Consider the following 57,427-nt stretch of genomic DNA (forward strand, 5'->3'; position numbering starts at 1 on the left):
ACCAGCTCCATTTAAAATTAAACAGCTTTTGTTAGGTTTCGGATATGACTGGAGTCTTCATCTCATGTGAGTGTACATTATTTCAACATATTTCTAAAAGATGCTATTCATGTCTTTATGTATAAAAAATGTTTAATTAGCAAAAAACTTACTTATTGCACCTTTAAGCCACACTTAAAAATTTAGCATTACATGATTTTGTTTTAGAATTTGAAACCTTACAAACTTGTTTTTGTGAAATAATTTGCATGAAAAGGATGTTTGTGCTATCTTTTTGTCTACTGCTCTTAGTCTAAGTCGCTTCCTTGTAATTTTTGTTATAGAATGCAAAGACATTAAATCATCATTTAGAGTGGTTTTAGTGTCTGTGTTAATAAGCAAGGACATAGGACTGTGTATGAAAGGGGTTAAAGGGACATTTTGTTATCCAGTTTAGAGGAACTAGAGATTAAATCTTGTACAGGTATTACAGGTATGTAGATGTAAAGGTGAGCAGGTGTGTTCTAAAAATACTGACAGCGGGTTAGAAGTAAAAAAACAAAAGAAAAAACAAACAAGGCATGTCAGAGTTACACTTAGTCCTGGGGTGGGGGCAAATGAAGTTGTAATGAAGGCGGTAGAACCTATTTTATGTGTCAATAAAGACTTCTATGAAAAGGAAACAGCAGTCAGAAGAACACAGAGTGAAACATAACAATGGCATTTCGCATTGCTCTGCGTGTTGCTGGGGCCTTATTTCTCAACATAGCAGGTAAGCTAACCATTAAAAGTCAGATCTAAAATTTGCTTGCTGTTTATGGAGACTCTATAACAATGAAAGCATTGATGTTTAGTAACCTTATGTTTTTTATTTTATTTATTTGTTAAAATTGTTTAATAACTGACAAGACAATCAAAGTAATTTTATTAAGGTCTGTTCTTTGTAATAGTCAAGTCAAGTCATTTTTATTTGTATAGCACCTTTCACAACACACATCGTTTCAAAGCAGCTTTACAGAAGATCAGGCATTAACAGAAGATAAAACTGTAATATCTATAATGTCTTAGTCATCATTGTGTAGTTTGATAAAATACGATTGTGAATTGTGTTTAAAAATAAGTAATTAAATAATAATTGTATTTATAACCCCAGCGAGCAAGCCGAAGGCGACTATATACACGCATAGTAATATCTAAAATGAATGTTGCTGTATTAGTATAAATGCAGAATAGTCATAAATAAATATCAACAGTTTTTTAAAGAAATTGGAATTGGTTATGAAAATAATTTTATTTTTCTTAGCTTGATTGTTGAATAGCTATCAAGGTCTAAATCGAATAAAATATATTTAAAATTGTTATTAAAAGTGAAATATTAGTTAAATATTAATAATAAATATTAATAATTTCAAATGAAAAAAGTGCTGAATTATTTTTAGGGGAGTTAAAAATAAAGTTAAAATGTATGAAATGGAATTCAGTTTAGCTAAACTCTAAAACGCAAATGACTGACAATCTCCTGCTATTTTTAATTTCATATTTTAACATTCGCATTTTAACAAGTAGGATATTTAGGTTCTTATCCCAAAACCACACTCATTTGATGTGAAGACATTTTTTTCTATGTCATAAGAGCTCTGCTGAGTCAATGGTATGTTCTTAACAATGTTGATGTAAAAGGTGAAACAATGATTGCAGGCTGCTGAAACCAGTTTATCAGCTCTGTGAGTGTCTGGATCTGCTTTGTTCTCATTGTGCTGATCAATTGTGTCTGAGCCACAAAAGCTCTCAAAAAATAAAAGAAAATTGGTCTATGGACACAGATCTTTTAAACTTAAATGAAGAATCGAGTCTAATTATTTGTTAATCCTTTTTTTTCTTCTCCCAATACAGGCTCTCTCTGTCAATTAGATGGTAAGTTGCAACACTATTAATGTTCCATTCATAATGTTTTACATATAGTTTAAAAGTGGTAAAATGTTAACATTACTTAATGTTACAGTTAACCTGAACTAAGAATGAACAATATTTTTACAACATTTAAGGTAACACTTTTCAATAAAGTTCCATTTGTTAACATTAGTCAATGCAGTAAGTATCATGAACAAACCATAAAAAATCATACTTACAGCATTTACTAATCTTGGTTAATGTTAGTTTCTAAATATACAATTGTTCATTGTTAGTTCATGTTAGTTCAATCATAATATATTAACCCATATTAACATATGCAACTTTTAATGTTAAAAAATGAATTAGTATACTTTGAAATGTATTTTAACCAAGATTAACAAATGTTATAAAAGTAAGTATTGTTCATTCTTAGCTCATGTTAACTACAGTAGTTAACCAATGTTAACAAATACAACCTTATTGTAAAGTGTTACCGCATTTATTAATTTTGGTTAAAATTAATTTTGAAATACTGTATACCATTGTTCATTGTTAGTACATTAATGAATGTTTACATATTCAACATTTACGATTAAAAATTTATTAGTAGTTATATGTTCAAATTAACATCAACCAAGACTAATGAATGCTGTAACTGCATAGTTCAGTCTTATTTTATGTTTACTCATGTAGTTAACTAATGTTAACAAATAGAATATTGTAAAGTGTTACTACATTTATTAATCTTTGTTGATATTAATTTCTACATCCACCATATGACCAAAAGTATGTGGACTCCCCCTTCCAAACAGGATTGGCCATTCCAGTAATTTCACTGAAAACAAATCTTAATGTTACACAATACAGTGCCATTCTAGACAACTGTGTTGCTCTGACCTCACTGATGCTCTTGTGTTTAGTTGAACAGTTAGTTGAAAAAGCATGGCAAAATCAAAATCCATTACAAAGGTGATCATTGGGGTTTAGGCCTGGGCTTTGTGCAGACCAGACTCAGAAAACAGTTTCTATATGAATCTTGTTTTGTGTACAGGGGCATTGTCATGCTAGGAAAGGCAATCCCCAAACTGTTTCAAGTTGAAAGCACACAATTCTCTAGAATGTCATTGCAGTATAGCAATAAGATGTGTCCTCACAGAAATGACTGGGATAGCCAAACTAGTTTATTAGAAAGGGGTGTCCACATACTTTTGGCCAAATAGTACATACCAGTTTAAATAATAATAATAATAATGTTAGTGCTTTAATAAAATTATAATCTTCACATTTCTGCCTTTAAACCCTCCAAAAATTGGCCCCATTCACTTCCATTTCAAGTGTCACACTGTAACCTTGATTTTTGCTTTTTTTGAAGGAGGGACATGTCAAATTTTATTTTATTTTTTAAAATAATCAACTTTATGCCACAAATGCTGTCGATTGAGCTTAACTTGTATTGAACCTGGAATATTCCCTTAATCAATGCTCTAAATGTGCAATGCTCATCATTAATTCATGATACCCACTGCATTAACTAATGTTAAAAGTGCTGTTTACTTATCAGTGGCAGAAATCATAACATTGAGTATAGTGACTGTTGGAATGGAAGTTGCGCCCTACAGTTAAAAGAACCAAACACCTTTTTAAAAGAGACATCGCTTATCACTTTTTATTGAGAATTCACACACGTATTAGCTGGACCAGCCTGAAAAATAATGTTTTTTTGTGTGACCTGAGCTAAAGAAGCCCAATTTTGATACTATTGTTGTCAGATTAAACTGCCGTTCTGAAATATATTTTAAGATGTCAGTCTTTCCCCATTCAAGCATTGGCCTATAGTAATTGTATCCCTACAATTCCTACTTCCAGTAGACTTAGTCACTGAATTAGCCATGCCCCCTCTTTCCAAAACCCCGCACTCCAAAGATGACAATGTACCACTGAGACCGTTGTAATCAAAGATGGAGCAGGAGAGTAGCAACATGTTATCTCAGTGTTGTCAAAGTTGCAATGGCAATGGTAGAGAAATAGCATTCTTGTACTACAAACTAACAACAGAGTGCTTATAAAGCCAAAAATGCAGTTTGACATGAATGATCCGCTTCAACTACTACACTCTCAGCTTCCTGATTCCCATTTCCACAGTTTTCCTGAACAACCACTGGGTGGCGCCATGATGATTCGAATTGACTGTTTTTTGTTTCTGGTCTCGAAACTCAGTGTAAAAAATACCAAAACGAGTGACCCAGACCGAGAACGATAACCATTTATGTGTTACTTGGAATAAAAATGATTTTCCGGCTCAACTTGTGCAGTTGTTGGCTGTCATAACAACTCAAAGTAGTTCATGATATCAACATAACTTACCTTAGACCATCACTTCATGTCATCTACACAGTCAGGTGAGACTCTGTCCATACAAACGGTCATCTCAACTCTGGGAAGTATCAGCATATGTTTTTTTGACAATTTTTATAAATGTAATACTTTAAACATCACATTACCCGCTAAGAATATACACCGATGTGAGTGAAAACACTGGAGACCAAAAATTTAAAAGGCCAATCGGAACAGTTCTGCGTTCAGGAAAAAGGTGGATATTGGCTGCTCTATGAATGAACGCATGCAATGATTGACAGGCAGAAAGCACCTTACATTGTTCTAATTGGCTAAATGAAGAATATGATATTTGGCTAAAAAATAATCATTTTTGTTTGAGACGAGTGCTTTTGTTTGTTTTCAGAGAGCTGTCACAAAGACAGGTGGAGATTTCTGTGTGTCATTCTATAAAAAAATCACTTACAGCACCTTTAACGTTAACCTTATTGTAAAGTGTTACTGCATTCCCAACCCATTTTACTTTAGTATTTAAAACATGTGCACCATATTTCCTGGTGAATCAGGATATTCAATGAGAAAAAAATATGTAGTGCAGGATTTCCTTTTATCTAACAGAAAATGATTGGCTTGTGAAATGGGTTCTCTGTATGTCAGGTGGTTGCAGGGGAGAATTTGAAAAACAAGGATTTTTGGATTTTTTACATTTTAATGAGAGATTATGAAGACAAATATTGTTGTTCTTTGGAATAATGTGGATTGATCAATCGTCACAATAAAACCAGGAATGTGAATTAGAAGAATAATAAAAACAATCCCATAATTTACGGCAGTTACCTCTATGTTGTTCCAACTCTTATTTTCTTTCATCTGTGAAAAACAAAACGTTTGAGTGTCTGAGTTTCCATACAAGGAAATGGATATTGATATATACAGCTAAGCTCCAAATAGGACATAAAAAGCACCCTAAAAGTATCATAAAAGTAGTCCATATAACTCAAAAGTAAATAGGTTCAATTTTGAGTCATTTCAGCTAGGAATTCCCACGTCTTCTTTTCTCTCATTAGTGTGTGGCAAAGCCCCCCTCAACACCAGGATTGTTGGAGGGCAAAGTGCACTTGCGGGGTCTTGGCCTTGGCAAGTAAGCATTCACAGAATCACCACTGGAAGCCATTTCTGTGGTGGGAGTCTAATCAATAAGGACTGGGTTTTATCTGCAGCTCACTGCTTCCAGACGTAAGAAGTGACCAAAGCTTAAATGAAAGTTAAAGGAATTCTTCATCCAAAAATGAAGACATACTTACCCTCATGTCATTTTTAAATGCTGTTATTTTTCTGTGCAACACAAAAGAATAATTTTTTAAGAATCTTCATGCCGCTCTTTTCCATACAGTGACATAGTTACCATAGTGACACAGTGTCTGTTACCCTCCAAAGATGATAATATATATACAGTATATATAGATATATAGCTATAGATACAGTATACTGTATATATATATACAACCCACATCTCAGAATAGCAATAGAGATTATATCCTTCTCACCACAGTTGTACAGAATGGTTATTTGAGTTACTGTAGACTTTGTTAGTTTGAACCAGTCTGGCCATTATTTGTTGACCTCTCTCATCAACATGGCATTTCCATCCGCAGAACTGCCGCTCACTGGATGTTTTTTTTTTTTTTTTTTGGCACCATTCTGAGAAAATTCTAGAGACTGTTGTGTGTGAAAATCCCAGGAAATCAGCAGTTACAGAAATACTCAAACCAGCCCGTCTGGCACCAACAATCATGCCACGGTCTAAATCACTGAGATCACATTTTTTCCCCATTCTGATGGTTGATGTGAACATTAACTGAAGCTCCTGAACTATATCTGCATGATTTTATACACTGCATTACTGCCACATGATTGGCTGATTAGATAATTGCATGGATGATTGTTAGTGCCAGTCGGGCTGGTTTGAGTATTTTTGTAACTGCTGATCTCCTGGAATTTTCACGCACAACAGTCCTAGAAGTTACTCTGAACGGTGCCAAAAACAAAAAACTTCCAGTGAGCAGCAGTTCTGCGGACGGAAATGTCTTGTTAATGAAAGAGGTCAACAGAGAATGTCAGACTGGTTCGAACTGACACCGTCTACGGTAACTCGGATAACCGCTCTGTACAATTGTGGTGAGAAGAATAGCATCTCAGAATGCTATTCTGAGATGAGGATTGGGCTGTTTTGGCAGCACGAGGGGGACCTACACAATATCAGAGTGTATATATATATATATATATATATATATATATATATATATATATATATATATATATATATATATATACATACATACAAACACACACACACATTGGCAGCCAAAAGTTTGGAATAATGTACAGATTTTTGCTCTTATGGAAATAAATTGGTACTTTTATTCAACAAAGTGGCATTCAACTGATCACAATGTATAGTCAGGACATTAATAACGTGAAAAATTGAGGTCACGTGATGCCTTGCGAGAGGAAAATGTGTGAGCGACAAGCTCTGCGCACTTTGCTAGTTTTTTTTATTATTTTCATGTTATAATCCGGTGAGATTCGATACACCCAGTTACATATTTGCTCTTTGAGGTAAACATGGCAAAGAAGTCAAAATCCTCAGATTCTGGAGACATTAAAAGACACTTACGTGCTATAGCTGAAACCTCTGACGGGCCTGCGAGCTGGGGACTCGATTTGGACGGCACGTCGGGAGAAGATATTCAGTGTCAACTGTCCAACATCTCGGTGATGCTGATGAAGGTTGTTGCTGACTTGGAGGATCTCGCTGTAATACGTCGATTGATTACAGCGATGGAAACAAAAATCTCTGAGTTGGTTACAAGAGTGGCAGAAGTTGTAAAACGGATCGATTATTTGGAATCATCGGAAAGGGAATTATCCGCTAATTACCCGCGTCCAAAATAGACCTGCAACACTTTTTGGAAAAACTGGAATATCTCGAAAATATGAGCTGAAGGAATAACATAAGGATTGTTGGAATTCCTGAGCATGAAGAAGGCAGAGATATGGAGAAATTCCTGGACAAGCTCTTCCAGAGTCTGCTCGACATAACAAGCCATAAACTGGAAATCGAGTGAGCTCACAGAATCCCTGCTCGCAGATCTGCTGAGGGAGACAGGCCCCGATCAATTCTGGCCAAATTTCTGAGATCATCCGATAAAGATCTCATGTTGTGCCAGGCAAGGAGCAAAGGAAAGCTTTCTTGGAAGATTCACAGTATTTTCTTGTTCCCAGATTTTGCGAATTCTACAAGAGAGAAATGCAATCGGTTCAAGGAATGTAAGAAACTCTTACATCAACAGAAGATCGCTTTTGCACTGATGTTTCCGGCCAAACTGAGAATAGCCACCAAGGACGGCAGCAAAGTATTTTTATGGCCCAAAAAGGCACTGGCCTACATAGAAACTATGGGCGAGTAAAACCATTGGGCGTTTCTTATATGAGTGGACTGACTCACTGTTAAGAGACTCGACTATCTAAGGAAGCTGGGCGCCATTTTTGTTTCTTTTTGCGTTGCCTCCGCCTAGCGGCTGGAGTTTGTTTTGTGGCATGACTCCTTCAAGAAACTTTTGTATTGACGGAAGATCGCTTTTACTCTTAAGTTCATGACCAGATTGAGAATGGTCACTATGGATGACCTCAAAATATCTACATGCTCACATAAAGGATGTCCTTTATAAATTTGACAGACTGAGTAAGTCATGGTGTTTTTTTTTTCTACGCGGCCTCCGAGTGAATTTGACTCTTGATCATCCGAGGAACTGGGATGCCTATTTTGTTTCTTTTTGTGCTGGTTCCACCTAGCGGCTGGAGTTTGTTTTTTTGGAATAACACTGCTTCGGGACAGTTGTGGATGAATCTGTTCGTTCTTTGTGCTTGTGCCTCCTGTTGGCTGGAGTTTGTTTTTGTGGAGTATTTTTAAGGGACATTAGAATGATTACGTCATCTGCTGCACTCATAAACAGCTGAACTTACTGAACACTTGTTTGTTTGTCCGAGGAAACTGAACGGCTTTATATCAGCTGGAAGTTGTTTTGTGGAGGAGCACACCTTCGAGACAGTTCTGTGAATGAATCTACAAGTTCTTTGTGTTTATTCTGCATGTTGGCTGGGGTCTGTTTTACAAAGTATTTTCTGTTATGTAATTGTGCCTCACAAAATATGTGCAGAAGCACCGGACTTGAGAAATCCGATGGCAAATTTGTCGTGGGGGTTATCGTTGGCATACATAGACCTTTTGTCTTCGTCTACTGATGAAGATATTAGAAAATTTGTGGAACCATTAGAACTCCCTAAATTGACGAATGAGCAAAACAGTTCTCTGGATTCTGAGATAACGTTGGAGGAGCTTGACGAGGTAATTAAGGTTACCTACAGGCAAGGCTCCGGGGCCAGATGGTTTTGCTGCTGAATTTTTTAGATCTTATGCTACAGAATTGGCTCCACTTTTGTTAGAAGTTTATACAGAATCATTAAAGAATGGAAAGCTTTCTCCAACCACGACACAAGCCCGGATCAGTCTGATTCTTAAAAAGGACAAAGATCCAAGCGAGTGTAAAAGTTACCGTCCAATTTCCCTGATCCAGCTAGATGTAAACATTTTGGCAAATATTTTGGCTAACCGATTAAGTAAAGTTATGACATCTCTTATACATATAGATCAAGTGGGGTTTATTCGGAGTCGTAGCTCTTCTGATAATATTAGGCATTTCATTGATATCATGTGGTCAGTAGCGAATGATCAGTCTCTGGTTGCTGCCATCTCACTTGATGCCGAAAAGGCTTTTGATATTGTAGAATGGGATTATCTTTTTAAGATTTTGTAAATATATGGGTTCAGGAGTACATTTATTGTCTGGATTAAGTTACTTTATAGACACCTTGTAGCAGCGGTATAAACAAATGGATTAACTTCAGATTATTTTACTCTGAATAGGGGCACTCGGCAGAGTTGCCCTCTTTCCCCATTATTGTTCTGTCTTGCCCTGGAACCATTAGCAGCCGCGATAAGAAAGGAGGATGATTTTCCAGGGGTCATTGCTGGAGGTATGGCGCATAAGCTTCTGCTTTACGCAGATGATATTTTATTATTTGTCTCTGACCCTACTAGATCTATGCCTTGCCTCCACAGAATTATTAATTCCTTTTCCAAATTCTCAGGATACAAAGTCAATTGGGCTAAATACGAAGCTTAGGATCTGACAGCGTACTGTCCAGTAGAGGCCTTCCAGCCGGGTACCTTCCAGTGGCCCAAACAGGGCATCAAGTATTTGGGTATTTTATTCCCAGCAAATTTGTCTGATTTAGTTAGAGTTAATTTTGACCCTATAATAAAAAGATTTTCGAACGTTGTGGACAGGTGGGCTTCATTACATTTATTGATGATTGGGAAGGTTAATGTTATTAAAATGAATTGTATTCCAAAATTCAACATTTAGGGATTCCCAGATCTCAGTTTTTTAGGTATTTACATTTGCGCCACCTGCTCTGTTCTATTTTTGGGAGTAGCATACACCCCCCTAAAGCAGCAGATACTTTGGGAGAGGTGAATACTGCTTTTGGAAAAGGTCATGAGGCATCAGTGTATTACTCCCTGCTAGTTCAGAGTCTGGGGGATGGAGCTTTAACCTCTATCAAGAGATAATGGGAGAAAGATTATAATTTGGTATTGGAGGATGGAGTGTGGGCTAGGATTCTAAAAAACATCAAGACTGCATCTACAGATACAAGGGTGCAACTTACACAATTCAAGATTCTACATAGATTCTATTCCCTCTAGTCTGTATAGGCTTGGTCTTAAAGACACACCCACCTGCTGGCATTGCTAATCGGAGGATGGAGACATGGCCCATGTTTTTTGGTGGTGTGCTGAGATTCAGGAATTTTGGTTGAAGGTACAGAGTTTTGTATGTGACGTGTTGGGCATTCGGATTTCGTTTTGCCCCAGACTCTGTGTCTTGGGTGATGGGGCGGTCATCAACGTAGGCAATAAATACATAAAAGTTTGGGTCCTCACCAGTGTGATGATAGGCAGGCAGATTGTTTTAAGGGATTGGAAGTCGGTGGGAGCACCCTCAATTCGGGAGTGGTGCGAGGAGATGGGAATGGTGGCAGCCTTCAAAGAGGTATTATGTAGAAGGCTGGGGATATGGAATACTTTTAATGGGAAATGGGGTAAATATTTGATGTTTTTGGGGGGCTCTCGGAGTAGGTCTGTGGAGAGAGGAATATAGTTTAGAGTTGTATGTTTATTATATGTGTATGTCTATATGTGTATGAGAATGTGTATGTATATGTGTGTATGCGTATATACATATATATGTATATGGGTGTGTGTGTGTGTGTGTGTGTGTGTGTATATATATATATATATATTTTTTTTTATTATATATTTCTTTTATTTATTCATTATTATTATTATTATTATTTTATTCTCTGTATAAGTGTGTACTTAGGCGAGACCACTGGGATGTTCGTTTGGGGTCGGGTGGGGTTCTTGATTGGTGAGGGGTAGTAGCGGGAGTTAATGTTGATTTATTGTATATATGATTTGTTTGCTTTGAAAAAATCAATACAAATGTTAATCACAAAAAAATAATGTGAAAAATTATTACAATTAAAAAAAAATGTTCAGAACTTAAACTACTTCAAATAGTTCTCATCAAAAAAACCTCCTCATGCAGCAGTGACAGCTTTGCAGATCCTTGGCATTCTAGCTGTCAGTTTGTCCAGATACTCAAGTGACATTTCACCCCATGCTTCCTGTAGCACTTGCCATAGATGTGGCTGTCTTGTCACTTCTCACGCACCTTATAGTGTAGCTGATCCCACAAAAGCTCAATTGGGTTAAGATCCATAACACTCTTTTCCAATGATCTGTTGTCCAATGTCTGTGTTTCTTTGCCCACTCTAACCTTTTCTTTTTGTTTTTCTGTTTCAAAAGTGGCTTTTTCTTTGCAATTCTTCCTATAAGGCCTGCACCCCTGAGTCTTCTCTTTACTGTTGTTCATGAAACTGGTGTTGAGCGGGTAGAATTCAATGAAGCTGTCAGCTGAGGACATGTAAAGCGTCTATTTCTCAAACTAGAGACTCTGATGTACTTATCCTCTTGTTAGTCTGACCTTTCACATCTTTTCTGTCCTTGTTAGAGCCAGTTGTCCTTTGTCTTTGAAGACTGTAGTGTACACCTTTGTATGAACTCTTCAGTTTTTTGGCAATTTCAAGAATTGTATAGCCTTCATTCCTCAAAACAATGATTGACTGATGAGTTTCTAGAGAAAGCTGTTCCTTTTTTTTGCCATTTTTGACCTAATATTGACCTTAAGACATGCCAGCCTATTGCATACTGTGGCAATTCAAAAACAAACACAAAGACAATGTTAAGCTTCATTTAACAAACCAAATAGCTTTCAGCAGTGTTTGATATAATGGCAAGTGATTTTCTAGTACCAAATTATCAATTTAGCATGATTACTCAAGGAAAAGGTGTTGGAGTGATGGCTGCAGGAAATGGGGCCTGTCTAGATTTGACCAAAAATGACTTTTTTCAAATAGTGGTGGTGCTGTTTTTTTACATCAGTAATGTCCTGACTATCCTTTGTGATCAGTTGAATGACACTTTGGTGAATTAAAGTACCAATTTCTTTCCGAAACAGCAAAATCTGTACATTATTCCTAATTTTTGGCTGCCAGTGTACATATATATATCTACTGTATATATTTCACCTAAAAGTATTACACAGAAAAGTAACTCCATAACAGAAGTCCATTTAACTGGTGTGCTATATTCCAAGTCTTCTGAAGCCATACAATAGCTTTGTGTGAGAAACAGACCTAAACTAAAGTAATAGTTCACTGATAATCTTTCCCTCCAGTGAGTTCGTAAAGCACTGCAACTAGACTTCTTCCCCTTTAGTTTTAATATGAATCTATAACATTTCTGTCAAATCACACCTGTTACAAGTGTTGGGGAAGCTACTTTGAAACTGTAGTTTGACAAGCTACAAGCTACTCATAATTTAAATAGTTAAGCTGCAGTCAAGATACCCTTTTGAAAAAGTAGTTAGCTACACTACAACCTACTATCAAAAAGTAGCTAGCTACATTGAAGCTACTTAATGAGGTAATATTTTTTTACAATGTTACTATCAAACCAATAATAACAATTACACTAATAACATTTATTAATTAATAAATGTATTCATTAAATATATTTAATGTATTTAATACATTTAATGAATAGTAACATAAATACATTTAATAATAGCCATAAAATAAAATACAACATAAAATAAAAACAGAAAAGATCAGATGCCATTAAAAATCATTTTTATACTATACTTCACAATTTTCAGTCCTCCTACTGTGCCCAGGTGTCGCCTACTTCCCTAATGATCTAATTTTTATGACAAACTTTCCTTGGGCTGAAGTTTTGTTCTTGTCACATAATATTTAGTATGGATAATTTATAAATAGAGACATGGCTTGTTTCTTCCCTCACCAGTGTTCTTGTTCATTGTATTTTCTGACCTTTTGCCATTGACACGCAAGTGCCAGCTTTACAGGAAACAAACAGAGGTTTCGCTGCAAATACCTGATGGACTGAGTTGTAAAATTTCCATCATGGTCATATTAGTTTAAATATCCCTGATATGTTGTATATTTGATGTTATCTCGATAGAGTTAACATTTTCAGTTAAAAATGACTTTGCATAGTAAGTGGGAGTTCTAAAAAACAGGTGTTCTATTATTTAATAATTTGCAGAGTTGGGGAATATACAGCCTGGTCTCATGGAATTTACGTGAGCATTTCTGCACAACTGGAATTACGTGCTTCATTACATGTTTGGCTGCAGATTTCAAATGAAATGTCCAGCATGGGGTGCCAAAACTGAGCGAAATTAGGCTGTAATCAGACAAGATTTTTAAGGTGAATTTTAGATGGAGGTTTTAATAAGTAAAACATACATCCCTTACCTAAAACTTTACACTAAACCTAACCAGTTGTGCCCGAAAAGACAAATGAGAGTTTAAAAAAAGAAATATCCTTACCCTTAACCAACACCTAACCCTAACCGATAAAGTTTTAAAATGCAAAAAAAAAAAAAAACAAAAAAAAAAAAAAAAGAAAACACACATTAACTGAAGCAACCATGTCAATTTGTGTCGCTTTTATGCCACTTTCACTTTCGTGCGTTTTTGGCTGGATTCAAGCCACAGCTGTCAAGCCCAGAGTTTAGCACTCTAACAGGTGAGCTACCATGCAAGCTGAAGACATAGGAATAAGTGTGTATATCTAGGTGGATCTGTTATGGAACTCACGCCACACTGTACAAATGGGTAGCACATTTAATGCTTAAAAAGCGCTTTTGGGATAAACAGCTGAACGTCTTAAAGGGTATCCCACACACTAGATCATCTTTTATTAACAAGTAAGACTAAGAGCAGTCTTCATTTTAGCTAATCAGTGTGAAGTGGCCATTTATAACAAATTCATGCAGGAAAAGACTCTGGGGTTCTGCTGGGCCCCCTGTCTGTCCAGGGCCCTGTTTCTTACACAAAGCTATCCTATGGCTTCAGAAGACTGTGAATATAGCACACGAGTTGTATATCTAATATTTGTTCCACAGAAGAAAGAAAGTCATACAGGTTTGGAGCAACATAAGGATGATAAAATAATGAGAGAACTTAACATTTTGGGTGAATAATAATTTTAATTGTCAAAGGCAACATATTGTATACATAGCTGTAGATCGATAATATGGGAATTAAGTCTGACTTTTTCTATTTACAGCAACCTTGCAAGCAACATTAAAATTTACTTGGGACGTCAGCTCCAAAAAGGCTCAAACCCAAATGAGGTATCCAGGACAGTGAGACAAGTCATCAACCACCCTAACTATGGCTCATCTACCCAAAACAATGACATAGCACTACTCCGGCTCTCCTCTTCAGTGACTTTTACTGATTACATTCAACCAGTCTGCCTGGCTGCTTCGGATAGTACTTTTGCTGCTGGTACTAAGAGCTGGATTACTGGATGGGGCAAACTCAATTTTGCAGGTAAGTCAGCATTATTTGAAAATCAGTCAAATACTTTGAAACATTGGCTAGTGTCATAGTGCAATATTTTTTAATATTATTGTTTAAAAAATAGATTTGGTGGTGCTTTCCTATTAAAACTGCTTACTGCCCACGTTTGGCTGCTTACTTCCCATGCTTAATCTATTTAACAGCCACAATATGCGACTCAATTTTAAAATGAATACTTTTTACATTTCTTGCAAAAATATTTGATTTAAGCAGTGGTGGATCCTGGAATAGACGATATAGCACACCCCCTACCCTAGTACACTAGGTGAAAATTGTCCAGTCACTTAGAAAAGTAATAGCACACCAAGATGCAAAATTTGAGGTATCATTCATGTTGTAACACGTTTCTAATCATACAAATTGTACAATGTTGATGTTTACTGAATTAAAATAAAAGTTACATGTCAAATTTTAATACTTAAGGTTAGGGGTTTGTTCAGGGCAATAGTAATATTGATGATTTGAAAGCACCACTAACTATGACTTTTTCCACTAATTTATATCATAGACACCACACTTCCCAACACACTGCAGGAGGTGCAAATACCAATTGTTAGCAGCAGTGATTGTAACACTGCCTATAAAGGTATCATTACCAGCAACATGGTGTGCGCTGGACTAACTCAGGGAGGGAAAGACTCGTGTCAGGTAATATACATCATCATCATCAGTCATGTACAGTTGCTTATTGTAAATTGGGTGAGATTTAAATACTACATGGTTTCTGTGCAGGGAGACTCTGGAGGACCAATGGTCAACAAGCAGGGCTTGCAGTGGATTCAGTCAGGCATTGTGAGTTTTGGTCGAGACTGTGCACTGCCCAATATTCCTGGTGTGTACACCCGAGTATCTCAATACCAGTCTTGGATCAACGCTCAGATAAACAGCGACCAGCCTGGATTTGTCTCATTCACCTCCACTGGAACCAGCGGCTCTGACCTTTCTCTTACGATCTCCATCATCCCTCTAATCTTCTCCCTCTTTCTCTTTTCTTAAAGTCTGAGTTATAATAATTCTGAGGATTCATTGATGAAGAGTACAGTTTGCTGTTCACAGTCTAATAAATAAAACAAGTTTGTGCCCACTGATTTTCAGTGTTTGCCTAATGAGGACACAGTGTATTGATCTGTTATTTTACAGAGACACATAAAATGCTAGTATGTGTACATTATGAATATAGTGTCAATCATCCTCATTTCGAGTGAATGTTCATTAACATGATGCAATACAAATGCACTGCAGTCACTTTTGTATTTTAAATATGATTTAGTTTTGCCAGTATCACTTTGTCTCAGGGGCTGTTGGAGCTCAATAAGAACATCATATGGGGGGGGGGGGGGGGTTGTGCTTCTCCTTGATTATTTAGCTTGGGTTGGATCCCCTTGATTGTGTTTCAGTGTTGGTCCGGGGGTTGTCAGAAGAAACTCTCCATTGTCGCCAAAGGTGCTGCAGGCTTACCACTTTGCGCCGAATCGCGAGCTAATTTGCATGTGAAAATAATGAGTGGGAAATTTGCGGTAAGTTTGTCAGAACTTTAGATTTTTTGTAAGAGCATGATTGCACATATTGGTAACTGAGTACAAATAAAAATCAATTTTAGCAGTCCATGATAAGTTAATAAATAACTGCATTTTCCTGCACAGAATTCATTGGTTTTTAGATCTGAGAAAACTAACAAATGCCACAAGAAATCACTATTGTAACAAGGAAAACTCATACAAATTAGTAGGATCCATTTGCAGAGTTTTTAATGGGGACAAACAATATCAGAGTCAGAAGAAGGCAAAGGTGATAACCAGATGATCAGAACACAGTAAACAAATCCAAAACAGAAGGCAGAGCGGGCAAACACGAAGAAACAGGCAAACAAGTAGTCCACAGAAAATAGAGAACGCCAAGAAATGCTAACTAGGTTAAACAAATCTTTGCGAAGACTGAGAGAACTGGCAGAGGTATATATTCAGTAAACAGAAGTAATGACCTAAACTGGAAACGGGAACGTGATGAGGTGGCATCTCAGAATTCAGGTGAGAGAGATCTCATGTGGTGGTTGGAGGAAGTGGTCAGTTTGATGTAGATATAACAGTTTTCCCCCCCTTAGGACGCCCCCGAGGGCATTTAGGGGGTCTCACGAGATCTGGGGCCAGGTCTGTTGCAGTGGTTTTGGTGAAACTTTGCGATATAGGAGGGATCCAAAATGTCGTCAGCTGGGATCCAAAAAAGCTCCTCTGGGCCGTAACCCTACCAGTCCACTAAGTAGAAAATTCACTGACCTTTCTGACAGGAGTCCAGGAGGGTGTGGATCTGGTAAGCCTCCTGACCATCAATGTCCAAGGAAGGAGGAGAAGCAGGTTCCTTGGTGACCCCCCGATTGTCTCCAAACACCATTTTTTAAAAGGGACACATGGAAAGTGGGAGAGATGCGATAATTAGAAGGTAAGAGGAGCTTGTAGGTGACTGGGTTAATCTGGTGGATGATTTTGAATGGACCCATGTACTTGGAACTGAATTTCTTGCAGGGGAGACGAAGCCGGAAATCGAGTAGAGAGCCAAACCCTCTGACCTGGACGTAGTTGGGGGAAGGGTCTCCTGCGGCAGTTGGCATAGATCTTCTTACATCAAATGGCTCTTAGTAGGTGGACATGGGTGGATTCCCAAACCGGATTGCTTCTCCTCATCCAACTGTCTACTGCAGGAACATAGGAGGGCTCATCTGACCAGGGAAAGAGGGTAGGTTGGAATCCAAGAACGCATTGGAACGGGGTGATGCCAGTGGAAGCATTACGGATGGAGTTCTGAGCATATTCGTCCCAGGGGAGGAATTGGCACCTTTAATGTTGGTTTGTACAGCAAAAGGAATGCAAGAAGCAGCCTACTTCTTGGTTTAGTCAATCCTTTTGGCCATTGGATTGAGGGTGGTAACCAGAAGTAAGACTGACGTTGTTGTTCAACTGCATGCAAAATGCCCTCCAGTCCTGGGAAATGAACTGAGGTCCACGGTCTGATACATTGACTTCCGGGAGTTCGTAGTAACGAAATACTTGATTGAAGATGGCCTCGGCAGTTTCCATAATGGATGGTAATTTCTTAAGATGGATGAGATGACAAGCTTTAGAAAATCAGTCAACAACCACCAAAATAGTAGTGTTACCTTGGGACAAGGGTAGATCCATAAGGAATTCTACCGCAATGTGGGACCAACGTAAATGAGGAATGGGCAAAAGGAGTAGGAGACCAGCTGGCAGGACTCTTGGTGGACTTGGACTGGGCACATACTGAGCAACCTTTGACAAAGATAGCAAGATCAGAATTGAGTGAGGGCCATCAGAATGTGTTCCTTAGCAGCTGAGTCACTCTGTTCTCCCCCGGGTGTCCAAATTTCAGAGAGGTGTGGACCCATTGGATAATCTGCAGCCTCAGTGGAGTAGGAACATAGGTCTTGCCTTCTGGGGCAGGCATCTGGAGGAGGTTCAAGCTGCTGCAATGGTTGGATCTCACCCACGATGTCCCACTGAACTGGAGCGACCACAAGGGAAGGGGTGAGAATGGTAGGGGGTCTTCCCTCCTGGGGAGAAGAGGTGTGGAGCCTGGAGAGGGCATCAGCCTTCCCGTTCTTAGAGCCGGGACAGCAGGTGACTGAGAAGTTGCAGCAGGAAAAGAGAAGAGCACAATGGGCTTGCTGAGGGGTTAGTCTCTTGGCACACTGAATGTACTCCAGGTTGCGGTGGTCAGTGTACACCACAAAGGGATACTGATACCCTTCAATCCAGTGATGCCACTCCTTGAGGGCTGCTTTCATAGCTAGCAGTACTCAGTTCCCCACATCATAATTTTGTTCTGCTGGAGTGAGTTTTCTAGAGAAGAATGTACAGGTATACAGTTTGTGGGGGGAACCATGCCTCTGGGAAAGTACGGCCCCAATACCTGAATCGGAGGCATAAACTTCAACCACGATGGGCTGCGTTGAGTCTGGATGTTTTAGGATGGGAGCGCTGGTGAAACAGGACTGGAGTTCACTGAACACCTGGAAGGCCACTGGGGTCCAGGACAGTACTCGCGGAGAGCCTCGGAGAAGTGAGATGAGAGGTGCCGCAACTGCGCTAAAGTTGAGAATGAAGCTTCTGTAGAAGTTAGAGAACCCCAGGAAGCGTTGCAAGGTCCTTAATCGTGCAAGGAAGAGGCCAGTTCACCACTGCTTGGATTTTGTTGTTGTCCACATAGCTCCGTCGGTACTCAGTACATACCCTAAGAACGAGATGGTGGGAACATGAAACTCACACTGTTAGACCTATGTTCCTACTCCACTGAGGCCACAGATTATCCAGTGGGTCCACACCCCTCTGAGCTCTGGACACCCGGGGGAGAACATCTGTGTAGTTAGGGAAGGAAGCAGAATTGAGGGAGCGGGAATCTGAAGTGTGGGTTCTGATAATGTTTTCAATCCGTATGGACAGCAGGATGTATTGTTCGAGAGAGAGGTTGTCTTCTCAGCTAGCCAATTTGGCTTGAAGGTTACAGTTCAGTCCCCTGTTTTAAGAGGAGCATCTGGCCAACCACTCTGTGCTGCCAGGGTAAGAAATGAGAGTGCATAATCTGCAGCAGATGATTTACCTTGGCGAAAGTTGAGTAGAAGATCTTCCACATCTTTGCTCCCCTCATGATGAGTGAAAACGGAAGTGAGATTTAAAAACTTCTAGGGATGAACAAACTCAGTATCACGGTCCCACACAGCAGTAGGCCACTCCAAAGCTCTTCCAGACAATAGTGACGTGATAAATGCTACCATGGAATCCTTGGTGGGGAAGGTTTGTGGTTGTTGCATGATATAGATGAAACATTAAGGGGGGGAAACCGCTACACTGGCCAGGGGAACCGTCAAATTTGTCAGGTAGGGCCAGACGTGGGTTGTGGGTGATCGGTTGGGGCATGGGGGAAGATGAGGCAGAAGGCTGAAAAAAAGTGGCAGAGTTAACTATTGCGGGAACCCTGGATGTGGTGGAAGCTGCGGGTTGTTGCTGACAGAGATAGCTCAACACCTCTTCCATAGCTGCTGATAGCCTGCTAAGCTGGTGGTGATGATCAGCTAAAATGGTGGCTTAAGATGAGAGCTCCACGTGCAGCGGTGAAGTCTATGCTGGATCCGTGGTGCGAAGTCTTCTGTTACAAGGAAAACTCAGATGAAGTAGTAGGATCTCGTGTTTCCTAGGACTCTTATTTCCCCCGGACTACGTTTCCCATCATGCACTGCCCTCATCACTGCCATCTGTTCCCCATTGTTCTCACCTGTTTTCCATTTCCTCGTTAGCACTTGTGTGTGTATATATACCCACTAGTTTTACATTTCTTTGTCAGTTCTTATTTGTTGCTTTAGGAGTTCATGTTAAGTTTGTTTCACTAATATCATCTTCATTAAAAGCCTTCATCATTTCCCATCTCATCTCAGCAACCATTTGTTTCAGAAGAACTGACCCACATGGATCTAGCGGGCTGTCAGAATTCTGCTTCTTAAGCAAGGGGACCGTCCAGTTGAGGATCACGTCTGTGAGTTTTTGGAACTAGCAAATTTAGTGCACTATCCAGTCTGCTCTCTGGTGGTTTTCTTCCAGACCGATCTGAATAGTGCACTGAAGGAACTGATGCCTCCGGCTGATCCTCACTGGACACTCTGTGAATATGTGGAGAAGGCTCTGGAACTTTGCGGTTCCCATTACACAGTGGATTATGGCAGGAAGCCCTCCATGGCTCCTTGCTCCAAGCCCTCCACGGCTCCTTGCTCCAAGCCCTCCACGGCTCCTTGCTCCAAGCCTTCCACGGCTTCTTGCTCCAAGCCTTCCATGGCTCCTTGCTCCAAGCCCTCCATGGCTCCTTGCTCCAAGCCTCCCATGGCTCCTTGCTCCAAGCCTCCCACGGCTCCTTGCTCCAAACCTCCCACGGCTCCTTGCTCCAAGCCTCCCATGGCTCCTTGCTCCAAGCCCTCCAAGCCTTCCACGGCTCCTTGCTCCAAGCTCTCCACGGCCAACGAGCCAGCGCCCACACCTGTAGCCTCAATTGTCCCAGAGCCAATGCCTGTGGCCTAGCCCGCTCCCGTGACTACGCTCCTAGCTGTCCGGAAAAGGAGAAGGAAAAGGACACCTTCTCCCCAGTCTTTGCCTATACACATGACCACGGAGGTCGTTCCCCAGTCGCTGCCAGTGCTCACGACCATGACCACGGAGGTCATTCCTCAGTCGCAGCCAGTGCTCATGACCTCGGAGGTCGTTCACGGAGGTCGTTCCCCAGTCGCTGCCAGTGCTCACGACCACAGATGTCATTCCCCAGTCGCTGCCAGTGCTCATGATCACAGAGGTCGTTCCCCAGTCGCTGCCAGTGCTCACGACCACAGAGGTCGTTCCCCAGTCGCTGCCAGTGCTCACGACCTCAGAGGTCGTTCCCCAGTTGCTGCCAATGCTCACGACCACAGAGGTCGTTCCCCAGTCACTGCCAGTGCTCCCAATCATGGAGGTCTGTTCCCAGTCACTGCCAGCTCTTGTCGAGCCTTTCACAGCTCTGCCTTCCATGGCTCCGCCCCTCGATCCTCCCATGGCTCCGCCTTCCATGGCTCCACCCCTTGAGCCTCCCACGGCTCCGCCTGCCTTCGACGAGCCTCTCCTGGCTCCACCCTCAGAGTCTTCCACTGCTCCACCCGCTCCCCCAGAGACTCCTCCAGCTGCTCCATCGCCTGACCCAGTCCCGGCTCTGTGGCCGCCTCCCAGGCCTCCTGACCTAGTCCCGGCCCTGTGGCTGCCTTGCAGGCCTCCTGACCCAGTCCTGGCCCTGTGGCCACCTCCCAGGCCTCCCGACTCCATCCCTGTCCTAAGACCGCCTCCCAGGCCTCCTGACACAGTCCCGGCCCTGAGGCCACCTCCCAGGCCTCCCAAATCTATTCCAGCCCTGTGGCTGCCTCCCAGACCTCTCGACCCAGTCCCTGCCCTGAGGTGGCCCCCCCCAGACCTCCAGACCCAATCCTTACCCTGGGGTCTCCTCCCTGGCCACCTGGTCATCTTCCAGGTCCCCTTCCTCACCTGTAACTTCCTGCCCTCCTCAGCCATCTTTGGGGTGCCAGGAGTCACCCCTTAAAGGGGGGGTTATGTCACAGTCTGTCTCCCTCATGTTTCCTAGGACTCTTATTTTGAAGTGTTTCCCCCGGACTATGTTTCCCATCATGCACTGCCCTCATCACTGCCATCTGTTCCCCATTGTTCGCACCTGTTTTCCATTTCCTTGTTTTCCCTTGTGTGTGTATATATATATATATATATATATATATATATACCCTCTAGTTTTGCATTTTTTTTGTCAGTTATTGTTTGTTGCTTTATGAGTTCATGTTAAGTTTGTTTCACTATTATCATCTTCATTAAAAGCCTGCATTTAGATCCAGCGTCTCCCGTCTCATCTCAGCAGCCATTCATTACACATTTGTTTGGCAGGTGATTAACTGATGAGATGTGGTGCTTTTAAACCTAAAATGCGATGTAGTTTTTGACTACCTCTCAAAACATTTTGCACCCCGTTTACAACTATATTTAGCACTGACCATTTGCGACTGGATCATCCGAAACATGTCTTATTACCAGTAGTAAACAGGGTCTAAAATGACTGCAGCCAGAGCTAGGGAATGCTATAGAACGGCTTCTGGCGGAAGTCTCACCCACATTCGTTTCCCCAGTAAGACCCCCAGGAAAAAGATGGATATACTGGTATCAGCAGCAGTGTGGATGATAATAATCACCTGTTATAAATGTCATATAATCCCTGTTATACACAAACAAAACTTCACATATTCATAAAATGAACATGAGGTTTGAAAAATATGAAATTCTTAACAGGCCATTGCATGAATGGGATTACTTTGGTGCCTATTGTTTGGAACGTAACTTTTCAAGAAACAAATAAAAATATAAACTGAGAATGAATAAAATCAATCTGAAACTGAAAAAATTTAATCAAAGGCTAAATGTAAACATGGTCTTTAAATAAACAGTAGCCTTTGTTAACGATATTATCTGCTTGCTTTTGCTGATCATGATTTACGAATGCCCCGCTAGCATAAAATAAAATACTTAATTTTTAATTTATGCACAACACATTTTAGTATTAATCAAACATTAAATATTTTATAATGAATTTAGTTTATGGGCAGTTTGTGTATCGGTGCCATAGCAACACTTCTGCACAAGAGTGCGCAAGAGTGTCATTCGCAACTGCGTCATCATTCTCAAAGCTGCTTATGATGATGATGAAATCGAGGACAGGCTCAAATTAAAATCACATTCAGCAGTGGCCAGAGGATCTGTCAAACATTCATATCATCCAACAACATGTGAGTAATCTTTCCGTATTACAGTCTGCAGTTCAACATGGTTTAGATCCATACTAAACTGAATGTAAAATCTCTGTTCAACTGTCTGAATTAATAGTAGTTTGTTATTGGTAGAAAATTGACTGTTGGAAGTATTTTTTTCTTTCATTGCTAAGCTTATTTTAATTGGGCTCTGTGTCTGTATTTCTGTAATGAAGTCTCCAAATGAATAATAAATTAATCAGTCCACCCTTCTGTCCGTCAAAGGCTCCTCAGGCGACCACTATTTTCCACCAGTTGACAGAAGCTGTGACCTCACCTTTTGCGCCGGTGCATCCAGGACACATTAGAGAGGGTAGGGTCAGAGTGTACAGACACACCCACACAAAATAAAGAGAGATTTAAGAAAGGGTTCAAAAATTATAATTTTGTCATCATTTACTCAACCTCATTTTGTTCCAAACCCTCAAAAACACAAAATCTCAGCCACTCTTTTCCATACAATGAACCTGAATGGGGATAGGTGCTGTCAAGTTCCAAAATAAAAAGAAGCACCACAAAAGTATTGTAAAAGTGTTGCATTACTTTGTGCGATGAACAGAAATGTAAGTTGTTATTCACTGAAAATCTTACCTTCTGCTGTAGCTCTCGAATCAAACATGATGTCACGTCAGTGACATCAAACATCACTGGTACTTCAGTCACCAAATGTCATTGATGTCAATCCTGACTCGGCACATCTAAAGGTGCCATATTAGACCAATACTTTTATAGTTTTTTGTCAGTCTCCATTCACTTTTGTTATATGGAAAAGAGTGGCCAGCCACAATATTCTTAAAAATGTCATCTTTTGGGTTCCACAGAAGAAAGAATGTCATTGGGGTTTGGGGTGGCTTAAAGGTAAACAAATTTTGAAAGAATTTTAAATTTTTGGGTGTACTATTCTTTTAAACAAATTCAAGATGTAGTAGATCATGAAGTTTTATACTCTTTAAAGGAATAGTTCACCAAAAAATGACAATTCTTTGATAATTTACTCACCCTCATGCCATCCCAGGTGTGTATGACTTTCTTTCTTCTGCAGAACACAAATGAAGATTTTTAGAAGAATATCTCAGCTCTGTTGGTCCTCACAATGCAAGTGAATGATGATCAAAACTTTGAAGGTCCAAAAAGCACATAAAGGCAGCATAAAAGTAATCCATAACACTCCAGTGTTTAAATCCATTTCTTCAGAAGCGATATTAAAGGTGTGGGTGAGAAACAGATCAATATTTAAGACCTTTTTTACTGTAAATCTCGACTTTCACTTTCATCTCCACATTCTTCTTCTTTTGTTTTTTGGCGATTCACATCTTTCGTGGATATCGCCACCTACTGGTAAGGGCTGGTCAAAGGTGGACATTTATAGTAAATAAGGACTTAAATATTGATATGTTTCTCACTCACATCGCTTCTGAGTCATGTGGATTACTTTTATGCTGCCTTTATGTGCTTTTTTTGAGCTTTAAAGTTCTGGGCTGGCCATTCACTTGCATTGTGAGGACCTACAGAGCTGAGATATTCCTCTAAAAATCTTCATTTGTGTTCAGCAGAAGATAGAAAGACAAAAACACATCTGGGATGGCATGAGGGTGGGTAAATGATGAGAGAATTTACATTTTTGGGTGTGTTTGTTTAGAACTTGTTGAACTGATGATGATACAGAATGCACAGATGCATCAGGTTGTCATGAATAACATGACCATATTTGTACTCAACAGTTTTGACTGCACACACACACCTGAGGTGATGTATTTAAAAGTTCACTGAATAAACAGAAACATGTTTCAGTTTGATTTGAAAATGGAATGTTTCCATGTCCAATTTCAATATAATATAATGGTGTATAGCTCTCAGTTTGTATGAATTGTTTTATAGACAAGGATCGATATGGATTTAGAGGAGAAGCCTGTTGTTTACCACCATTATTACCCCCCTGTGCCCAGCCTCTGTTACCCAGGTTGGGTACCTTTACCTCAGCTGCTGATCCAGGCTCCATTCCCTCTCCTCCAGAAGATACAGGACCCACCACAAGCTGCACAACTTGTTTGCACAGGATACAGAGACGTGTACTGTAGTTACAAAATAAAAACATTGTATTGCATGTATTTTATTGTTTGTACATAGTAGTTTAAGACACCTAATATAAAGTGGGACCAACAATTATAATGGTCATAAAATTATGTTGCCTTTTCTTGCATGCAACATATATAATTTTTTGTGAGGTTCACCCTGAAGTGTGTACAAACACACTGTAACTCACCAGAGTGATGTAATTCAGGAAAGCTGTACCACCCCCACCTCCACCCAGTGCTTTACTGTCATTTTAACATAATGAATTTCTCTTGCAGCAGTTTATGCTGCAGAGAGAGGGCAGTGATGAACAGTTCCTCTTCTGGGATAATGCTCGGGCATGGAGTTGTTGAGTGTGAGGTGTGTGTCTTTAAATACATGTGTACACACCTAATGAAATGTTATCACGGTTTTAAAAATGAGTACAGAATGGAATACATGATGCTTTGAAAAACACATAAATTATCACAAGACTTTGTGTGGCTGTTTGTGTGCAAAGCTGACTGAAATCTCACACAGTTTTCATAACTTTCCATAGGTTTAATGTAAGTCTTGTCCACAGTGTAAGGCCATATATGATTATTCAATATTATATGATGAAGATCTGCTGTAACAGAGGTAAAGGATGGAGGTCCACAGAATTATACAGTATGTCCTTTATTACCTTTTCTTATTTGATGTGGAGTTTAAACTTGCTTGTTTTCTTGTCCTTTAAAAGGCCATTGCAAGGCATTCTCATGGAAAGGAGGGTCCATCTGCCTCCTGACATCAACTTGGTACTGAATGAAATGATGTTTTAATTGAAAATCATTTGTCTGAATATCCATTATGGATGCTTATGATATCCTTAATTAAAAGTAATTAAGCATATTAAACATAAAGCATATTGTTATGGTCCTCCAAATTACATTTTTAAGACCATAACAATATGCTTTATGTTGACAGTATTACACAGGGCAGGCGCAAGCCACTGGCAGAGTAGGCAATTGCTTAGCGCCTCTGCAATAGAATGGACAAGAAAACTCAAAGAAGAAAAGGTTAGACAAAGAAAGATATGAAGTGAGGAATGCAGTGTGATGCTGCATTGGAAATAGAGCAGTTGAGTGTGAGGTGTGTATTGAAATACATGCACCCACACATATTATATAATGTGATTAAAGGGATAGTTCACTCAAAAATGAAAATTCTCTCATAATTTGCTCACCCTCATACCATCCCAGATGTGTATGACTTTCTTTCATCTGCTGAACACAAATGAAGATTTTTAGAAGAACTTCTCAGCTTTGTAGGTCCATAAAATGCAATGAATGGGTGCCAAAATTTTGAAGCTCCAAAATCCATATTAGGGCAACATAAAAGTACCCCAGACGACTCTGGTGGTTAAATCCATATCTTCTGAAGCTATATGATAGGTGTAGGTCAGAAACAGATCAACATTTATGTTTTTTTTTTTTTTTTTTTTTTTTTTTTTACTATAAATTCTCCTCCATGCTTAGTCAATCGCCTCTTCAGTTTCACTTTCCCATTCTTCTTCTTCTGTTTTTGGTGACTCAAAATCTTCGTGTATATTGCCCCCTACTGGGCAGGGAGGAGAATTTATGATAAAAACGACTTAAGAATTGATCTGTTTCTCACCCACACCTATCATATCGTGTCTGAAGATATGGATTTAACCACTGGAGTCATATGGATTACTTTTGCTCCCTTTATGTGGACTTTGGAGCTTCAAAATTTTGCCACCCATTCACTTGCATTGTGGACCTACAGAGCTGAAATATTCTTCTCAATTTCTTCTAAAAATATTAATTTCTCTTCTGCAGAAGAAAGAAAGTCATACACTTCTGGGATGCCAGGAGGGTAAGTCATGAGATCATTTTCATTTTTGGGTGAGCTGTCCCTTTAAGGTTTGGATGTTGTTTTGGAGTAGAAGACCAGCTGCTGTGGAGAAATAGTAAGTGTTGCCACAAGTGTGTGTTTAAGTTCACATATCCACAGCCACTTTTAAACTCCACATATTAATATTGTGCGTCTCTGTGTTCAGCATTGTTTTATTCTGTGGTGTTTTAGCCCTATCATCACTTTGGCTACAGTCATGCCCTGTACGCACAGACACACACTTTCAATGCTGAAGTGCTTGAGCAGTGGTGTGTGTGTGTGTGTGTGTGTGTGTGTATGTTTTTGAACAGCCTGTTGCAGTGATGACTGATGAATCTTTATCAGATCTGTCCTATTATGCAATGTAATTCTCCGTACCATTTATAACACATGCACGCACACACGTGCACACACGCACACACACACACACACACACACACACACACACACACACACACACACATTGGTTTCCCTGTATTATTGAGGACATCTCATAAATGCAATGTTTATTAAACGTTCTGTTATTAAACTTTTATTCTTCTGGGGCCCATTGCCATAGCCTGAACACCCACACACGTTTAAGGATGTACTTCTGTTGTCTTTTTTAATAAATAATTATACCATCTAGGTAAACCCAAACCCCAACACAGAATATCTTTTAGAATTAAAAAAACAAACACATTATTTATTTGATGTATGAATCGTTTATCCAATTGAAGACATCTGTGAATGTCCCCAAAGGGAGCTTTTACATAAACTAAGGATGTACACACAAACAGTCCCCCTGTTAGATTTTTCAGCATGGGGAACATTTATTTAAAGAAACAGAGGTCACATGTTGTTTGTGTAGTGTTCTCACAAGCACGTGGATGAAAGGAAAATCTGTTTTATAGTAGATAAATGCTCACACTGTTATTTCAGGGCATTTCACCGACAGAATATTGCAATAATGCTCACTTTCTGCCAGTTTCTAAATAAGTGTTTATTTGTGTGTGTCTGTGTTGCTATGGAATGACTCATCCCAAATATCACATATCTGTTATGCAGGTTATCAAGATCTCAAGTACATTGATGATACTGGCACATAATGAAGAACATACCACATACCTTCTGACAGCCCTACCCCTCAATAACTGCACATAAACACACATGCTTTTAAAGCTGATGATTAAATGGGATGAAAGGGATTTTCCATTCAAAGTCTGTGTCTACGGGGTCATGAGACCCTAGACTTATGAAACTTAAATATGATATTTCAGTGGATTACATTGCTTGCAAGGCAGCCTTTTTTTATGTTTGTTACTAAATTGTTATTGTCTTTACTTTCTTAGATGCCTTTAAGCTGACTGTGCATTAATGCTTGTGTGCAGCCAACTGAAAACAAGATGCATGCTGAGTGTCATTACAGCAAAACAGCTCTAATGAAGCATTTCATTTACACAGAACCAAAGCCTAAAACTTAAGCTTACACTATTAAAAATAAAGGTTCCAAAAAGGTCCATCGCAGTGAACAATTTTTGGTTCCCCAAAGAAACTTTCAACGATAGGTTTTAAAAGAATGATTTTGAAGAACCTTTTTCTAGTTTAAAGAACCTTTTTCCACTACAAAGAACCTTTTGTGCAATGGGAAGGTTCTATGGATGTTAAAGGATCTTCATGGAACCATGCATGCTGATAAATAACCTTTATTTTTTTTAAGAGTGTACGTACCTCAAACTTCAACTCTATTCTTTTTCTGCATTGCAGGCACTAGAAGTTCCTCCAGGAAATGCAAATTTATAAAGCCATCCACTACACGGAAATAGTGGGGAGTCAAAAATATATGTTTCCAAAGCTGAAATGTAGGGTATGGCAACATTTGCTGTATGCTGAAAAAAGGGATATGGGAAAGAGTGAGAACAAGCAGGATTAAAGGATTGGTAAATGGGTACAGATGCCCCTACCACCAGCACCACCTCTCCTCGCTTTCAGTCTCTCTTTTTTTGGATCTGTTTGTTTAGATATAAATATCTAATAGTGGTGAGTGAGATAAGCACAAGCTGAGGCTAATTACTATGATTATGACTGGAATAAAAGGATATTTTTCAATTAGTGTCTTCATGAGAGAAATCAGAAGCAAGACAGAAAGAGTGGGAGAGAGATAAATGCTGTCTCCGAATGAGACAGTGCGTCCTGGCAATGGCATTCTTGGCACATGAATGCGTTCTGGGAGATGAACCAAACAGCATGTACCACAGTCAGAGACAGGCTCACCCTTCTGTTCTTGCTGAACCACTCTGTTCCACTTCTAAAGATGATTTCCCAGAACCCCCAACTCAAGAACTAATGAATGTTAACATCCTTAATTGCAATTTCTTCAGATCCATAAAACTGTTGCATGTTACATATTTTAATATTGTCTCCTCCTATAACTCCACATGAATTATGGTAGAATTGAAGTATTTTGGTTTTGCTTGTTTTTTTATTCAGCAAATGCATCTTGCCTTTGGACAGAATAGTACTTTTCCTGGGACTCATGGAATAAGGAATTATTTTTTCCTAAAAGAACACATACAGTCTCTTTTAGTGTTGCATGATACGCTTGTCCATAATTGTCAAAGCTAAAGGCTTTAAAGTGCTGCCATACTGACTAAAGAGAGCAGCGGAGATGCCAAAGTAAGGTAGACTGAGCTCAGTTGTAACACTTTTTTCTTTTTGTTATAATGCACAAATACTGACCAGAATAAACATGCCCTTTTTTCACATCAGATACTTTTAACTGTCTACTAATAAAATAAATGTCAAAAACCTACATACACAGTTCCTATTTTAGTTCCTACATATTTCCCCCAAAGTGGACTACATCCTTCAAATTTCCTGAACAAAGAGGATGTAAATGTGAATGTGCACATTAACCCAAAATTCACAGTGTTACAACTGTACTCTGTTCAGGGCCAAGTCAAATTTATTTGTATAATGCTTTTCACAACAGGTGTTGTTTCAAAGACAGGGCCAGTGCTATGAATTCCATGGCCCTAGGCAACCATCCTTCCGACCGCTATGGGATTTTTGGAGCATCCATCAAACTTGGCACAGACCTTCAGACGGTTCTGATTTTGTGTGCTATGTTTTTTTCTAACTGATCGGACTCACAGCTGACCATAACAGACAATTAAAAAAAAAAAAAAAAAAAAAATACCAGAATCTATCTTCCCTCTCCATCAGGCTATCTACCTATCTCTTGGTTTATCTGTCTGTCTGACTTTATTTTAGAAAATGTGAAGCTTCAAGCAGAGAAGGCTTTGTCAACCCAACATCAAAGTTTGCCTTGACATATTATTATTATAATATTCTCGAGTTGATATCATTTTATAATAAATATTTAATTGTACATAGTATACATTTTGAAGAATTAATCAATACCATGTTAATAAATTGGAGGTACCTGTGGAAAGAATTATCTACTTTTCTGATGAATGTAGCCATATTGTGATATTACAGGCCAAGTAGCACCAAATAGCTTCTATCGATCATTCATTGTAAATCAAACACAAACCAAAACTAAATTCATACTAATCAAACTTTATTTAAATGATAGTAGCAAATGTCAACAATCAATAAATCAAAGCAAATGCCAACTGCTAATAAATAGTGCAATTCATATTTTGTTTTAAATAATTGAGCTTTAACAAAAATAAAAGTTTTTCTCTTTGACTAAACATTAGATTCTGTAATAATTATATTTATTTATCACACACTATACATATACAGTGAAATTCTTTTTTTTTTCCACATATCCCAGCTAAGCTGGGGTCAGAGTGCAGGGTCAGCCATGATACAGCACCCCTGGAGCAGATAGGGTCAAGGGCCTTGCTCAAGGGCCCAACAATGGCATTTTGGCAGTACTGGGGCTTGAAACCCTGACCTTCTGATTGGTAACCCAGAGCCTTAACCACTGAGCCACCACTGCATGACCAACCTTAACTGCAGGCTTCAAACATTGACAAGCTCAAATACTGTGCTCAGGAAATTCTGACCATATTACTCCTCAAAAGAATTACTCAGTTAATGGCAACTCAAAAAGTGCTGTGTTTGGAAAATACTCAATAAAAAAAACAATTCAAATTCACTAGACAAAACCATCATCCTTCATTATTAGGATCATCCTCCTCCTTTTCATCGTGATAATTTCATTCACTAAAAACACTTTTTATTATCACTAAGCCCTGTTATTACATGCTCACTCCCTCTGTCTCATTTCACTGTTCCTTTCATTATTCAACTAAGTCCATACAGTCTTTGGTTAATTTTTATCTATAAAACTACCTTTTGACCATCCTCCTTCTCTTTACCCTCTCTGGGCTTCCTGGGACATGGATCTGCCCAGGGCTCTTGGTGCTTTGGCAAACTCCATTCGCATGGGTTTGACAGGAGGCAGGTCTTTGGTGATCTGCTCCACTGGTCTCTTGTCTGGGCAGGCTCCGTCAGGTGCTCGGGCGGGAGGCAGATCTGCCAGGGTGTGGGGGGCTCCACGACCCAAGCGAACACCCAGTTCAACAGGCTTGAAAATAGGCAATGGTAGAGTGTTCCTGGAGGGTAAGAGCTGGTGTTCTCGTACACCTGCCTCCATGTTGCCCACTCTGAGCACGCCTGATGGACAGGTCTGAATGAGTGGACGTACCTGCCAATAACGGGAGAGGGTCTCTCGACGAGAGTCGTCCGACATTAGCATGGACTGGCTAGAGAGAGAAAGATGGAGAAAGATGAATGACGCAGACATTTTGATGTTGTGTATTTAAAATGATCTGGTTGCAATCTGCACTGCAAAAATAATTGTCTTAATTAGTATTTTTATCATTTTTCCATCTTGTAATCAGATAAATCAGGATACATTTATTTGAGAAGCAAAGCTGCATCTAAAATTAACACTTGTTTTCCAGAAAATTGAGTTCATCATTCTTACTATTGTGATATTGATTTTTCTTGTTTCAGTTATAAATCTATCATAATTTGGTGAGGTTTACACTTAAAACAAGAAGAATGTTTAAATATTTTTACTGGAACACAAGACAAAAATACTGATTAAAAATTATTTTTATTATTATGATTTATTTTTTTGCAGAGTGTTATATTTATGCAATTTGAGTGTTTACATTTACAAACATAGATAAAATGTTCTGTTTTCTTTATACATTATCAGACAATGCTTTGAGCTTTCAATAAATTCAAACAATTGTCATCCAGCTTTTTACATGAATAAGTCTGTGCACTTACTGTTCTTCAGGCTGTGTCTTCATATTAATGCTGTGCCAGTCAGCAGTGTAACTTTCTCTCTTAGCAGGATTTTCCTCTTTCACGCTGCAGCTGAGCTCAGCTCCAACCACACATCCACCTTTCTTCTCCAGAACAGTACACACCTGCATCATCAGCTTGTTCGTGGGTGGCCCAAAAAGTTAAATTACTCACAATATTATCTTAACTGTTTTACAGTGAGAAATTTCATTCAAAACTGCAGTGGAGTTTTCCAGTTTTCGTTCCTTTTGTCTCTCTCCTTTTTTACCCCGATGTGCTGGTGTAATTAATGGAAAGAGTTGTCTCTCTCTTCTGTCTCTTGTTCTGTCTGGTCCTCTGTCTGCTTGAGCATGTGTCAGGCTTTTATACAGCTCTGCTGCTATTTCTGTCTGATGGAATCACTCCGTGCTCTGTCTACACTGACACCTGACGCTTACACACCCACATATCAAAACATACACTCACCCACACATTAGCACAGCAGTGGAGCATGGATTTAAGGCCTGAAAAATCCCAGTGGATTCCATCACTCATATTTGCAGGACACATAGACTCATCACTAAACATTCCCAAGTAATGCATACACACAAATATATCCTAATGTAACACATTCACACAAATCAGAGTCTTTGGCATAGTTCAAATCCAACTTACTGTTACTCTACAAACTTGGGTAAAGGCATTTTTCAAAATTCCTAACCCTAATAGAGTCTATCAAAACACAAATACAAATCCCTGACTCAGAACCAATATTTCTAAATGTAACTCCTACAGAAGTTTTCAAGCAAGCTACATCTACTGTACCAAACTCAGCACAGTCCTTCAGCTTGTTCAGACCAACCCGATCACATGAAAAGAGTTTGGCAGAGGCCTCCTCTTTGGTGCCCTCCCAGCAGGTGGCACCCTAGGCGACCGCCTAGTTCGCCTATGCCTAGAAACGACCCTGGCGGCAGTAGTACTAGAGAGTGTTTTCTGAAGATTCAAAGGTTTTCAGTGGAGGAAAACACTGTTCCAGTGGGGATAAGAGGCATAAACATAACAAAATCAATGTGTTTTTATGTGTTTGTAAGGACATGGTCTTATTAAGGCTAATTCACAGTGCCTCAACAAATGCGAACAAACAGTAACAAATGCGGTTCTTGAGTTTTGTTGGATCAGTGTGTTAACCTGATAAAGACTGGCTGACTGTACATTACCCCGCTAATTACACAGTTACCTACCAAATATGTTATTATGTGAGAAGCAAGGAATTGTGGAGTGTCTAGAAACAGTTCAGCTGAAAATCAGACCGCTAGATGGAGCGATTTACCAATCAGAATCAAGTATTCCAGATAGCCATGTAATAATGACAGTTATGTTTCCAAACAACGTTCTAAAGCTAACTATAGAATGTTTGAAATGTTGAAGTTTGTTGGGACAGTGTGAACTGGCCTTCACTTACAGAGACCGAATGTTCAGAGACTATCAGAATGCTTGTAAATTCAAACTTCAACTTCAAATAGTTCAAATGTAAACACATGCAAGGCCTTCACTTTCATCTATTTTATCCAAGAAAGCTGTGGTGATTACATGCTCAGTGACAGACTAAGTGAGGGCTGGCGCTGTCCACTCATCAGTTTAATATGGTGCTTTGTGGACAGAGGTTGAGGAAAGTCATTTTCTCATGTTACAGACACATTCTGTCCCCTGCCTGTCACTGTTCCCAGCCTGTGTCGCTTCTCTCTGTGACCCACCTATTACAGGAACTGATCTCACGCTTGTACTTCTCTCTCCTGCAATGTGGCCACTCAGCACAGTATGGTATGGAACTGTAATGATAGTCAGTTACATGACAGCCAGGAAATGTTAGGTCAGGACCAATGAAGCCGCTCTAGTAGATTATGACATATAGGCACATTTAGCTTATAGCTGAGATTATTTAGCAGAGACGGGACACTTCTATTAAAATGAATGGGAGAAATTGGAACACCCAACAAAGAAACTCTAGTGCCCAACGGTCAACGGATGTAGAAAGGAAGTCCCGCCTTAGAGAAAAAAGAGCCAATCACCGTTTAAATACAGACATCACTTGTCAATCAACTTTAGAATGTGCATGTGCCTTAGCTAAACAAGCTAAAAAAAAATTGTTTTTTTTTGCATAATATGAGGTAAAGAATCACAATTTATGATTCCAGTATTGTCAGATTTTATTGCTTATTTGAAATATGATCTTTAATCGTAATCTTGACCAACCGCTTTTTGAGATTTCAGTGTTCCCCCATTCAAGTAGATAGGAGCTGCACTGTCATGACTGGAAATAGCCTCCCGAGAGCGTCCTAAAGATGGCCGACAGTGGACTGAATTGCAAGAAAGACTTTGCTTATAGTCATATTGATATATTCCAAACAAATTGCAAACAGTGCCACAGCACCAACAATAATTATGCAATTCATAAATTGTCATTTTATGTTTACATTTTATATAAAAAATTTTATATAAAATGCCCACAATGTGCCTCTTATTTTAATGTACTTAATCTATCAACACATTAATTAAAAGTTCTGTCTTTTAATAAAGTAATCCCAAGTTTATCATTAATGAGTAAGAATTGAAATAATCAGAGGTTACAAAGTTGGATATGTTAACATTAGTTAGTGCAATAGTTACATGCACTAAAAATCAACAATACTTTAACATTTCTTGGACATAATCTTGGAAAGAAACATTTACCAAGATGATTAAACACTGTTAATGTAATTTCTACTTAACACATTTTTACTTGAAATTTGCATTAACTAATGTTAACGAAAACTACTAGAACTATTGTGTAAAGTGTTACTCTGATAACAATTTTCATTTATTTATATATGCACACTGAAAAACATAGCCTCTTTTAAGACTTACGCATTTCAATTTCATAACAAAATTCCATCAAACTGAATTGTGTAATGTTTAGAAAAATTAAATAAAACTTAAAATATTTATCCTTTTATTTTATTCAAGGTAACTTAATTCAATTTGATGGAATTTTGTTATTAAATTGAAATGCGTAAATCATAAAATGATTTTTTTTTTTTTGGCGTGTATATAAAGAAATATCTAAATAAAAATGTATTTAAAAACCCAGTTATAAGCACATAAACAAGAATTTGGCAGATATATCCACCAGTCAGTTGTCTTTTATTGTCATTTATATCAGACATCTTATCAGACAAGCAACATACAAGACGGGACACAACACACTGACCCATTTTAACCTAGTGATTAATCAAGTCACCACATCAAAATAATATACACTATTTTCTATCCTGCTCCATAACTGCACATATACAGTATATAATAACACATCTGATACACCAAATATAATATGCTGATTGTATTGTAGCTTTCCTTTAAAAGAGTATCAACAGAGATTAGAGAAAATAAAATTTCCAGATTCAGAAATAATGTCACTTCCTAAACAGAGAAAGGGTAAATATGATTCTACCATCTTTAAATGCAAAATACACAATTAATATTAATGTTACTATGTTTCATTTTCAACAATTATTTTGTAATAAATTTATAAAGATATTTTTTGTTTACTTATAATAATATCTTTGTGTAATTATATTACATGTTTGTCATTAAATATAAATATGCTGGTTTTATACATTCATATACACAATATGATGATTTTCCAAACAAAAACACTCAGTGGGGTTTATCTGTAACCTATAACCCTGCTGCTCTACTAGTGCAAGAGTTATTACAGTAACTGTGATCAAAAGTAACATTTGACTGTATTTTCCCAAAACAATGCTAAAAAAGAAGGCCAGGGAACACTATTTTAAGGGTGCTGCAAAGGACCTTGTTAAACATAATGATGAATAATATTTTCACAAGTAATAGATTATCACGAAATGATCATTTGCCCCAAAGATTTGACACTGTAATTTAGCAATGAAACTAAACGTCTATTACTCTGTTCTTCATAGCAAAAATTCCCATCAATTGAGGCATCAGTGTGGGGATATTAGAGCAGTGTTCTGGCTGGATTCCCATGCTGCCATGGTCATTAGCACAAATTTGAAAACTCTTGATTAGAAGTTACTAGACAAGGGTGTTCAGTAGGGTTCTTAAACTGTCATGCTTCTTTTTTACCCCCATACAAACATTTTTTAAACATAGGGCAAGTCCTTTAGGTCTGATTTGGTAAATTTATTTGCCTTGAAGCTAAGTGCTTGTCTCTGTTGGTTAAATAAACTGGCCACATATTCCCTCTCATACTAAGAAAATGGTACCACTTCACATTTAGGTTCCTTTTATAACGGGGTTAAACAATGACTAATAATTAATGTACAAATGCATTATAAATAATTTATTTGTGGTTATATCAACATGCATAAAAAGGTGACTTTTTCAATACCTTTTGTTTTAACCTTAATGTGACAAGGAAAGTTACAACACAAGTGAGTCAAGACATTACAGTAATGACTAAAAAACACAAAGGAGACTGTAGAGAAATGACACAATCCCTCCATCCATTCACACTATAATGGTCTATTGTTGCTACATTGTGACATAAATCATGAATTAGGGCATTTTATGTTTTTGATGTTTGCTCACTATTTGGCAAGTATTGCATGACAGTTGCCCTTTTTATTCATGCTGTTATAACTGCACATTAATGATTTATAATGCATTTGTAAATGACTTGTGTCATTAATAAACCCCATTATAAAACCTTATCAAAGGGAATGTTAATGTAAAGTGTTACCAAGAAAATGTGTTCAAGGTTTCATAAATTTCGGTGGTGCACCACACATAATTACATTCATGATTAAATGATATTAACAACAATGTCAATGTAATCATATGAAAACATGTATAATCACATGTAGCCTCAAAAGTATTTGGACACATAAGCCACACTTAAATGTATTAATTCCATTGCACAGAAAAAGAAAAAAATCAAACCAAGATGCATCTGCAAACAAATGATGATAGACCTTTTCTCAGAACTAACTTTCCTGAGCCATTTTGGCAATTGCTTTTAACCAAACTGAGGTGGATAAAAGGTGGTGGTTTTATGAAGTTCCCATCAAGTTTACACAGGCATTCTAGCTAAGTAACCACAGGTGTAGTTCATCACATTTACTACTGACATGCTCCACCAAATTTGTAAACCTGAAAGTGCTTCAATACACTATATCTACTGTTTTATAATGTAAAAGCTAAAAAACTAAGCATTTCTGTGGAATGTTTTACTTTAAGTTTGCATTAAAATAAATGATATTGGTTTGATATTTTGCAATCTAATGCAATGACATTCATACATGTTAAGTGTGGCTTTAGTGTCCAAATACTTTTTGGGGCCACTGCACATCCTTGTGGACTGTTGCCTTTCTGTAAACAGGGCAATACCTTTTAAAGAAACAGGTCTTAAATAATGCTATCACATATTTGCTACTTACTCCAACTGTACATTGTTTTTAAAAACTTGCAACTCATTCCTCTCATCACACTTCACTTTCAGTATACTCACTTTTTTCTTTCACTTTCTGTATTACATGACATTAATTCTAAGTATCTTTCAGAATCTTTAGAGAGTGACAAAATCGCAGCAGAGAGCTATTAATAAAGTAGACAGATCTGTTCCAGTCAGAAGTCAAAGGGTTAAGGTCACCTTCTATTGAAGCACGTACACATTACCAACAAGAAGACACCACGGTCTTTAGAATAATTTAGCTTGGTCAGGTTTTGTCACAGGTATTGCCAGTGCTAAGCTAGTCAATTTCTTTGACTATGTTAGAGATAATTTACTATATATTTAGTAAAAGATGTCTTTTAACAAATGTAGATATTACATAGTGTACTAAATTGATTCATAAATTAGTGAAGTTTGGTCAGGGTGAACATAAAACTTCTACTGACCAATAATCTAGATTATCCCCCTAGATGATAACCCCAAAACTGAAGGCAAAAATTCTTGGGGCACACAATTTAGATTCTTAAGACCTTGCCCCTAAACTGTAAAATTTCAAATCACTTTAGACCCAATGAAAGAATCATTGATCATGTCTTGTGACCAGATTAACAGCAAATTCTTCCTTCAGTCTCACAGCAAATTCCACAAGGGGTATTAGCACCAAACAATCCCCTTATTTTCTGTCTCTAAACCACAACAAATTCGCATCACTCTGCTTTGGTCGCCCAAATCCTCCCAGAGCCCCCAAAATAAAGTACCAATGTTAAGTTTGTCTTTTTCACCCCAAATGTTTCCCCGATTTAACCCCGCCAGCCTAGCTTGCTAGGCTGTGGCGTGCATCCTTACACCTGACCTCAATAGTCTTGGTTCTGGTATCCACCAGAGCCATCATAATTAGCCTCCATGTCAGTGTTGTATTCAGTGTATTCCATGCCTGCAGGGGGTGCCGCTGCAGGATCCTGGCTGGGATCAATATAGTCCTGTGAGAAGAGGGAGGAGCTTGCACCTAGCTTGTACCTTTGGAATCCGAAGAAAGCTTGACCAGCCTTTAGGAAAATGAGGATTTTCAGAGTGGGAGGGATTGTAATGGAATTACAGGATTATGAACACAGGAGAAGCATGAGAGTAGGGATTTTCAGAGCAGTGGTGAATTGTAAATGAATGAAAAGGCATCAATAAAGAAAGTCAAGTTATGGAATGATGTGTAGTTGAAAGGGGGTGGAGTTAATGAAGATAGCGGGGTGGGACAGACAGGGGAGAAAGATTGAGAGAAAAGAGACATTAGTTTGATTAGGCTGAAAGATTAAGCTGGTTAGTCAACTTTAAGCTCAACACAGTCAAGAGTTATTTAGGTAGTGGCCTTGTGAGTGACCTTTTCACCTACTTGTTTACACATGCAGAAAACTACAATTCCAGACAAAATGTCAAACCGCAACTGAAAGTCAAACTTAAACTTTTTAATCAACAAACAAAATAAATTCTGTTAGTACATCAAAAGATCTGTCATATAATATAAATATGCATCAGATTGTAAGCAACGATAGCAGCTCAGCTGTAAACAAATGGTAAGTATGATTGTGAAATGCCATGACAACAGTGGAGGCAAATGAGGGAAAAATAGCAGATTCTGAAGATGTATCAGGCCACAAAATCCTGTAGTCACACTAACAAAGATTCTTAAAGTTACAACACAATGCTAGTAAAAGACAAGAGAGTCTGTCTGTTCCATGTGCAACTGGCGCCCCCTAGAAAATTAAAACTGCAACTGCAATAAAAACAACATTGTTGCAATACTTAGCACTGCTAGGCTAGCAGTGATTTTCTTTCTAGTTAAAGTACTGAGGTAATAAAAGAGGTACTGAGTTTAGAGTCTGACACTGCTCATTCAGTTGCAAAGTCCACTGTTTAAATTCTCAAATAGGGTCTGAAAACTTGTATGAATTATATTGTGCAACTGTAACGCACTAACTCCACCAACTGAAAAAGTAACTAAATTAAACTGCATATCATATACATAGTTTGTGAGACAAAGCAGTGCTCTAAGTTTCCTTCAAAGCAGGATAAATGTTGTATGAAAAGTCAAAATTAGATCATCTCACTACCCACCATGCTGTCATAAATTAATTACAAATCACAGGAATGGAAAGGCAGATATTTATGACATACTTTAAGGTTGTTCAAAGCTGATACTGGATGGTTTAATGCTTGATTTGGCACAGTGACAACAAACCAAACAAAACATATTGCATCTAAGTTGATATATGTGATTGCAGGGTTTGTGGAATGGATCCTTGTAGTTCATGTCGACAGCGCAGTAAATTAAAGTGTATATAAGGCTAAACAAATGGAGGTGGTGATTGAGGGGTGAACAGTTTGTTGTATTCCTCTTCAAATGAGACTCTCTTTAACCGCTCCAGTGCCAGCAGCGTAAGAAAAGCCTAGAGAAAATAATTGGCCACAGCCAGCGATCAACACAATGAACAACAGGCAATGCTGAAAAACATTTCAACAATACTGGATTAATCTCGTCGATGGAGCTGGGTGATTTCTGTAAGAGAAGCACTTTCAGGAATTAGTAATCAAACACAGAGGTTAGAAGGAAACCTGCAAAAAGAGAAGCATAGACTAATATGGTAAATAAGAAAATACCCTGGTGAGCAGAATACAGAAACGATTAGTGAATGAAGCAGTAAAGTGGATCAGAAGTGGTTCAATTCATGTACAGTGGTTGATCTTCACATCACATGACATTTATTCAGAAGACATACATGTGATTAGGTCAAGAAAAAAGATGTCACCTACAAACAAAGTCAGAAAAAAAGTAGACTTTAAATCTTACAAATCAGATACAATTGAGATAAATGTGATGTGCAGAAAGCATTTGTTTTGAGTGTAATTTGTGAAAAATTATCAAAGAGTCAGATAATTTAGTACAAACCCAAGTGAATATGGAGAAGAAGGAGAAGGTGATGGCTGCTCTGGCAGCGTCTCCGCCCTCTTTGAGTGGGTTATCCTCTGGTTTGGCCACCTGCCACTGATTGGCCAGCAAACAGAATCCCACAAACCACATGACAGACCAGAATGCTGCAAGAAACAGAGGAAAGGTGCAGAAATTCAGATCTATAAAGCATGGAATCGACTCACCATAAAATATAAAATAATCTACAAATACAGTATACCTATAATAAAGTGCTATAAGAACAGAAGATACTAAGATCTGATCAAAACAGTCAGCACTATCTGCAGGCAAAGAGGGAACTATGGCACCACAAACCCAGCTTCACATTGCAGTTACTGTATGTCAAACAGCAGTCACTTTGTACCAACAGAGGGCAGTATAGCTCATGTTAATGTTGTGGTAGTGGAAGTATAGCAAAGATTCAGCTATAACTAGGGGGACATTTGAGTAAAGAAGACCTTAGAAACAACCAGCATGGAGGATGCAAGCATTATGTTACTACAATAATAGAATAGAATATATATTAAAAAAATTATTATATATATATATATATATATATATATATATATATATATATATATATAGGGTTGTCAATCGATTTAAATTTTTTATCAAATTAATGACATATGTCGATTAATTAATCGAATTAATCGCAATTAATCGCATACATCATCATTTGCTGAGAAAGGCCCCCAAATAAAGAAATATAAATAATGCATAATAATTAAAATATAAAAAAATTATAATATGTAGGACCTATAATAAATAATATGGATTGAAATTCAGTTTGAAATAAATTACATAATTGTGGCAGATGAATAAAGCATTGATAGAAGATACAAAAAGTGACTTAAGAACTCAATATATTGTTTGTTTTAATCTCATATCATTGAACAAGCCTATAGTTGACAGCAATCTGTTTTGCATTGAATTTGTCAATGTGTCCAGTTCTCACATGCGTTCTTGCGTTCCGTCTGCGCTATTTTTAATTGTTGCTCTATGTACATGTGCGTGCTTCAGACAGACGTGTTTGGAGCGTCTCACTGGTACACAGCATCATAAACGGCACATTTTTAGGATGATGTGTCAAGTTAAAAGCAGTTGAAACTTTGAAAATCACGTCTCAAGATTCCTGTATTCTGTTGTGTTTTGCGCATCTGTTTTTTTTTCTTTTTTTTTTTTACCAGATTTGTTTTTTACTGAGTGTTTTTTTATATTAACTTTGTATATTTTTTTTAAAGCTTTAATCGATATAACATGACAGTCAAACAAACTACTTTGCGCATCTGTTGTTCTTCCTCAGTGAGCGGTTCTCATTCTGTGGCTATGCTGCTTGTGAGGTTTGTTGAGGCCTGCTGCCACTTACTGACGTGGCTCTTAAAAAAACACATACTTCAAACTTGAATTGCTCGCATCATAGGAAAGTCTGTACGTTTATTACAGAATTTACGTATGCGTCAGTGGGCATGATTGTGTTAATTTAATTAACGCATAATTTATGTAATTAATCGCACTTAATTAATGTGTTAAATCAACAGCCCTAATACATAAATATATATTCAATGTTTTAAATTGGGCGAGTATTATGTCTGGGATTTGATCACAATTCTTTAACTTTTTTATTTTTTGCAGATTTTATTTTTGACCTTTTTTCCATTTAAATGACAGTACAGATAGGGTATTCCTGGGGGACATACACCCCAGCCACTTTACTTTACCCGTCCAACTGAATTAAATTATTTTGTTTACAAACATTTTATGTGTGAATTGAAAGTTATTTAAGAATACTTATATATAAGTAACTTCTGACCAGTAACTTCTAACTTCTTGGATATTTTAAATTAATATACTATAACCTACTGTACACAGTGAAAGTGCTGCTTACCTGAAACACCAATATCAGCCAACACAGCCTTCTTGCGATCTTTGACACTGGTTATTTGAGGAAAGTAGACGTCCAGTGCCATAAATGCGGCACAACAGAGGAAGGCCAGTGCACCCATCCCCACACCATAGTTACAGGCATTCTGGTTCCTGTTAAAGATGCAGAACTCCTCCACCTCCTCTGGACGATTCACGTAACCCTCGTTAGCAATGCATCCAAAGATCACAATGGAGAAGACCTGAGGATCAAGAAAAATAAAAATAAATTAGTAGGCCTACATGAAGGGAAACAGTGAGATAAAGTGACATGAGAAGATTGAAGGAAGATAAGGATTTTTCAGTTCAGAGTAGTTAGTCAAACTGTGAACACTGGGTTCGACATTCATACAATGTTGACATTCTAATTTGCATATTTACAAGATTAATGACGTTGATTGGACAAGTACACCAGTCCATTTATTGAATATGTTCGACAGTTTTAAATGTTTTTCTTAGATGCTGAAACTAAACAAGGGCTTCAAAGTTCCTGCAACTGTAAAAAGCGCATCAATATTTAACAAGGTAAGCATTGTTTAGTTTATGAACATTTGGCTGATGCTAAACAACTCTCTGTAAAATTCGAACACCACGTCATTTTATCCTTTGAAACAGCAATTTGTTTTTTGCAGAGCTTCATAACCTAGTGTTAATATTGGCCTTAATCAAGGGTTTTAGAAACAGTGTGAAAAATCCCTATTGAGCCAATTAAACTAACTTTGAAAAGGTTGTAAACTAGAGAAGCTGAAATCAGCACAACAGTATGCATAATCAAAAAAGCTTTTTTTTTTTTTTTTTGCAACAATTCCTGTTAATTGTTTCTTGCAGCCAACCACAATCTGTGGTTGAAAATATTTGCAATGTTTTGTTTATTTAGGTTGTGTAGGTCTGTTTTAATCTCAAATTATTGCTTTCTAACTGGGTTTGTTTTCTGATGGGAGACAAGATTGGACTGCTGTAGCACTTCTATAACATGTGCCTGTTTGTGCATGCTAATGAGCCCATGTTCTCTTTTTGGTTCCAGAGAAATAGCCATCTTGCAACTATTCTAAGAGAGGATGGAGGCAAGTCTTGGCCAAGGTTTTAACAGCTGGCCTCTGCATCTGTACAATGTGTCCGAGTGTCTGTGTGTGTAATGAGAGAGAGAGCACAGGTTTTTTTTTTTTAAAACAAACTCTTCATTACTCCACTAATGCAATTTAGTTCCCAAGTGGTTTTGGCTATCAGCAGCCAGACTGTTCCATGTGCTCCCAAATTGTCAGTTACAATCCCATAATTTACCCTAAGAATCAACTTTAACCTTTAACTAATGCTTATCACAAAGGGGTGGTCAACCTCAAATCAAATAAACACTCAGTCTGTGAGCGTAACTTTCAATGCCTCATTCAAACCTTTATCTTGACCTAATCAAGCAAAATTGAACAGGATAGGAGGAAATCTGATGCTGATGTCATCAAATGAACTGTTGACTAAGTACAGTTCTAAGTCACAGTAAATGCAATCTTTCATCTGTTTTTGTTTTTCTATGTATACATGAGCTAGACTGATGTCTTTGACAGTTGTGCCATGTCTTCATTTGTGCCAGTTTTTCAGCCGTCAGGAATGCCACGTTTTTTAAATGCATCACAAGACACTTGAGTTCTGTTCTATTCGTTGTGTCTACTGTAGCTTTTGTTTTTAGTGCAGGAACTGGTTTGGTCTGAACGGCCCCTTACACTATGAAGCCAACTATGAATTATAACTTATTACCAGGCCCAGATGAAATCTGTGCCTACAGAACACGGAATTGGATTTTCGGAATTGGAATGCTCGTCCTTAGCAAAGTTCTACACAACCAAAGGCGCTTCAATGTTTTATTATTTTAAATTAAATCTTTTGCTGAATTTGACTCCATTTACCACTTTAAAGTCCATTCTGCAGATCCCGAAATCAGCACAGAAAATACAACATTTCTGCAAATTCCGTCCAGGCATGTTTATTACCAGGAGTGGCCAACTGCATTAGAGAAAACATCCTGGTTACTTTCGCAACCTCCGTTCCCTGATGGAGGGAATGAGACATTGTGTCGATGTAGTGACACTAGGGGTCACCCTTGGGAGCCCCAAACACCTCTGATTTTTTTAAAAAAGGCCAATGAGAAGTGGCGAGTGGAATTTGCATGCCACTCCCCCGGACATACGGGTATAAAAGGAGCTGGTATGCAACCACTCATTCAGGTTTTGTGCTGAGGAGCTGAGACCAGGTCCCGGCCATTTCAGCGGGTAGCTCAGCATTGTGGCAAGAGGGACACAACGTCTCGTCCCCTCCATCAGGGAACGAAGGTTACAAAAGTAACCAGGATGTTCCCTATCTGTCACTCACCCAACGTTGTGTTGATGTAGTGACATCAGGGGTCCCTCTACAAAACGCCACAACTAGCTGAACTGTGTTGCATTAACTAGCGGTGTGTGACGGGCAGACTGCTGTGTGCCTCGTAGCCAGCGCACCAGGTCGTCACGTACCCTCCCCCAATGCTCTTATGAGCATCGAACGGTCCATCAGGAACAAGTCGACTGCCCAAATATAGGGATAGGCAAGCCCAGCCGAGGCCTCTTTTTCCTCTCTTTTCTCCCCAAAAAGAGTGGAATCTGACTGGGAGCCAAAAGTGTCTGTGTCGGGGGGTGTCCCTCCCAAAGGGAAGACACCACGGAGACCACACCCCGCCCAAAAGGGGTGGGGGGGAATTTTGAGTGGAATATGTCACATGGTCTTACCGAGTCTTGTCAGAAGTATGTCATGTGGAGAGGTCCCATGGTACCCAAAGAGGGAGGAGTTTCTACAGAGCATGGCAACCGGGGGCAGAGGGGCGTCTGCCCAAGGAAGATGCAGTTTGCCATCAGGGAAACAATTTTGCAGAAGATATCACATGGGGTCGCCTTCGGGGAACCAGCACATGTGGAGCACCTACCTCAGTACAGGGGCTCATTAGAGCACGTACTGGGCCAGTCAGCGAGTTTCTCCTCAAACTCAGCTGCCAGAGGGCTAAGGAGGAAAGTCATCCAGGGATCACAGTCTGTGAACACGACTGGGAGTCAAGAGTGCACGTCTTCACCTCAAGGGAGGGGAAAGGCACTATGCGCAAGCGGTACACCCGGCCAGTTGTCCCGGAACTTACCTGCTCGTGCCTGCCAATACACAGGGCTCAACCTGGAGATTGTAGAACCTCGCAAAGGTATTGGGTGTTGCCCAGCCCTCTGCTCTGCAGATGTCTGCCAAAGAGGCGCCACTGTCCAGGGCCCAGGAGGCCGCCACACTCCTGGTGGAGTGGGCTCGTAACTCCGCAGGGGGTGGCACCTCCTTGAGCCTGATATGCTATCGTGATGGCGTCGAAGACCCAGTGGGCGATCCTCTGTTTGGAGACTGTGCTTCCTTTTCGCTGTCCACCAAAGCAAACAAAGAGCTGCTCGGAGCTTCTAAGGCTCTACGTGCGATCCAAATAGATGCGTAAAGCTCGCACCGGACACAGCAACACCAAGGCTGGGTCTTCCTCCTCCTGGGGTAGCACTTGCAGGTTCATCACCTGATACCTAAAAGGAGTCGTGGGAACCTTGGGCACATAGCCCGGTCGGGGTCTCAGGATCACGTGAGAGTAACCCAGATCGAACTCCAGGCACGATTCGCTGACAGTGAACGCCTGCAGTTCCTCTACCCTTTTGATGGAAGTGAGCGCAGTCAGGAGGGCAGTCTTCAAAGAAAGTGCCTTAAGCTCAGCCGACTCCAAGGGCTCAAAGGGAGCTCCCTGTAAACCCCGAAGGACTACGGAGAGGTCCCATGAGGGGACGAGGCACAGTCTGGAGGGATTCAACCTCCTAGTGCCTCTCAGGAACCTGATGATCAAGTCATGCTTCCCCAAATACTTACCATCTACTGCATCGTGATGTGCTGAAATAACGGCTACATACACCTTCAGGGTGGAGGGGGACAGCTGTCCCTCCAGCCTCTCCTGCAGGAAGGAAAGCACTGATCCGACTGCGCATCTCTGGGGGTCTTCGCGTTGGGAAGAACACCACTTAGCGAACAGACGCCACTTCAAGGCATACAGGCGCCTCGTAGAGGGAGCCCTAGCCTGAGTGATCGTGTCTACCACCGATGGGTGGTAGGCCATTTAAGTCTTCCCGTCCAGGGGCCAGACGTGGAGATTCCAGAGGTCTGGTCGCAGGTGCCAGATGGTGCCCCGTCCCTGAGAAAGAAGGTCCTTCCTCGGGATTTGCTGGGGGCGGGGCTGTCGCAAGGAGCGTGAGATCCGAGAACCACGTCTGGGTGGGCCAGTAGAGTGCTACTAGGATGACCTGCTCCTCGTCCTCCCTGACCTTGCACAGGGTCTGCATATTTGCATAGTCCAGGGGGCAAGCTGTGTGCCAGCACATCTATACCGAGGGGTGCCTCGGTCAGGGCGTACCAAAGCGGGAAGTGGGAGGATTCCCGGGAAGCAAACAGGTCTACCTGTGCTCGACCGAATCGACTCCAAATCAGCTGGACCACCTGAGGGTGGAGTCTCCACTCTCCCCTGAGGGTTACCTGACATGACAGCACATCCGCTGCGGTGTTGAGGTCGCCCGGGATGTGAGTGGCTCGTAGCGAATTGAGGCACTGCTGACTCCAGAGGAGGAGACGGTGGGCGAGTTGTGACATGCAATGGGCGTGTAGACCGCCTTGGTGGTTGATGTACACTACCGACGCTGTGTTGTCCATCCAGACCAACACGTGCTTGCCCTGGATCAATGGCCGAAACCTCTGCAGGGCGAGCAGTACTGCCAACAACTCTAGGCAGTTGATGTGCCAACGAGCCGTGGGCCAGTCCAGGAGCCGGCAGCTGTGTGCCCATTGCATACGGTGCCCCAGCCCATCTTGGAGGCATCTGTTGTAACCACGACACACCTGGAAACCTGTTCTAGGGGAACCCCTGCCCGTAGAAATGCAAAGTCAGTCCAAGGGCTGAAGAGGAGGCGACAGATCGGCGTGATGGCCACGCAATGTGTCCCGTGGCACCAGTCTGAAGCTAGTGCTGAAGCGGTCTCATATGCATCAACCCAAGCGGTGTGGCCGCTGCTGAGGATGCCATATGCCACAGGAGCCTCTGAAAGTTTCAGTGGAACCGCTGCTCTCTGTCTGAGCACCTTCAGACAGTTCAGCACTGACTGTGCATACTCGTTCGTGAGGCTTGCTGTCATTGAGACTGAGTCCAACTCCAGACCGAGAAAAGAGATGCTCTGAATTGGGGAGAGCTTGCTCTTTTCCCAGTTGACCCGAAGCCCTGTCGGCTGAGGTGTCAGAGCACGAGGTCCCTGTGTGTGCACAGCAACTCTCGAGAGTGAGCTAGGATTAGCCAGTCATCGAGATAGTTGATGATGCGGATGCCCACTTCCCTTAGCGGGGCAAGGGCAGCCTCTGCGTCCTCCATTAAGACGCGAGGGTACAGGGACAGGCTGAAGGGGAGGACCTTGTACTGGTACGCCTGGCCTTCGAAGGCAAACCGCAGGAAGGGTCTGTGTTGAGATAAGACTGAGACGTGAAAGTACGCGTCCTTCTGGTCTACCGCCGCGAACCAATCTCGATGCCGGACGCTCACTAGAATGCGTTTTTGCGTCAGCATCTTGAACGGGAGTCTGTGCAAAGCCCGGTTCAGTACTCGCAGGTCCAGGATTGGTCGCAACCCACCGCCTTTCTTCAGTACGAAGTAAGGGCTGTAGAACCCTTTCTTCATCTCGGCTGGAGGGACAGGCTCTATTGCGCCCTTGTGCAGAAGAGTAGCGATCTCCGCACGCAAGGTAGCGGCGTTCTCGCCCTTCACCGAGGTGAACACCGCTGAACCTGGGCGGGCACCTGGCTAACTGAATTGCGTAGCCGAGTCGGATGGTCCGGGTCAACCACGCGACGGGTTGGAAAGCACGAGCCACACGTCCAAACTCCGGGAAAGGGGGACCAAGGGAATGATCACGTCGTATGTACCGGCGGGTGGGGCCTCGCGGCAGGGTGGAGCTCGAGGTGGCATGTCGAGGGGATTCGAGCCCCGTGGCCGTGCTGAGTCCATGGACATCGAAGCACTTACCTGGCTCCTGCCACCCACCATAAGATTGGCCGAGGAGGGGGGAGGAGGAGTCTTGTCCCTGTAGTCCACCGGACCCAATCCCGTGCCGCTGGGGCGCCATACTTGCAAAGATGGGACGGTGGTCATGACGACGGCCATGCACACCAAACATGTGACCCAGGAAACAAGAAAACTGCTCTTTTGTTGAATTTTTGGGTACTGCAGCCTCTTGGACATGCGGCAATTATTGCTGGATAATACATTTTACATAATGTCACTTCTTGTCCCTTGGATATCATTTTCTCAAGGTAAATCTTCTTGAAAAATATAACATTTGATTTTGACCCATCAATCTTAGGTTTATCGCATATCGCTGTCACATTATCCAAGTTTACTGCATATCACATTTTCCATCCTAACCGTGAAGCCCTAGTGGTCAGTTCTTAATTTGTTTGATTTTTAGAAATTAAAAAAAAAGTTACTATAGATTTTGTCAGTTTGAACCAGTCTGGCCATTCTCTGTTGACCGCTCTCATCAACAAGGCATTTCCATCCACAGAACTGCCACTCACTGGATGCTTTTTGGCACCATTTGGAGTAAATACTAGAAACTATTGTGTGTGAAAATCCCAGGAGATCAGCAGTTACAAAAATACTCAGACCAGCCCATCTGGCACCAACAATCATGCCACGGTCGAACACACTGAAGTCACATTTTTTTCCCCATTCTGATGGTTGATGTGAACATTAACTGAAGCTCCTGACACGTATCTGAATTATTTTATGCACTGCACTGCTGCCACATGATTGGCTGATTAGATAATCGCATGAATGATTGTTGGTGCCAGACGCGCTGGTTTGAGTATTCAGCACACAAAATCCTGATCTTGTGATCATCAGGGGCACAGCTTTATGTGCTCCATATTTCAACCTTCCTGGATTAATTTTTTTTTTTTTTAGGTATATATGTGAGTGAGTAAATAAGCATTTCTCTTTGTTTGAGAAAATGTACAAAACCATTTATTTTTTTTATTTTTTTGCTTTTTTTTGGCAAAAAATATGTAAAAAAGCTCTTTTGTTCCTTGTTTTTAAAGGTTTTATTTGACGTTCAAGTTTAAGCTTTCTAGTCTCTATAAATTAAGAAATAAACTGACAAATTTGATATGTATGTCACATTTTGCAGTTTAGCACATCCCACAAGGTCAGTGTGTCAAATTTGATTGCCTTTCATTGGTCCTCACTGTAATTTACAGTTCTTCAGTCAGCAAGACATATCAGCTGGGGCTAGATTTTGTGTGTACCATTTCAGAGCAGGCAACAATGGCTCGCCCACCAATAAATCAATCAACACCTTGAAAGGAAGAGGAATACAGTGGAACAGAGCTGTCATGCTGCTATTCAATAGAACTCTTTATACAACACACAGTGGTGTTGCTGTAGCTGGTTGTGTAATGTAAGATAGTGGGCGAGACAATGAAAGGTTATTCAATCAAGTGTATACTTAAATATTAACCTAATCTAAAGATTTACCTTATCTCCAGTAGTGCTCTAATTCACTAAAATTCAGTTGCTGACATTAAAGTTTCAGTTCATTAAAAAATGTAAATTCTGACATTATTTACTCACCCTTGTATCATTTCAAATCCCCTTTCTACAGCCGAACACAAAAGGAAATTTTAGGCTGAATGTTAGGGACTGACAGCCTTAGTCACCATTCACTTCTATTGTCTGGAAAAAAGATCTCCTTTTGTGTTTAACGGAAGAAAGACATATGGGTTTACATGACATAACATGAGTGTAAATTGATAGAATTGTATTTTCATTTCTATCCCTTTAAGCATATCATGTTTTTATGGGCTACACATTGTATATGTGGATAACTTAGTGACGTTGACCATGAGTCTGACAATTCACATGGAGTGAGATTTTTTTTTGTTCAATGAAAAACTCTTCTTCTTGACCCATCATTTTTACTTCTCTTTCTTCCCGGTCTTTTACATGCCTGTCAAGCTTTCCATCTCTCTCTCCCCTCCCCCTCCAATCCCTCGCTTTTAATCTCCCTGACCCTTGTGTTCATTGTGTGAGGAAAGAGAGATTACGAGAGAGAGAGAGAGAGAGAGAGAGAGTCATAAGACTAAAAAATGAAGACAACCTCTATTGTATGGAAAAAAGTAATGCTTTCCCAGACAGTCAACCTGATCTGACCATTGATAAATAATATTCAGAAATTTTGCATCCAGCATCAGTGGCTGGAGCTCTAAACATCAACCATATGTAGAGAATTAGTTCTGCTTTGGTATAAACAGGAGAATTCAATTAAACCGCACTGGTTGCTATTCTGGTACACTTGTTAAATACCATTTGCTCCAAATGAGCATGCTATACAAGAAAGCAACAAAAAGTCTCAGCCACAAAGTTTGGAAGATTGCAGCAAACTATTCCATTCTGCCAAAAATAACTGCATAGCCCTTTGAGGGAGGTTTTTTTTTTTTCTCAAGATGATATTCCACCAGATAAGCACTTAAATAGCCCTATTTTTCACAGATCACAGATAAAATGTGCATTTGATGCTCAATTACATTGAATATTCAGAATATATTTGTGATGATTTTGCTGACATATGAAAAGATGTTTTGAGATACCTCCTTGTCTTGTGAGTATTATGAAAAGCTTTAAGATGTTGAAAAAGCTTCTTTGTGGCAAAACGTGGCAAAAACAGCATTTACTTTGTTTCCATGAATCAGTACAAACATCCTTTCAGTGAATCAATTCAATGAATAAACTCTGATTTATGACTTACTTGCATCATCACTCAAAAATGTTCACTACAGTCTTAATGTAGCATTTTCATACATTACAATGATGTATTAAAAATATTCAGAACATACACTGGTGGCCAAATGTTTGGTATAATGTACAGATTTTGCTCTTATGGAAAGAAATTGGTACTTTTATTCACCAAAGTGGCATTCAACTGATCACAATGTGTCAGTCATATACAATATAGTCAGGATATTAGTAACGTGAAAAATTACTATTACAATTTGAAAAAAAATGTTCAGAACTTCTTTAACTACTTCAAAGAGTTCCCATCAAAAAATCCTCCACGTGCAGCAATGACAGCTTTGCAGATCCTTGGCATTCTAGCTGTCAGTTTGTCCAGATACTCAGGTGATATTTGACCCCACGCTTCCTGTAGCACTTGTCATAGATGTGGCTGTCTTGTCAGGCACTTCCCACGCACCTTACAGTCTAGCTGATCCCACAAAAGCTCAATGGGCTTAAGATCCATAACACTCTTTTCCAATTATCTGCTGTCTGTTCCAAAAGTGGCTTTTTCTTTGCAATTCTTCCCATAAGGCCTGCACCCCTGAGTCTTCTCTTTACTGTTGTAGATGAAACTGGTGTTGAACGTGTAGAATTCAATGAAGCTGTCAGCTGAGGACATCTGAGGCGTCTTTTTCTCAAACTAGAGACTCTGATGTACTTATCCTCTTGTTTAGTTGTACATCTGGGCCTTCCATATCTCTTTTTGTCCTTGTTAGAGCCAGTTGTCCTTTGTCTTTGAAGACTGTAGTGTACACCTTTGTATGAAATCTTCAGTTTTCAGCAATTTCAAGCATTGCATAGCCTTCATTCCTCAAAACAATGATTGACTGACAAGTTTCTAGAGAAAGAGTCTGAAACCAAACCAGCGCTTTGGGGGCACCGGAACAATCGCGCTCAGATTCGGACAGCAGCAAACGTGCTCAGTGTGAAAACCACCTATAACGTCAGTGCAAAAATGCCGTTCGATTCGTTTTGGTGAATCATTTCAAACTGTCCTTTCAATTAATCAATTCCAAACTCTGATTCAACAATTCACTTGCATCATCTATAAAAATGTTTTACTGTTGTCTCAGTGTGGCATTTTCATATATTAAAATGTTGTATTAAAAATTTTCCAAATATATTTGCGATGATTTTGCTGACGTATAAAATTACACTTCGAGATACGTCCCTGTCTTGCGAGTCGAGACTAAAGCTCTAACATGTTGCAAAAGCATCCAATTTAAACATCAGTAGCAAAAACTGCACTCAATTCGTTCTGACCCGAGAGCATATTTAGAATACAGGATCGAATGTGAGCAGCAGAACTGAGACTTAATGGATGAGTACACAGAGATCCATTGCCAGAATATTACAATCAGACAAGGAAAATCCTGCAAGGAAACAGATGAATCACAAACTGTAGTATCTATTCGTATTAACTTTGTTAAAGGGATAAAGATGCTCTGCAAACTACATTTTCTCCTTGACGTAATGACTGTGCAGGAAAAAAAGGTGAACATATGGAGAGAGATGGAGAGTATGTCTCCCTGCAGCAGTATTCCACTGTGCCATTATTCCCATAACAGACTACAGGAAAATGATTGTGCTATATTTAAAGCATCATATGCACACTGAACAGGATATGGCAGGCAGAGAGTTGGCAATACATCTCTTTCTGAAAGTAGTTATTGCAACAGACAAGCAGCAAAATAATGTGGTTGATGTAATTTTGTGCTTCACAGAAACAGACTGCAGTTAGGTGCTGGTTGAATACAGTCCAAAAGCTTGGGGAAATACATGAATGATCTGCTCATTCTTGCCTAGAGTTTTATTTTTAATGCCTATGATTTGAACTCTGCCTGGGAAATATTTGTGAATTAAGGGACACATCTGCTAATATCAGTCCACCTAAGGGATCAAAGATGCTGAAGTGTGCAACTTTTTCGATGCTAAAATAATTTCTCCCATCCCAGCTTAAAGGGGTAGTTCACTCAAAAGTTAAAAAGTCTCTCATCATTTACTCATCCTCATGCCATCCCTATGGATGACTTTCTTCTTTGTATGACGTTCTTCTGCTGAACACAAAGATTTTTAGAAGAATATCTCAGCTCTGTTGGTCCTCACAATGCAAGTGAATAGTGTCCAGAACCTTGAAGCTCTAAAAAGCATATAAAGGCAGCATAAAAGTAATCCATAAGACTCCAGTGGTTAAATCCATGTTTTCAGGAGTAATATGATAGGTGTGGGTGAGAAACAGATAAATATTTAAGTCCTTTTTTACTTTAAATCTCCACTTTCACTTTCACATTGTTCTTCTTTTGTTTTTAACGATTCACATTCTTCATATCGCCACCTGCTGGGCAGGGAGGATAATTTATAGTAAAAAAGGACTTAAATATTGATTGGTTTCTCACCCACACGTCATATCACTTCTGAAGACATAGATTTAACCATTGTCTTATGGATTACTTTTATACTGCCTATTTGTGCTTTTCAGAGCTTCAAAATTTTGGTACCCATTCACTTGCATTGTAAGGACCTACCGAACTGAGATACTCTTCTAAATATCTTTGTTTGCGTTCAGCAGAAGCAAGAAAGTCAAACACATCTGGGATGGCATAACGGTGAGTAAATGATAATGATTTTTGGGTGAACTATTCCTTTAATATGCGGAGACAACAAGAAGAAAGCCATTCGTAAGTTGATTTTCCCAAAAGGTATAAACACTGTGGCTCTGTGCCGCTATCAAAACATTGTTCTTTGTATAAGCATCCTGACCAGCCCGACACTGCAACAATGGCTCAACCAATGGCGTTAAACAAAGAGACACCCTTTTTTACAAATGAGCAATAAGGATGGAGTCCAAGCCTGAATCAACTATGGTAGTCTTCATGGTAGTCACAAGATGCTTTTCTCTGAATCATGACAAAGAAGTTCACTGCGTGCAAATGTTGCAGTTCATGTAGAAATGGAGGCATCAAATAGGAAAGAGATACTGTCATATATAACAAGATGAAACAAAAAAGGTTGAAATGCTATCGGGAATACTAAAGAGACAGCTCTACAATAGATGGTCTTATATACACCTTTACCATTTATCCATATTCTTTTTCCTCATAGTGAACTTGATACTGTACAATCCAGCCTAAGACCTTAGATAGTTGTCATGCCAACGCAGTAGCTCTCATTCAGCCAATAAGAGCATAAATCAGATGAACATGCCTCAGATTTGTCCTTAAGGTTCAGTACAGCAGATTGCATATACACGTACACTAACATGATGACAAATCAACAATTGGTTGCCTCTTAACAAAAGAACACACCATTTCTTATTTTATTTACAGTAGGAATGCACTAGTAAAGCTATACTACAGTACTTACAGCCATGTTTTATTTTAAAACATCTCAAAGAAACTAACCAGAAGAAAAATATGCAACTGTAGTAACTCAGCATCCAACTACCATCATCCAGGATCCATAAACTAATCTAAAACAGTCACACCAAGCAGTAATATATGACCCAAGTACCACAGCCAGAATGGTTTCATCAAGGTACACAGTATCATTGTGAGAATGCAACACATCTTTTACACTATGTTGTCTATTGAACAGTTTTAAAGATAAATGTGATAGCCTCCAGCGCAGAACATAACTGTGACTTAAAGAAATAGTTCAACCAAAAATGAAAATTCTCTCATCGTTTACTCACCCTCATACCATCCCAGATGTGTAAGACTTTCTTTCTTCTGCAGAACACAAATTAAGATTTTTAGAAGAATATCGCATCTATGTAGGTCCATCCAATGCAAGTGAATGGTGACCAGAACTCAGAAAGTCCAAAAATGACAAAAAGGCAGCATAAAAGTAATCCACACAATGCCAGTGGTTAAATCCATTTCTTTAGAAGTGATATGATAGGTGTGGGTGAGAAACAGATAAATATTTAAGTCCTTTTTTACTACAAATCTCCATCTTTGACCAGCCCCAACCAGTAGGCAGCGATATGCACGAAGAATGCGAATGGACACACACAAAGAATGTGAAAGTGGAGATTTATAGTAAAAAAGGACTTTTCTCACACACACACCTATCGTATCACTTCTGAAGACATGGATTTAAACACTGGAGTTTTATGGGTTACTTTTATGCTGCCTTTATGTGCTTTTTGGAGCGTCAGAGCTCTGGACACCATTCACTTGCATTGCACAGTCATTCAGAGCTGAGATAATTCTTCAAAAAAAAAAAAAAAATTGTCATACACATCTGGTATGGCATGAGGGTGAGTAAATGATGAGAGAATTTTCATTTTTGGGTGAACCATCCCTTTAATTGTAACTCGGAGGACAAACAATTTACCATGCGGCATGCCGAGTTCGCATTAATGCAAACTCAACCGGTAAATAAAATAAATTCTGACATGTAAATAATTGCAATTATTTAAAAAGGAAATAAATCAAATCATGCATTACTTGAATGATGCTACCTACTTCACAGTTATGGTTTAATCTCCTGCAACAGACACCTGCCCAACCCCTCCCCCAACCCCTCCCCCACGTCGGCTGGCCGGCCACCCTCCTATAATCTCTCCGCCCACCATGTGTCCCTCCATAAAATGTTACTATCAGCAAATAATGCACATACTGTACACTCACTCTTGCATAAGCCAAATATTAAATAAAGCAGGAGCAACCCAATTAAGCATGCAATTAAAAACATGCAAAAGTATTTTAAAATACTATTTAGTTTCATAGACATGATTGTAAAAGTAGATAAAATAATAATAATAAAGATAATCTGCTTTTCCTTTATCAATAGAAGGCTTGTTGGAGCTTTTTATCACGTGAAACCACAGCCTTTTTCAGTTGCTATCCAAACCTCTACTTGTCTGCGTTATTCTCTACAATCAATGGCCTGTTGACAGCCGCAGCAGTTCAATAGTAAGCGATGGCGTTTGATGCGGGACATTCATCCTGAACACGGGCTTCAAGTTCACTGTACAAATGGAGTAAATTTAAGCAGGTGAGGTGGCATATCACAAATTAGTTTTACGTAAAGCTAGAGCCATGAACACGGGTCAGAGTGGCAAATATACGGCATGCAACTACCCTACATGCTTTTTTTTTTTTTTATCAAATAAAACCAAGAAACTAGCATACGTTTTCGAAGGGTGACCAAAGAGCACATAATAATTAAAGCAATTCGACAAGACATTGCTCCGAATCAACGTTCCTGTGGTTTATAACTACATAATAAATCCACATTGGCTATAGTCTCATATTTGTAAGACGAGAGTGATGACATGGACGCTGCGTTACATTAAGACTGGCTTTTTTTTTTAAAAAAATTTTTTTATTACCGCGTAAATACATAGATATCTATTTAACTGAAAAAATAAAACCAAACAAATACACAGCACAGAGATTAGCACGAAAGATTTTGTGCATTCAGGCGGCAAAGACTTACGAGCCTTTCACGCGTCATCACATGACGCTCGCACTTAAATTATGCAATTAGTAGAATCACTCTCACCCATGACACTATTCGAAGAATAGTCTGCGGTTGCTGAAAGAACGTGATTGGATCGAAGGTGCCGCCAGCCTTGCCAGCCCCGTATGCCTGCTCCATCCTCAAGAGTTTCTTTATTTTTTTATAGTGCAGATATAATTGACCTTGATGTAGAATCAATTTATCCTCGCGCCGCTGGACCTACACCTTAACTCTTCGCGCGCTGCCTTCGCCTCACTCGATATTTTAGGCTGTCCGTTCTTGCAGGGTTTCTTCTAAAACGATGTCCCTTCCACTCCGTACTTCTCTCATTTCAGGGGTGGAGAGAGGAGACCGAGTAAACACACATCCGAGGGAACACGAGAGCGCGCATTATGCTTTCAAGCTTGATGCGCAGTCTCGAGGATACTGAGGCGCGCGGCCGACCGCATGCCCGTAAAGCACTCAGTAGTTACTGAGTGTTTATGAAGAGGTAGTAAAGTAGAATCATACGTAGATTACACTGTGGAGAACGTCAATTAAATGTCAATGAATTGCAATATCCCCCTAATAATATATTCTACTGACGGTAAGGCATTCAATGGAATTTTCAAAATTGCTGATTGATGTGACCTTGTGCCACCTAGTGATTGGCCACAGCCCCACATCCAAGGACAAATGCTTAGTCATTTGCAGACTAAATATGTAATAAAAATATTTATTTTGTTTATGATAAGTAAAAACAAGACTATGGATAGGGATGCACCCCAAACTGTTCCAAATTAT

General features: G+C 39.6%; 4 protein-coding genes across 7 annotated transcripts; 2 read left to right on the forward strand and 2 right to left on the reverse strand.

Annotated features, from left to right (window-relative positions):
* Positions 1-589: 589 nt before the first annotated feature.
* On the forward strand, positions 590-15,579 carry LOC127450527 (trypsin-like). Of its 2 annotated transcripts, XM_051714744.1 has the most exons (6): positions 597-751; positions 1,873-1,893; positions 5,274-5,442; positions 14,051-14,319; positions 14,858-14,997; positions 15,082-15,559. In XM_051714744.1, the coding sequence occupies exons 1-6, from the start codon at positions 697-699 to the stop codon at positions 15,343-15,345; spliced, it is 918 nt and encodes a 305-aa protein (XP_051570704.1). In that variant the 5' UTR covers positions 597-696; the 3' UTR covers positions 15,346-15,559. The 2 variants fall into 2 exon arrangements, with proteins under 2 accessions (XP_051570705.1, XP_051570704.1); XM_051714745.1 differs by lacking the exon at positions 5,274-5,442 and having other exon boundaries at positions 590-751; positions 15,082-15,579.
* A 7,336-nt stretch (positions 15,580-22,915) lies between these two features.
* Positions 22,916-25,271, forward strand: LOC127450545 (proline-rich protein 29-like). The gene is made up of 2 exons (XM_051714769.1): positions 22,916-23,045; positions 24,372-25,271. The coding sequence occupies exons 1-2, from the start codon at positions 22,916-22,918 to the stop codon at positions 24,500-24,502; spliced, it is 261 nt and encodes an 86-aa protein (XP_051570729.1). The 3' UTR covers positions 24,503-25,271.
* Positions 25,272-30,234: 4,963 nt separating this feature from the next.
* On the reverse strand, positions 30,235-33,394 carry LOC127450533 (telethonin-like). The gene is made up of 2 exons (XM_051714756.1): positions 31,934-33,394; positions 30,235-31,398 (listed from the first exon to the last, which is right to left on the reverse strand). The coding sequence occupies exons 1-2, from the start codon at positions 32,083-32,085 to the stop codon at positions 31,008-31,010; spliced, it is 543 nt and encodes a 180-aa protein (XP_051570716.1). The 5' UTR covers positions 32,086-33,394; the 3' UTR covers positions 30,235-31,007.
* A 1,699-nt stretch (positions 33,395-35,093) lies between these two features.
* On the reverse strand, positions 35,094-57,196 carry LOC127450530 (synaptogyrin-1-like). 3 transcript variants are annotated; one of them, XM_051714750.1, is made up of 4 exons: positions 56,687-57,170; positions 42,245-42,482; positions 40,339-40,484; positions 35,094-38,446 (listed from the first exon to the last, which is right to left on the reverse strand). In XM_051714750.1, the coding sequence occupies exons 1-4, from the start codon at positions 56,780-56,782 to the stop codon at positions 38,255-38,257; spliced, it is 672 nt and encodes a 223-aa protein (XP_051570710.1). In that variant the 5' UTR covers positions 56,783-57,170; the 3' UTR covers positions 35,094-38,254. The 3 variants fall into 3 exon arrangements, with proteins under 3 accessions (XP_051570710.1, XP_051570711.1, XP_051570712.1); XM_051714751.1 differs by lacking the exon at positions 35,094-38,446 and adding an exon at positions 38,843-39,838 and having other exon boundaries at positions 56,687-57,196; XM_051714752.1 differs by lacking the exon at positions 35,094-38,446 and adding an exon at positions 38,843-40,198 and having other exon boundaries at positions 56,687-57,188.
* Between the last annotated feature and the right edge of the window lie 231 nt (positions 57,197-57,427).

This window comes from Myxocyprinus asiaticus, chromosome 13 (genome assembly GCF_019703515.2).
Source record: "Myxocyprinus asiaticus isolate MX2 ecotype Aquarium Trade chromosome 13, UBuf_Myxa_2, whole genome shotgun sequence".
Classification (NCBI taxonomy): domain Eukaryota; kingdom Metazoa; phylum Chordata; class Actinopteri; order Cypriniformes; family Catostomidae; genus Myxocyprinus; species Myxocyprinus asiaticus.

What these genes read in the sequence shown, in the direction of transcription:
- LOC127450527 (XM_051714744.1), top strand. Translation starts at nt 697, where the DNA reads ATGGCATTTCGCATTGCTCTGCGTGTTGCTGGGGCCTTATTTCTCAAC. An exon ending in CTCTCTCTGTCAATTAGATG is followed by an intron (nt 1,894 to 5,273) that starts GTAAGTTGCAAC and finishes TTCTCTCATTAG; the next exon opens with TGTGTGGCAAAGCCCCCCTC. An exon ending in GCAGCTCACTGCTTCCAGAC is followed by an intron (nt 5,443 to 14,050) that starts GTAAGAAGTGAC and finishes TTCTATTTACAG; the next exon opens with CAACCTTGCAAGCAACATTA.
- LOC127450545 (XM_051714769.1), top strand. Translation starts at nt 22,916, where the DNA reads ATGAATAATAAATTAATCAGTCCACCCTTCTGTCCGTCAAAGGCTCCT. An exon ending in TCCAGGACACATTAGAGAGG is followed by an intron (nt 23,046 to 24,371) that starts GTAGGGTCAGAG and finishes GTGTTTGTTTAG; the next exon opens with AACTTGTTGAACTGATGATG.
- LOC127450533 (XM_051714756.1), bottom strand. Translation starts at nt 32,085, where the DNA reads ATGATGCAGGTGTGTACTGTTCTGGAGAAGAAAGGTGGATGTGTGGTT. An exon ending in AAGACACAGCCTGAAGAACA is followed by an intron (nt 31,399 to 31,933) that starts GTAAGTGCACAG and finishes TTCTCTCTCTAG; the next exon opens with CCAGTCCATGCTAATGTCGG.
- LOC127450530 (XM_051714750.1), bottom strand. Translation starts at nt 56,782, where the DNA reads ATGGAGCAGGCATACGGGGCTGGCAAGGCTGGCGGCACCTTCGATCCA. An exon ending in TTCTTCGAATAGTGTCATGG is followed by an intron (nt 42,483 to 56,686) that starts GTGAGAGTGATT and finishes CTTGATCCTCAG; the next exon opens with GTCTTCTCCATTGTGATCTT. An exon ending in GGCTGATATTGGTGTTTCAG is followed by an intron (nt 40,485 to 42,244) that starts GTAAGCAGCACT and finishes TGTTTCTTGCAG; the next exon opens with CATTCTGGTCTGTCATGTGG.